The sequence below is a fragment of the Mustela nivalis genome (genome assembly GCF_964662115.1).
Source record: "Mustela nivalis genome assembly, chromosome: 17".
NCBI classification, from domain to species: Eukaryota; Metazoa; Chordata; class Mammalia; order Carnivora; family Mustelidae; genus Mustela; species Mustela nivalis.
In genome coordinates this window covers 4,303,193-4,353,985 of record NC_139036.1, presented here as the reverse complement: position 1 = coordinate 4,353,985, position 50,793 = coordinate 4,303,193, and the positions used below count along the sequence as shown (strand labels likewise).

The following is a 50,793-nucleotide window of genomic DNA, read 5'->3' as shown; positions in this document are numbered from 1 at the left end:
TATAAGCACTCTCCCCTCCAGCAGTGAGCTGGACTCTTTCTTCTTTGAGGAAATGAGAACAACCAAGAGAACCTGTCTCACCCTTCCTGCACCCCAACTGACCCACACCCTCTGACTCCCCCCATCTCCCTGTGGGTGAGGTGCCTTCCCTGCTATCTGAGGCTGATTTCTCTCCCAGGCACAGGAGTCTACCGTCCTGCCTGTGCCCTCCTCCCTGCCCTCCTTCCCTGGGCTATTCCCTTCATCCTCCAGGATGGCCCGTGTCCCTTGGTGCCACACACTATTCTGATCACCATTCATGGCAGAACTTGTTGGAGATGTCTATGGTTGCTGTCTCCCTGCCTTCACCCCCATTCTTTAGTCAGTCCCCACTAGCGGGACTACACTCAAGCTCCCCTCCCCCCATGTCATCTGTGATATCCAAGATGTTAAGCTGATGGTTCCTTTGCTCTCACTCTCGTCCTTATCTGACCTCCCAGGAGCTTAGCAAGAACAGGTGGCTCCCTCCTTTATACACTTGCTGTTCCTGGCTTCCCAATTTTCTGTCCCAGGGACGCCGGCCTGGGACAAGCTCCCACTCCTTTGGCTTTTCTGCTGCCTTCCCCATCTGTCTAGATTCCTTTGCCAGTTCCTCCTCCTCCACCACCACCACCACCTCCTCCTCCTCCTCTTCCTCTTCCTACCCCCCAACCCCCACTAGCCTCTAAGTGATGGGGGGAGGGGAGGTGTCCAAAGTTCCTTGCTCAGTCCCTCTCTTTTCTCTCCACATTCTCTCCCTGGGTGCTCTAGTCTCTTAGCATTAAACCCATCTATCTCCCAGTGACCCACCCACATTATCCTCTACCTCTCACTCCCAACTTCATATATCCTTGGCCTACCTGTAGTTTCCGCTTGGATGTCTAAGGGGATCTCAACTAAGCTAACTAGAGAGTAATGTTTGGTCTCTCTCTCCAAACTTTTCCCAAAGCTCCACTCGCCCTGCATTTGCCCATTTGCTGTCGCAGTAAAAGGCACCATCATCCAGCCTGTTACTTAACCCAAAAACCAAGAAGTAACCCATTCACTTCTGTCTCCACTGCCTCCACCTCGTACAGGCCAACATCAATGTCTTGCCTAGAAGGCTGTTCCAGCAACCCAAATGATCTCCCACACAGCAGCCAAATGGGTCATTTTAAAAGAGAAGTCCGTGAATATGACTTTGCCCATTAAAACCCTCCACTTGCTTTCCCTTGCACTTAAGAATAGAATCCAAAGTCTCTGTTGAGTTTCTAAAGCTCTGTGTGATGGAACCCCGTCTCTCCCTCTTATCTCTGCTTCACTCCAAATCCTTCCTGCCAGGGACATTGGCGCTCCTTCTGTAGTTTCCACAAGCAAAGTCCATGCCTGTCCCAGAGCCTTTGCACTTGCTGTGTCTGTCACCTGCTTCTTTCTGCGGGATCTGCTGGGCTGAAATATTTCCTCTTCCTAGAGGAAATATCTTCCTCTTCCTAGAGGCTGTCTCTGACCACCCAGAGTAAAAAAAGCAGCACTTCGCTTTCAAGCCATTTCCATGGCCCTAGCGGTGTCCAGACCCCACACCCCCAGACTAGTAACTATATTATTTTCTGCGCTCTTGGTTATTTTCTGTACTCCCCTCCCCAGGTTCAGGAGAGCCCAGACCCAGTGCACCCTCAGTGCCTACCCATACTTGGCACCCAGGAGGCACTCCATAAATATCGACTGAGTAACTGGGCGGCCGCGCTCGCAGACAGATGCCCAGATTGTTGTACAGTTTCCTGCTGGGAGCCACGGTCGCGGCTGCGAGTAGCCAAGAGAGCACCGCGCATCACTGACACAATCCAGAGACAGGAACCCCCAGGAGAAACAGACAGGTTGAAACGGACAGAGGGCAGAAAGCCGAGACCGAGGAGGCCCAGGGCGAGCTCGGGAGAGAGACCCCGAGGCCCGGGCCCGCAGGAGTCCCGGCAGCTGCGGAGCCCAGCGGAGAGAGCAGCGGCGAGCCGAGGGCGGGGGAGGCCGGGGTCGCCCCCGCCCCATCTCCTCCTCCGTCCTCCTCCCGCCCCGCTCCCAAGTAGCCGCAGCAGCTGGCGGGGGCGCCCGGCCGCCCGCCGGCCCGACGCGTGCGGGATCAAAGCGGCGGGGAAGGGGCGGGCGGGGAGGCGGCGGGGAGCCCGGAGGTGCAAGCGAGCTTCCCAGGGGCCGGCAGGAGCGTGGGAGCGCAGAGTGCCGGGAGGGGACAGAGACCCGGAGAGACGACGAGAGATCAGAGACCCGGCGCGCCGGAAACAAGCCGCGCGGGCGGAGCTGCGGAGCTAGAGACGCGCGGACGTGGGTGCAACCCCGCGAACTGCGCGGACGTGCCGGGACACCTGGCGAGAGACGCGGCCGCCGAGCGCGTAGCGGGGAGGGGTGCGGCCCAGGAAGCGGGCGGCACCGAAAGGCCGGGCCCCACGGACGTGGAAGAAGCAAGCGCGCTTCGGGGAGAACAGAAGGCAGGAGAGAGCGAGCGCGGAAGAGAAGGGCCAGGAGAGCCGGGACTTGGGGAGCGCAAGGCGGGAAGGCCCCGCCCCTCCCCGGAGGGTGGGAGGACCCCCGGGGCCGGGATCCGAGCGGCGGGTCCTTTCTCAGGGTCACGCCTGCGGAGGTGCGGGGCCGGAGGGCGGAGGGAGGGGTGTGGAAGGCAGCAGGACCCCCGGGCTGGGAGGACGGGGCTCGGAGGGAGGACCTTGGGAATCCTGATGGGGACCCAGAGCCTTCAACTCTGCCTTAGGGTAAAAAACTCGAGTATTAATATTTGCTAGAAATGTTAGACAGAGATGCTTCTCATACATTTTATCAGACTTCTCCATTATCTGGGAACAAGAGGGAGGAGAAAAAAAAAAAAAAAAAGACGAGGCTATGCATTGGCCGGGAATCGAACCCGGGCCTCCCGCGTGGCAGGCGAGAATTCTACCACTGAACCACCAATGCAATTAGCTACGAGCTTCTTGGGGACTCTACCTGAGCTTGGAAGAGGTGGAGGCGGCGGTGCCCAGGAGGAAGGTGCCGGCCAGGGGCGCGGCAGAGGAGTGGCCCCGAGTAGCTGACGGGGGTGGAGCGCCAGGCTAGCCTTCCTCCCGCCCGGATCCGGCCGCCCGGCCATAAAGTCGCCCCATATGGCCAGGGGCGGCCCCACACCCGGGTGCGAACAGCCCGGGGCCCCGAGCCTCGCGTGCAGGTGAGAAAAACTCAGCCCGAGCGCAGGTTCCCAAGGAGGGGGGCGAGGGGGGCTGCTGGGGACCACACATCTGCGCTCCCATTTGGCCCAGGTAGGGGGAGGTGGGATAGACCGGAGGCCCCGATCCCAGATGGGAGCGCCCTCCCCAAGGTTTGTGTCCGTCCGGGTTCGGGCTTTGGCGAGGCAGGCTCCGAGAAAAAAAAAAAAATACCAAAACAAAATCCCAAGGTGTGGAGAGGCCCTGGGAGGACGGGAGGGCCTCGTCCGCCTCTGACTCCGCAGCTTATCTTCCGACTGGGTCTGCAACCTTGTCTTTGCGCGTCCTTGTCCAGAGCAGTCCGGCTGACCCGCGAAAATCTCTGATTTTATCTTCTCAGACACTTTATCTGGAAGCCTCCGAGTGCTCACGCACCATTCTGCAGAGGGTCGAGTTCTTGGTTTGAGGTGGGTGTTGATGATCGCTTTTTTAAATCTTTCTTGTCTCTTTAAGAAAACTGCCTGCTCCCTGCTCCCCCATCCGCAGGAGGGGTCCCCAGGAGCAAGCAGCATGAGTAGGACTTATGTCAGGTGGCCTGGAAACCACACGCTGGAACCTCCTGTAATTAGTTTTGAATCAAATACTTCTAAGTGGGAAGGTGTCTCCACCCTTGCTCCCTCTTTCTTGCGGGTCCCGCTCTTTCCCAGTCCAGCCATCAGGCTCTGTGACCCTCTCCCCGGTGTCTACTTCACTCTGCTCTATTGTGGCACTTGATAACACACCGGCTTTTGCACTCGGTCCTGGTCCTGTAAGGAATAAGATGGGCCTCTGGTGCTTATGTCAGCTCCGCCAACCCAAGCCTAGACTAGAGTGGGCAGAGTTGGGGGGAATCAATCGAATAAGGTTCACTAAGATCGCACAGGGAGGCTCGTTCGCCTCCGGACAGGGCCCCAGTTGACTCAGATTAGCCCAGCACGCTCAGGTCGCTGCTCCCTTACCCAATTAGGAGGTGAATTTTGGGGGAAGGTGTATAAGGTCCAGTCTGCGGGCTGAGGGATGCTGAGTTTTATTTCAGAGTCGTGGGGGAACAGAGAACTCCCAAGAAAGTTGCGATGGGGGGGGGGGGCTCTGAACTTCATTCCTGAGGCGGGTCCCAAATCACTTCACCTCCCTCTCCCCCTAATAACCTCCTCCTTTCAGCTGGGTTCCGCCTCATTATACAGCCTTAAGGGTCCTTAAACCAGCGGGTGCTGCATTGGCCCCTCATTTCCCACACTCCCAGGCCAGTTCCATTCCTTCCCCTCCCCCCTCGCGCTCCTCCCCTTTCCGGGAGCCTCGTGCCCGGGGCCGCTCGGGGAGGGATCTGGGTGCCGAAGGGGGCGGGTCTGGGTCCTACCCCCCCCCCCCACCACCCAGGAGCCCGCGGGATATAAGGAGCCCGGAGGGTAGGGGCTCGGTCCACACAAGGGTCCGGAGGAGCGATGGTCACTCGGGATCGAGCGGAGAATAGGGACGGCCCCAAGGTGAGAGGCGGGAGGGAAGGGAGCAGAGGTCCCTGGTCCGGTCCGGGGACCCCGTCCTTGAGACCCTGGGTGAGGAAAGAGGCTGGAGTCGCAGGGTTGGAAGGGGGGGAGGTGCATGGGGAACCCAGGGCGCCAGGAGCTGGGAATGAAACTGCATAGTATGAAGAAGGGGACGGGGTCAGAGCAGGGGCTGTGTGGGCAGCAGAAGTAGAGGTCTTGGGTTTGGGTAATGGGACGCGGCACCTTGCGGCTTGCAGGGCGTGGGAAGCCGGGAATTTGTGTGAAATAAGCGAGGGGAGCACAGAGCTAAGGGAGGCGGGTGGAAACAAAAAGCGGAGAGGCGAGGCACTTGCTCCGCGCGTGTCGTGATCCAGAGCGGGCCCAGTGCAGCCTTAGAGAGAAGGCCCTGAAGGCACTGGTTCCAGAGGCCCGAGACTGGGTGGAAACTTTTAGAAGCAGTGGAGAAAGCTGACTGCATAGATGGGTTAGAGGGAGAAGAGGAGGCGCGGTCGCCCTGGGTATCTCCCTTTCTACACTCAGGGCCGGAACTCAGAGCCCGGCACCTTGCGGGCCACGTGTCTGGGCGCAAAGAGGGCCCGCAAAGTTCTCCACTGAGACAGAGAGACTGCACGAGACGGAGACGTAGAGATAAAAGAGGAGGAGAAGGAGAGACACAGAGGGGAGGAGGGAGGCCAAGACTGAGAGAGGAGAATGCAGAAGACCCGGGAGAGAGAGGAGGCGAGCTACAGACATTGACCCTGCGGGCGCTGGGAGGGAGGGGGAGCGGAGAGGGATCCAAAGCGCCCGGCCGGAGGCTTTCGCTGGGGTGTCCGGGAAGGAGTGGGCTTGGGACTCTCCCAGCGGCGGGATCCGCACGCCCGCGCGGCCGCGCTGAGTCTCGGTCCGGTCGGCCCGCTCTCCCTTTCCTGGTGGTCGCAGATGCTGAAGCCGCTGGTGGAGAAGCGGCGCCGGGACCGCATCAACCGCAGCCTGGAAGAGCTTAGGCTGCTGCTGCTGGAGCGGACCCGGGACCAGGTCAGTCCTTCCGCCCTCCCCGAACCGTCCCCAGCGTCCCGCCCTCGCGTCCCAGGGCTTCCTTCTGGGGTGGGGACACATGCTGCACTGGCGACCCAGGCCCCAAGGCATCCTGACCCGAGCCCCGCCCTTGGAATCCCATCCCAGAGCCCCCTCTCGCTCTCAGAACGCGATCTTCATGGCCACCCCTCGGGTCTGTAAGTTTCACACCCGGCCCTGTAAATTTCACTCCCAGGGTCCGTCAATTTTCAACCTCTGGGTCTGTAAACGCCCCCCCCCCCGCACCCCCTCAGAACAGCAGGCAGGGTGGTTACTTTCAGTCCCCGGGTTTGCTGTTTCAAACCCCCTCCTCGCACTGGGGGTTAGTTTCCTGCCCTCGGGTCGGACGGTGTAGTCTCACGGTTTCCCGGGTCCATTCTTGGTCATCGCCACTCCGCATTCGGTCGCGCGCTCCGTGGGCAGCGCGCACACGCGATCGGGGGCACCCCCAGCTCCTGCATCCCCCCCTCCCTTCTTCCCCCTGCCACTTCCCCCTCTCTCCCCACCCCTCTCTGTCTTTGCGCCCTCCCCCTCCCCTCTGTAGAACCTCCGCAACCCGAAGCTGGAGAAAGCAGAGATACTGGAGTTCGCCGTGGGCTACTTGAGGGAGCGAAGCCGGGTGGAGCCCCCGGGTACAGCGCGGGGGTGGGGCAGCGGAGGGCGGGAGGGGGGATTCACCGAGGCCCGGGCCGGGGTAGCTGGGGCGGACCCTGCGATGGACGGTGGGCTTGGGAGTGGTAGGCTCTGCTCCGAGGCGAGGTTAATAATACCCGCGCGTGTCTGTCTCTGTGTCTCCCTCATCTTCTCCCTCTGTCCGTCCACCTGGCTTCCTGTCTCTGTCTGTGCGGCTGTCGCGCCTCGGTATCTCTGCGCCCCGCCCCTTCCCTCACCCCTGCTGGGCCCCTGCCCTGCCCGCCCGCTCTCCCGCCGGCCGCACCCGCCGCCGCGGCTCCAGGGGTTCCCCGGTCCCCAGCCCAGGACGCCGAGGCGCTCGCCAGCTGCTACTTGTCCGGCTTCCGCGAGTGCCTGCTTCGCCTGGCGGCCTTCGCGCACGACGCCAGCCCGGCCGCCCGCGCCCAGCTCTTCTCCGCGCTGCACGGCTACCTGCGCCCCAAGCCGCCCCGGCCGGAACCGGTAGATCCGAGGCCCCAAGCGCCGCGCCCACCGCTGGACCCCGCCGCCCCGGCGCCCGGCCCCGCGCTGCACCAGCGCCCCGCAGTGCACCAGGGCCCCCGTAGCCCGCGCTGCGCCTGGTCCCCGTCCCCCTGCTCGCCCCGCGCCGGGGATTGCGGCGCGCCGGCGCCCCTCACCGGACTGCTGCCGCCGCCGCCGCCTCACAGACAAGACGGGGCGCCCAAGGCCCCGCCGCCCCCGCCGCCCGCTTTCTGGAGACCTTGGCCCTGAGCTTTGGGGGGTGGGGTGGGGGCGGGGGCTGGGGGTGAGGTAGAGACTCCAGCCCGAGGGCAGCAGAGGGACCCGGGCGTCGGGGCGAGCAGGTGTTGGGGAGGGCGGCGGGGCGCGCGGGCGCAGCGCGCGGGTGAGATGTGGTCTATATTAGAGTATCTATATAAATATATATTTCCCCGGTTCCTGTCCCTTTTCCCTGCCCCCTCTTGCGTCTAGGATTGTACCCTCTCTGCCCCCGGCCCAGCTCCAGTCCCTTCCCGAGTCCCTAGTGCATGGAATAAAGTGGTTATTAAATCCCCGTGTGTCCCCGAGCCAGGGGCCTGCCTTTATGTCGGCGTCCACGCCCACTTTCCTTCTGTCTCCCTTTCCTTCTGTCTCCCGCCCTTCCCAGTCCTGCTCTCCACGGCCCAAGCCCCGGGGCAGACAGGTAAGTAAAGAAGAGAGCAGAGCGGAGACTGAGGTTGGAGCTGAAACAGGTGGAAAACACTGAAATAGGAAAGGGGAGCAGGGATGGGAACCTTTAAGGAAAAACCAGATAAAGAGGGAAGGGAAAAAAAGTTGAAATAAAATCGACTCTGGTGGGATTCGAACCCACAACCTTTGAATCGCTCTTTCGTCACTAGAAGTCCAATGCGCTATCCATTGCGCCACAGAGCCACCTGGCGGGCGGCGGCGTCTGACGGCTTACGGGTACTAGCACGGGCAGGGGGCGGGGAGGGGGAGGGGTGTGAGGGAATTGGGCGGGGCATGCCGGCAGCGCGTGGTTGGGACCTCTCAGGCCTGCGGGGGAGAGGTAGCCGGCCAGAAGCGCGAGAGCCAAGTGGCAGTGCGGGCGCGCACGGGTGGAAGACACAGGGAGCGAGAGCAACAGAACAGGAACGAGCGAATACATGGCTCCAGCTGCCCGCTTGGGGGGTGCTTCCCGCCCAGGCGCACCCTGCCCCCAGATGCGGCCCACCCACGAAAATAAACTTGTTTCGCTGCAAATATCCGTGTGTCTCAATTTCCTCCTCTCTGTTTCGCCGTTCGCTGCTCCTGAGTCTGCGGTCTCCGAAGGCCCAGGGATTTAGCACGACTGCCATAGGCCTGTCTCGCCCCTCTAGTCTCTTAGGAGGATCGCGGGGAGGGCCGGTTTCCACGCGGGTAGCGTGGCCGAGCGGTCTAAGGCGCTGGATTTAGGCTCCAGTCTCTTCGGAGGCGTGGGTTCGAATCCCACCGCTGCCAAGGTGGAGTTTTTCTGGTGGCCTCCGCACCCTAGAACTCAAAACATCCCGCACCTTCCCCGAGGGATGTATGCTTCTTGTTTTTACGAGGACTGCGTGCAGGTTAGCACCATCGCCTCCCTGGTCTTCAGGACAGTGTGGGTGGTGCTAGGCAGGACCCAGTGGGAACTGTCCGGGAGACCTTCGGCTCTTCGTAAGGTGTCCTGAAATTGCGTTTTTATCTCTCAAAACTAGCGCAAGTTGCTTATCTTTAAGTGCTGACCGTGTGCTCTGCTAGTGTGCAGGAGGCTCCGATTACTCAGTCTGGGAAGCCCACAGGACAGCGCCTTCTTTTCCTTTCCTTCTCAGATCCTCTCCGGGGACAAGGGACGCTCATACACGAAGCTGATAAGTAACAGAGCCCGGATGGTACGGAATAGAGGCAAAAATTAAAGGTTCCACCGAGATTTGAACTCGGATCGCTGGATTCAGAGTCCAGAGTGCTAACCATTACACCATGGAACCCGCTGCTGGGAGAGCATGTCTGCAAGTTTATATATTACTGAAGTTCTTGCTCTGCGCATCCCCGTCCCCCTCCTGCCCCCCATTCTATCATTCCCAGAAGACAAAAGAAGACCAAAAAACCTGCCCCAACCGATGGGCACCTCCCTGGAGAACCTGAAATACGAACTTAGATGCGCGGTGACCTGTAAAACACACACTATACTTAGAAGACACAATACTTACTGAAAAGAAGATTGTTAACACTTCATTAACAATTTAAAAATACTGATTACGGGTTAACATGGTAAGATTTCATGGGGTTAAATAAAATGTTATTATAATTAATCTCACCTGGTTCATTCTCGAAGGTGCCTACTTGAACGTTTAAATTCGCAGAAACATGTTAACAGCACTTTGGTCATCCTTTTTTTTCCCCCTCCCCTTGGTTTTGTTTAAAGTAATACAGATAAGACGCCACCTCTTTAAAAGGGAGAAAAAAAAGCAGACGCCCGAACAGGGACTTGAACCCTGGACCCTCAGATTAAAAGTCTGATGCTCTACCGACTGAGCTATCCGGGCTCTTGCCGGAGGGCTCCGATCCTGCTTATAAGAGCTGTTCGCTCGCGGAAATTCCGGCTCCCTGAAACGGAGTCGGATGGTACGCAGAGCACAGCGCCCCCCGCGCGCACCAGGAACGAGCAGGTGCAGCCCAGCGGCTGCTGCCGGCGCTCCGCCTGCCTCTCTGGAGCACCGTCCCGGCCGGGGTTGGGCGGCTGAGGCCGGAGCGCCGCGGAGGCTGGGCCGCTGCGGTACCTGGACCGCTGTGGTGCGGAGATTGGCCGCGCGGGGCCGCTGCCGGCTGCGAGCCTCCCCCGCGGAGCGGTTTGTCCGCGGCTCGGGTGACCCAGATCCTGGGCATCGCGCGCCACCCCGGCCTCACCCCCCACCCCCGGGCACTCGGCCCCCGCCCTGCAGGCGGCGGGCGGGCCTCGAGCGGAACCGAGGCCGCGAGCCCACTTTGGTCCCCTGGCCGGCCCCATCCCGACGGAGGGACCGAGATCGGACGTGCCGCGGAGCGGGGACCAGGGCACCGGGCGTGGGGACGGCGGTGCGTAGTGGGGAGCAACAGGGGAGCTGTGCCTGACTCCTCTGCAGGGGCGATTCGCCTCGGTGTGGCCGCGGTCACCCGGGACTTACGCCGACTATGGCTCCCTCGCGAGGACTGATTCACACGGATGATTCACAAGTAGGGAATGCGGGTGCCCCGGGCCCAAGCCCGGCTGAGAGGCGGAAGGGGTCTCGGGGCACGTTGGGGAGTGGGCGGACCAGGGCCCCAGGGTAGCAGCAGGCCCCTGACCGAGAGCAGGGCAGTGTCCCAGTCACACAGGTGTCATCAGCTCCTCGTCTCCCTCTCAGCCCCCGGTCCCTCCCTTCCCAGCGGGGCTCGGGCTCCTGATACCCATCTGGGTGAGTCCCGTCCTGCCAGCCAGAGAGACCGGCTGTGTCAGAGGCAGGCAAACAACTATTAGGGTGGGGAGAGGGAGCCCGCAGCGAGCCCGGGCAGCGACCGCGAGCTTCGGGGGAGAGAGGCCAGCGAGCCCCGGAGCATCCAAGAGAGAGCGGGGCTTTCCCTGGGAAGCCTCCTGCCCCTGCCTAGCCCCCTCCTCAGGGACTTCGCAGCCCGACAGCTCAGCCCCGCCTGGCCCGCCGCGCCCCTGCTCCGAGGCGGACTGCCTGCTGCTGTGGCCACCGCTGCCGGGGCATCCTTCCTTCCTCCCCACCATGGCCGTGTACCGCGTGTGTGTGACCACGGGTCCCTACCTGAAGGCTGGCACGCTGGACAACATCTCTGTCACCCTGGTGGGCACTTGTGGAGAGAGCCCCAAACAGCTGCTCGATCGCCTGGGCAGGGACTTCGCCCCTGGATCTGTAAGTTCGAGAGAGGGAGGAGGGACCCCTGAGACCCCCTGGGCAGGGAACCCTGAAGGAGGAGAGGGTCATTCCCCCAGGTCATTCCTCCAACCCTGCAGAACTCAGGTGCTGACCTCCTCACCGTCCTATTCTGGTCTCTGGCTTTCCTGGGGAGCCCATCCATTCTACCCAGGCAGGGCTGTGAAGAAAGAAGGGGGCGGTGCTGGGGGTCAAGAGAACTCTACCTGCTTTCTAGCTCCTCCCATCATCCCGTGGTGGGCTGAGGGCAAGTCACTTACCCTCTGTGAGTTGGGGGGTTTTCCTCTTCTCTGGAGGGGATCTGCTTGCCTCGGCCAGGCCCCACGACGCCAAGGAGGCTGCTGAGGTCCAGGATCCACTCTGCTCAATCGCCCTGCCTCTGGGAGCTGTGGCCGCCTCTGCTTGGTTGAAGGGGTGCCTTTTCCTAATTCGTGCAAAGGCCCTGTGTGGCTTAGCGGCCCTCGGTTTATATGCCACAGCAGGCGCAGATGCACGCACGCAAGGTCTAAGGATGCCCCCTCTGTCCCTCCCCTCTCACCTGCTGGCTTCTTGGTCCCCCCAGGTGCAGAAGTACAAGGTGCGGTGCTCCTCCGACCTGGGCGAGCTCTTGCTGCTGCGTCTGCACAAGGAGCGCTATGCCTTCTTCCCCAAGGACTCCTGGTACTGCAGCTGCCTCTGTGTCACGGCCCCCGATGGCACCCGTTCCCACTTCCCCTGCTATCAGTGGATTGAGGGCTACTGCACCATAGAGCTGCGACCAGGAACAGGTGGGCGGGAGGCGGGGGCTGGCCTGGGCTTCAGGAGGCATCCGTGGGGGTCAGGGGGTGGGGGCCTCCTGGAGCCCATGCTGCAAGGAAGGCGGGTGGGGTGGGGTTAAGGTTAGGGTAACTGTAATCCAGAGCTCTGAAGTCGATGCTTTCTGAACAAAATTGAGCCTCTAGAGCCCTGGAATTTCAGCAGGGAATTTCTAGGCAGTGTATGCCCCTCTGGGGACGCAAAGACTAGACACACACGCTCTTAGCCGCTCACACGACTCACAGACACAGACACAAGTGCAAACATACAGAGTTTCGAGTTGCTTTCGGCCGACTCCCTCTGCGCTCCCCCAGAGTGAATTTCTCCTGTGCCCAGAGCAGACTTGAGCTGAGAGCAGAGTCACTGGGTGTCGACAGGTGCAGAAGCTGGAAAGGCCTCGCCAATTGGCCTTGCCGATGACTACTATTGGCTTTTCTGGTGTGGACGATGTCCCTGTGACGTGCTCTTAGGATTCGCCCTTGCATCTGGGGGGCCTTTCAAGGATGCCGAGCTCGAGCTCCTTCAGCCTCTGGATCCCCACCCACGTCTCCTGAGCTATCTGATCCCAAGAGGCATGGCCGGGGCTGGTCCAAGTGTTGACACGAGTGTTGACAAGTGTGGATGAGAGGTGAAATCTCGGCCCCCTAGAGGGTTCTTTATCCTAGCATTTCCGTCTGTCCACCGCTTCCCAAAATATATTCATGCATCAGTCATTTTTCAAGAGCAGGGCTTGTACACAGTGTCAGAGCACCACGCTAGGTGCCGGGAATACACAAAATGACTAAAATGTAATTTCTGCCCCAAAAGAGTCCTGGGAAGGAGGCAAACATACAGTTAGGATGTTCGTTATAGTTTTGGGGTGAGGTTTCCTTGAGTTCCTTCTGCTGATGAATGTGCAGAGAACATGGGGTATCCCTGTCACTGAGGGGTGGGTTCAAGGTTAGGGCATTCAGACAAGCTTTCCTGGAGGATATGTTGTTTGAAAAGACACGTGTATGATGAGTACTTTTCATTCCCCACAGCAAAAACCATTTGTCAGGACTCCCTTCCCCTCCTTCTGGACCACAGGAGACGGGAACTCCAGGGTCGACAGGAATGCTACCGGTGAGGGAGGCCTAATTTGACTTCTTTCCCCACCTTTATGCCGATCTCAGCCTCCATCAGACAGTCGCTAACTCTGACCTCAGATCCAACCTTGGGGTCCCAGCTCCAATCAGGACCTCGTGTAACCCTAACTTTCATCTGAGCTTGACCCGGAGTCCAGACCCAGAACACCAGTACCAACAATTGTCCCAATAGAATCAGTGAATCCATACTCATCCCCCTCCCCCAGCTGTCCTTGATGGCCCCCGGATGTCAGACATGACCCTGGCCTTGACTGATCTCAGTCCAGCCTCAGCCTCAGCGTCCCCCCCAAACCAGCCATGATCTTAATCTCAATGCAGACCTCTCTCTGAACCTGTCTGGATGTGTGCGTTATCCTAAAATGCTACCCCCACCTAAAGCCTAGTGTCTTCAGGGAGAAAATTCTAATTCTTCATCACCTCCCCCAGAAATTGGGTGGTTTCTAGGAGGTTATTTATTTATTTATTTATTTATTTGACAGAGAGAGACACAGCAAGAGAGAGAGAGAGAGAGAGAGAGAGAGAGAACACAAGCAGGGGGAGTAGCACGGGGGGTGTGGTGGGAGAGGGAGAAGCAGCTTCCCCCTGAGCCCAATGTGGGACTTGATTCCAGGACCCCAGGATCATGACCTGAGCCAAAGGCAAATGCGCAATGACCCAGGCACCCGGTTTATGTGAGTTTTAATTTAAAAAGCTGAAGTCTATGTTTACTTTAAGTTTGACTAGCCACCCCTGACCTCTTTCCCCCGGAAGGTGGAAAGTTTATGCCCCTGGCTTTCCCGGCATGATAGACGTCAGCAGCTTTGAGGAGATGGAGACAGACAAGAAGTTTGCCTTGACCAAGATGACACCTCGAGCAGACCAAGGGGACAGGTGAGGGGGGACCCAGGCTGGGGAAGAAGGTGGAGGGACGTGAAGTGAAGGCTGGGAACATGGGGCCCGGACAGCCGGGAACGAGAACTGTGGCGGCAGTCCAAGAGTGAGGGGCGGAATGGGCAGGGGTGGGGGGTGACCCCGAGGGTCTGGCAGGAATGTGGCTTCCAGCGGACAGGGTTGGGCAGGAGTGCGGAGCCAGGGGAGGATCCAGGGAAGGAATGAAGAGGAGTGGGCTGCAGGTCCATCTGACCGGTGTCTGTCTTTCTGTCTCCCTGCCACCCTCCACAGCAGTGGGAATCGGTACCTGCCAGGCTTCCCCATGAAGATTGACTTCCCATCCCTGATGCACATGGAGCCCAACATCCGCTACTCGGCCACCAAGACAGCCTCCCTGCTCTTCAATGCCATCCCAGCGTGAGGCCACTGCCCTCCCCACACTCCTGTCACTCTCCCTTCTGCCTCCACCCTGCCGGGCATATCCACAGCTCTGTTTCTGTCCCCCCCCACCCCCTGCCCCTGTCCCTGGCCCTTCTCTCTGTCCCCTTCCTCCCCCCTCCACTCCAGTCTTCCCCTTCTGTCCCTGGTCTCCTCCACTCTGTCCCGGTCTCCCCTTCTCTGTCCCCAATCTCCCCTTCTCTGTCCACGATCTCCCCATCTCTGTCCCCAGTCTCTTCCTTCTCTCTCCATTCTCTGACTCCCCATCACCTCCTCTTTGCTCATTTGTCACCCCCGCTCTTTCCAGTCCTCAAATCTATGAAATGAACGAGCCTCTTCTCAGTGCAGAGCTTGGCCCCGGGCCCTGTAGGTGGGACCGTGTTAAACAGGACAGGGAGGCTAGGTCCTAAAGCTTTAAAGGAAGTGAAGTCAGACCACCTTGTGTTCAGATCCCAGAACCCACACCTTCCAGCTGAGTGACTTTGATCTTCACGTGGCCTCTAAACCATGTCCTCATTTGTTAAAATGACAGTAGCACCCTTACCTGCCTCGTAGGTCTGGGGGAGAGTAAGTGAGATGACACCCAGCACAAAACATCTCTCAGTGGATGTGACTAGGTGTTAGGATGTCATCTTCCACCATGAGGAGCTCAGTGTCCCTAGGGAGATGTGTGGCACAGCTAATTAGGAACCAGAGGGGCCTTTAGCAGCTGGAGTCCACAGCTGCAGCTCTAAGTGTGACTTTGGAGGGGGTGTCATCGACCCTCGTGTCCAGAGTCAGCCTGGGGCCAGCAGGGGCCAACTGGTGGCTCTCGGAAAGGCAGGTGGGATGGAGGCGGCTTTGGGCCATGAAAAGGAGAGGTGAGCAGAGAGAAGGCGAATCCTGGGCAAAGTCAGGTTTGTCTGGAGGACTGAGAGGCTCGGCTGACCATCTGTGCAGGGACTGCCTTAGAAGGCCCAGAGGAGTCTGGGGCAAGGGGCTGGGTCCTCTTCCTCGGGGCTTCTGTACCTGATTGACTGGAAGAAGGACTAGTGGGAAGAGGGCAGATGTGGAGTGAGTGGGGAGTCAGGGAGTGTCTGGGCTGGAGCACAAGGTGGTCACAGGTGGCTCGGGCCTCAGGCCTGGGCAGGGCTGAGGGATCAGGGTCACCTGAGCTGGTCCCCAGATGGACATGTGGGTCTAGGCAAGGGAAGGCCTGGGAGATCACTAGGACAGCCTGTGTGGGGCTCAGAGGAGGGCCCATGGGCAGTGGGGGCGGGGGGGCACACATTTCGCAGCCACTGGGGATCCGTGGAGGGGAGGGGTGGTAGCTGGGTCTCAGTGTGGGACAATGGCACCAGGCCCTTGGAAAAGGAAGATACTTTCTTTCTCTTTTACTGCCTCTTTGCTTTCTGCCTTTTTTTTTTTTTTTTTTTTTTTTTGACACAGAAAGAGAGAGAGAGAGATCACAAGTAGGCAGAGACGCAGGCAGAGGAAGAGGGGGAAGCAGGCTCCCTGCTGAGCAGAGAGCGCGATTCGGACTTGATCCAATGAACCTGGGATCATGACTGGAGCTGAAGGCAGAGGCTTAACCCACTGAGCCACCCAGGCACCTTTTTTTTTTTTTTTTTTTAAGACTTTACTTATTCATTTATTTGAGGGAGAGAACAAGTGGGGGATAAGGGCAGAGGGAGAGGGAGAAGCAGGCTCCCTGCTGAGCAGGGAGCCAGAGGCGGGAGTCTATCCCAGAACCCTGAGATCATGACCTGAGCCGAAGGCAGAGGCTTCACAGATTGAGCCCCCCAGGTGCCCCTCCTTGCTCTCTGCTTTAATACTGAGCTCCCACCGGTGTTTCCCCTCTTTGGGGCCTTACAGAGCAGGTGCTCGGCAAATGCTGTAGACCGAGAGTGGCTCGGGGGAAGTTGTCTCCGGGGTTGTGAGGTCATGGCGCCCACACCCTTTGGGCACCTAAGCATGTGTACCCTTCCTCCCTCCCCCACTGCTTGCTACAAACCCACCTGGTAGGCGGTGCCTTCCCTTCCATTTGACTCAGTGCAGTCATTGAGTGATTATTATGAATCAGTATGTCGGGCCCAGGCCAGTCCTGGCCCTAAGGGGCTCACAGTATCGTGTGCAATAGAGGGTGGCTGGAGGACGTGGATTTACTGTGTCACGCAGGGAAGGAGGAGGGTTTTTGTGGAAGATACACACCAGGTGGGTGTTTACACGGCGTCTGGCTGTGCTCCGTGGCTTGTGTCTTGTTCACAAGGCACACAAGGCACACAAGACTGTGTCTTGGCTAGGTTTGATCGAAGGTGGAGAGGACGGCCCAGCTCCAAAATATTCAAACAGTACAGACACCCACAAAGAGAAAAGTGCATGGTCCCCCCTAGTCTGGTGTGCAAAGTACACCTCCGGTTATGATGTGTCACGAGAAGGCTGTGGTTGGTTGGGACTGCTGGTGGCAGGCATCCTGGCCAGACAGAGGCCAGAGAAGGTCCGTGACTAGATGGAAGCTTGGAGAAAGGCCAAGGCTCTGTTGAAGACTGGCTGTGTTCACATATGGACCCACCCCTGAGAGCCTCAGTGGGCCACTAGACTTTTCTCGAGGGCGCAATGTTAGGCACCTCTGATCAGGACATTGACCTGGTCGGGTCCCTCCAGGCCTCTAGGCTGGGGGGCACAGTGCCCCAGGCAGCCCTGGACCCCACTGTCGCTTCCCCTCCTCCGCAGGTCCTTGGGCATGAAGCTCCGTGGGCTGTTGGACCGCAAGGGCTCCTGGAAGAAGCTGGATGACATCCGGAATATCTTCTGGTGCCACAAGACAGTCATTTCGGGTGCGCAGAGGCAGGCAGATGTCTCCCAGCCCGTGCTTGGAGCCCTCCGCCCCATCCTGGGAAGGGGCCCTCTTTCAGCCCTCTCACGGACACCATGGAATCGCAGGCCGAGGGGCTCCTGGTTTCCTGGGCGACCACCTCACAGATTCCCCTTAGGAGCTCATGCCACCTCCCCTTCCTCTGGGAGGGGACAGGAATAGGGGAGTGAGGGCCGAGAAATACTCTCCCTGCTAGGGAGACGGTCAAGGGTTGGATCTTGGAAAGTGGTTTCCAGGCCAAGCAGCCCCGTCTCTTGCCCCCTAGAGTACGTTACAGAGCACTGGTGCGAGGACCCCTTCTTCGGGTACCAGTACCTGAACGGCGTCAACCCCGTCATGCTCCACTGCCTTTCCAGTTTGCCCAGCAAGCTGCCCGTCACCAATGACATGGTGGCCCCCTTGCTGGGACCCGACACCTGCCTGCAGACAGAACTAGAGGTGGGTGAGGTGCCATTATGGACAAGGGATGGGCGTGGCAGGGAGTGGTGGGATGGCTGTGTCTGCAGCCCGCATGGCAACTTTGAGTTGGAGCAGATGGGGAGGGGGGGTGGATGGGGCTGGGCATGGCTGGGAGCCTGAGGGAGGCTTGGAGGATGGTACACGTGAGCAAGATGGCATGGAAGAGAAGACCCTGCCTGTGTTCTGGGGCCTCCAAGATTCACAGTGCTGGGGCCCAAAGAAAGCGATTTTAGGACAGGTGGAAGGAAGGCAGTGCCTCTGGATACAAGAGGAACAGTCATAGAGACCAGAGCTTGGAGGGCCTGGGGGAGATGATCATCAGTCTCTCCGGGGCAGCCAAGCCCTCAGGCAGCCTCCAGGAGACTGGAGATGGGGCAGTCAGTTCTCAGGTCATTTTCCTGTTGTGGGATATACTGACAGGGTCACTGAGTTGAGAGAGCAGGAAGGACCAGGTATGGGGGGGCCTGGGAGAGGAGGCCAGCTTCCCCAGGTGGGAGGTGCCGCACCAGGGACTCAGCTGGACCTCATTCCGAACATTCTGGTGAGGGCGGGGTACCGAACTCTGGGCAGGAGCGCAGGCACCGAGCATTACTGAGGCCCCGGCTGGGGTGGGGGTGGGCGGGGGGACAGAGAGGGCAGCGCGGGTCGGAGGGCGCTGTGAGCCTCTGTGTGCCTTCCCCAGAGGGGGAACATTTTCCTAGCCGACTACTGGATCCTGGCCGAGGCCCCTGTCCACTGCCTCAACGGCCGCCTCCAGTATGTGGCCGCCCCGCTCTGCCTGCTGTGGCTCAACCCGCAGGGGGCGCTAGTGCCCCTGGCCATCCAGGTGAGCGCCCGGGCGGGAGGCCGAGGCGGGAGGCGGGGGCGGGCTCAGGAGCACGCTAGCAGTCTTGAGCCTCATCCCCTTATTATTCTGGGGCGCAGCTCAGCCAGACCCCCGGGCCCGACAGCCCCATCTTTCTGCCCACGGACTCTTACTGGGACTGGCTGCTGGCCAAGACGTGGGTGCGCAACTCCGAATTCCTGGTGCACGAGAACAACACGCACTTTCTGTGTACGCATCTGCTGTGCGAGGCCTTCGCCATGGCCACGCTGCGCCAGCTGCCGCTCTGCCATCCGATCTACAAGGTCTGTGGGCCCCCCCGGGCGGGGGCCGGAGCGGGCGGGCCGATTCGGCCTGCTCCCCTGACCTTCGGCTCCTGTGCGCTCATCCCGCCCGCAGCTCCTGCTCCCCCACACTCGCTACACGCTGCAGGTGAACACCATCGCGCGGGCCACGCTGCTCAACCCCGAGGGCCTAGTGGACAAGGTGCGGCCTCCGCCCCCCGCCCCCCGCCTCTGAAGTCCCGCCCCGAGGACCCTTTGCCCCGCCCACAAGCCTCTTCGGCTCCCAATCCCTCCTCGCCGTCCCTGCCAGCCCCAACCCACAAGCCCCGCTCATCCCGCCGGTCCCCCGACTTGCCCCGCCAACGAACCCGGGCCCCGCCCCCTCAGGCCTCCGAAGTCTCCCGGAGGTGGGCAGGGCAGCCGCGCTGGATCGCTCCCCCCGCGGCCCCTGCGCCGGCGTCGCGACTTTCTTTCAGTTACCTGATATTTAAGGGATTTCTCCCATGCACCTAGTAGGACTGCCGCTTCCGAGGCGCGCGTCAGTCCCCGTGGAGGGGTTTGATCCGTGTCTTGGACTCCTTGATTAACACCCCTAGAGCTGAGTCCCTAGTCTCGTCTCCTCCCCAAGTCCCCAAGCCGGGCTGTGTTGCGTGTTCTCAGGTCACCTCGGTTGGAAGACAAGGCCTCCTCTACCTCATAAGCACGGCTCTGGCCCACTTCACCTACACCGATTTCTGCCTTCCGGACAGTGTGCGGGCCCGTGGCGTCCTGGCCATCCCCAACTACCACTACCGGGACGACGGCCTAAGGATCTGGGCGGCCATTGAGAGGTGCGGGGTGCAGGCCCGGGACCCTATAGCCAGTCTGGCCCCACCAGGGCCTCCTGGCTGGGGCGGGGGCGGGGCAGTGTGGATCCCTGTTCTCATGCTGGAGAGTTTAGGGCTGGATGTCGTGGGTGCATCAGGTCCCCGCAGGGAGCTCCCCCAGGGCGAGAATTGGAGTTGGGGTCATTGATGAAATGACTGCTGGCTTGGGAGGGGCTGGGTTGTGTATGAACACAGCAGCAGAGAAAGGAGAGAACAGGGTGTCCAGAGGAACTGGGTGGGGAGAGGTGCAACAGTGAGGTGTGGGCCGGGGCCCCCAGGCTCTCCTCAGTGCACTCACCACTCCCAGACCCCTGGGGGGGAAGGAGGCCCAGAGCACCCATGGCTCAGGAGTCCCCAAACCTGGGCCTTCGGGTTCCCTCTGGATCTGGGGGCTCCCACTGGACTGAGGTGGGGTCTTGGTGGACACTGGCTGTCTGGCTCTCCCTCGCCTGAATGGTACTGGGCTTTGGATTTCTGACCAAGCCCAAGCCCAAGGTCTCCCCCGTGGCACTAGCATCTCTTTCCTGCAGCTTTGTCTCAGAAATCGTGGGCTACTATTACCCCAGCAATGCATCTGTGCAGCAAGACTCGGAGCTGCAGGCTTGGGTCGGCGAGATCTTTGCTCGGGCGTTCCTGGGCCGGGAAAGCTCAGGTATCCCATCCCCCACCCACCAGCTCCCAAAGACCCGGTGTTCCCTCTGGCCTCACCTGTTACCTGGTTCTTATTTAGGGACAAGCCTTTGAAGTGCATCCTATCATTAGCCCCGCTGAACAGATGAGGAGCAAGCATACGGAAGGCTTTGCAGATAGGGGCAGAGGCGGGATCCAGAGCTGGCTCTCACGGTCTCCAAAGTCCTTGCTCGCAGCCACTGCTCTGTGACCCTCTGGTTTTTCCTCGATCTTTACTTGAGCCTGTCCATTCACTGCTGCTTGTGGAGCTAGGTGGATGTGTCCCATCACGTGGTAGGAGCTGTCTCCAGCCTCAGAGTTTGAGGATTCTGGAACCATCTCTCGTACTTCCTCATGCTTGTCCCACCAGGTGGCCCCTCTAGCCACCAACCTCTTTCATTTCTTTTGGCCTCATGGAGTGACATGGTCCTGCTGCCGCCTTGTTCTTCCCTACTAACACCTAACACTGATGTCCCCCCCTTCTTCTGATACTCAAGCCGAGAGGCTTTTGAGACCCACCGACACGACACCAGTGGCCCCCTCTTCCGCCTCCTTTGCTCAACCTCAGCAGACCATACTCCCTTCCTTAACATCTCCCCTTAGCCCCAGGGAGGAAACATCCTCTGAGCCTCCCAGGCCTCTGCCACGACCCCACCCCAGCTATTGGCTTGTCCCAACTGGGTCTGTCTCCTCTCTACCCTCCCATAATGAAGTGATCCCTTCTCCCATGTCCCCTCTGCTGCTGATTCCAGACTTGGAAAGCGCCCTGCCCCTCATTCCCTGAAGAACTTTCCATTTTTGCTGCTGTCTCATTGTCACCCTTGAGACCAGCACAGAAAAACTACCAGCTACAGGTTCTGAGACTTCTTTTATCCCTTTAAACAACAAATTTTAAACATAGAGAGTGTAATGTATCAAACACCCACTCACCCACCGCCCAGATTCAACAAGCACTCATTTGATTAATCTCTTGCTTTTGTTTATTGCTGAGTTCTTGTAAATTATGCCCATTTCCTATTTTATTCCAAATCAATAGGCAGCTCCAAAAAAAGGTTTTTCTATGGAACCACAATACTGTCATCACGCTTGACAAAATTGACAATAAACTCCAATATGGACCCATAGAGGGAGAGGCAGACTCCCCATTGAGCAGGGAGTCCTACACGGGGCTCGATCCCATGACCCTGAAATCATGACCTGAGCCAGAGACAGATGCTTAACCAACTGAGCCACCCAGGCACCCCCTTTTGGGTCTTTTTTTTTTTTTTTTAAGATTTTATTTATTTACTTGACAGAGAGGGAGATCACAAGTAGGCAGAGAGGCAGGCGGTGGGGGGCGGGGGGTGGGGTGGGGTGGGTGGGAAGCAGGCTCCCTGCTGAGCAGAGAGCCTGTTGCGGGGCTCCATCCCAGGACTCCGAGATCACGACCCAGGCCCCTGAGATCATGGCCTAAGCTGAAGGCAGAGGCTTAACCAACTGAGCCACCCAGGCGTCCCCCCTTTTGGATCTTTAAAGGATGAACTGCCCTTGCTTTGCAAGGCTATTGTTAATCCTGGGTTGACCTGATCCTGATGGCTTCCTCCCCGTGCCCGGGGCTTTTATCCGCCCCCCCCACCTTGGGGCTGTTTCTTATTTAAGACCTGGGGCAGCGGGGGGTCTAATTACTGCTGGCTGACTCCCCTATCTTCCTTTATTCAACCTGTCTCTGACTCTGCGAGCTTATCGGAGTTCAAGGTGAGGCACACTCATTAATTAACTTCAGTCAGTGTGACTTTTGCTTCCATATTTCACGGGGAACAAATTAACTACAGGAGCTACAGAAAAATTCCCACAGAAGGCCTGATGTCCTTTGCCTTTTAATCTCAGCCCTTCCAGGTTAGACTATCTACCTCGAAGGGAATATCCAGAAAATTCCCCCGGACTCCCAGTCAGATGCCTGGTCTTTCCCCCACTGCTCTGCATCCCGACTGCAAACTCTGAAGCCATCTTTGGCTCCCACTTTGTCTTCCTGTTTGCCTAAATCCGGTTGGGTGACCAATTCCTCTTGCCACCCTCCTGTCCCCCTATCACCACCCTATCCCATTTCCCATAGTGTGGCAGCTGCTTCTCCATAGGACTCACCGTTCCCAGCCTCTTGCTGCCCGCCCATCTGGTCTGTGGGGCCACCGCCCTGACCGTCCTCAGAAATTGTCCCCAGAAACTGCGTGGCCTGGCCCATGCCATGGCCTCGCCTCCGATAAGGACCCTCCCTGCCCCTTTGCCTTGCTGATGCCTCATTCATTCCGGCTCTGCCTTCTTACCTTCTCAGGCATTCACTCCTGTCAACCAGTAATTACTGGGCCCTCAGTATTAAGTATTGTTCTTGCGGCTGGGGTTCGGCAGTGACCATGACAGATGGAGCTCCTGGCCTTCACTGAGCTTCCCATTCTGGCAGGGAGATTCGGAGAATCAACAAACAAATATGTCAGGGGGTGGGCTAGGAGCGCTCAGGATAAGGAAACAGCCCGTTGGGGTAGAGGGAGTTTTTTCAGCTAGGTGGTCCAGGAAGGCCTCTCAGAGGAGGTGACGTTTGAGCAGAGAGCTGAAGGAAGTGAGAGCGCTAGTTCTGCGACTAACTGGTTTTCTCAAGGGGCTGACTCGATCGGGTGTGTGATTCTAAAGGATCGTCGCTCTGGCTTTCGGGGGGAAGGGTGGAAGCAGGTGGGTTCACTCGGGGGCAACATGATGGAGATCGGGAGGTGGTGAGACGGGATTGACTTCTGGAAGTATTGCCTGATACGTGCGACATGAGATTAAAAAGAGGAATGAGCACACAGAGCCACCAGAATGGGACCACGATGGGCAGGACAGGTCTGGGGAGTGTGTGAGGGAGGGACCAAGCATCAGGGTTTGCAGGTGAGCTGTCTGAGAGGTGGCACAGACACCCATCTTGGAGCATCAGGGGGCACCCGCAATTATACCCATGGCTTCATCTAGAATTCAGGGACCAGGCGGAGCGGGAGGTGTGAATTTAGGAGTCCTCGGCCCTTGGGAAACTGTCAAAGCCATTGATTTGGACGAGAGCAGTGATGTAGGGAGGAGAGGACTCCGAGCTGAGCCTGAAAACGCCTTTTTCCTCTGTCATCTTTTTCCTATCCAGAGCTCACCCACTCTTCTCTTCTTGCAGGGATACCTCCCCTAAGTGCTTCAGCCCCAGGGTCGGTTTCTGCCCTGCCTGGGCTCTCCTCGGGTTGCCGAGCCCTGGCCTTGGAGCCCCCTTCTGTTTGATCACTGTGAACTTATGAGTAATGCACTCTGGTCACCTGCCTTTGTCGCTAAGCCCAGCTGTTGTGACATTCTGCCATTGGGTGCTTGGACAAGTCTTGGTGAACTGGGTAGAATTAGATCATTAAGTGCTGGGGCACCTGGTAGTTCAGTCTATTGGGCATCTGGCTCTTGGTTTCAGCTCAGGCCATGATCTCGGGGTTCCCGGGAACAAGCCCCATGTCAGGTTCCACGCTCCGTGGGGAGATTCTCTCTCTCCATCTCCCTCTCCTTCTGCCCGTACCCTCATTCTCATTCTCTCAAATAAATAAATAAATAAATAAATAAATCTTAAAAGATCATTAAGTGTTATCAGGGGTTGCCGATAGACGTGGGGAGAAGAGCCAGACTGGCTGTCAGCTTGAACTTGGCTTCTTCCTTGTGAGCTCTGCTGGCTGGCCATTTCCTGGTTCGATCCCAGTAGATAGCCCCTATCCTGACCCCCTTCAGAGACTGCAAACCTTGGTGATGACCAACTGTCCCTAACCTCAGCCCAGCCCTAATCTTAGTCAAAAGACTATAGTGGCCAAATGCTCAGCCCTCTCATCCTCACTCTCCCCTTGCGGTGAGCCCCAGCCCCAAGCTGCCCCTAGGAATCCCGTCCCCTCCCTCCACACCCTTTTCCCTTCCTCCCACACCCAGGCTTCCCACACCGACTGTGCACTCCAGGAGAGCTGGTGAAGTTCCTCACTGCCGTCATCTTCAACTGCTCCGCCCAGCACGCTGCTGTCAACAGTGGGCAGGTTAGGTGGCAGGGGGCAGGCTTGGGGGCACTGGGCTATGCAAGGCTGGGCTCAGCTCTGGACGTGAGGCCAGAGTTGGGGTTGAGAGCAGGGGTGGGTCAGGGTTGGGGTGGTTTTATGATTGCAGCTGAGGTTGGGTGGTGACTGGGTGGGGTGGAGGAGTGAAGGGTCAGTGTCAGATGAGGTCTGGGTGGAGTGGGGTTTAGGCTTGTAATGGTGACTCCAGCTGGTGTTTGGTTGGGAAGAAAACCTATATATAGGGCCTGTCCTGGTAAGGACACAGCCAAGGGGAGTATCAGGCCTCAATGGGTGGCATGCCAGCTCTTTGGTTCAATTCCTTCCTTGGTGATTCACTCCACCTAGTCCAGGAACACTGGGTGGGGAGTGACAAGGGGTGAGCCTCCTACCCCACTTCTGGAATTTTCTATCCTGTACACCCTCCCCCTTCCCTTTCCTCCATCCCTTCATTTGTTAACTGCGAGACGTGGGATGGTAGGAGCAGGATCGGGAATGATGAAGGAGCTGGTTCTCTCCCTCTGGCCAGCTGACTCAACTGGGGTGGGGTCTCTACAGCATGACTTTGGGGCCTGGATGCCCAATACCCCATCATCCATGAGGCAGCCTCCACCCCAGACCAAGGGCACCACCACCCTGAAGAGTTACCTAGACACCCTCCCAGAAGTGAATGTCACCTGTAACAACCTTCTCCTCTTCTGGTTGGTCAGCCAGGAGCCCAAAGACCAGGTGTGTACGGGGTATGGGATGGGATGGGGGTGGAGGTTTAGAGGGCCTGGGCAGTGGCAGTGGTGGTAACTGTTCCGGGGGGCTTGGGGACCGAGTGCCATCATTTATGCCCATTGCTGAGCTTGTCTTGGGTTCCTTGGTTTCTTTAGGAAATGATAGTTGATCCCCAAAGACATACATTGAAACAAATACCAGTTTAGTTGGCTCGGGCACAATGTCTATCAAATTCGCCAGTTTACCAATCCACTCACTTATCTGTCTGTTTATCCATCCATCTATCTATCCCACCCACCCATCCACCCATGTGTCCATCCATCCATCCATCCATCCATCCATCCATCTATCCATCCGTCCATCCATCCACCCATCCACCCACCCATCCATCTATTGATCCATCCATTCATCTATCATCCTTCCATCCATCCATCCATCTATCCACCTGTCCATCCACCTACCCATCCACCCATCCATCCATCCATTGATCTATCCATTCATCTATCCATCCACCTATCCATCTGTCCATCAATCCATCCATCCACCCATCTTTCCTTCCATCCATCCACTTATCTATCCGTTCGTCCATCCATCCACTCACCCATCCACCTATCCATCCATCCAACCATCCTTCCATCCCTGCATCCATCCATCTTTCCACCCACTTCTTCATCCACCAACCATTCATCCATTAACTTTTCATCCATTCATCTAAATATTCACCACACGTTATTTTGGGGACTCCCTACATGTCAAGATGGCACCAGGCACCAGGCATATAAAGCTGAATGAGACCTTCCTGCCTTCTGGAATCCAACAGTCTAGTTGAGGAGACACACAGGGACATGAAAAAGGGCATCACAGTGTTGTAGGACTCATTGATATACGAATGTACTTCATGAGCATTTGCAATGTGTCAGACATTGGTGGGCAGATATGAACCCTATCCTCAGGAGCTTAGTCTCATAACAGAGGTGAAAATGGGGACTTGTGGAACCTGACTGAGTCTGGGCAAACCCAGGAAGGCTTCTTGGAGGAAATGACATCAAAGCTGAAACCTGCAGATCAAGTAAGAGCTCAGCAGACAAAGGAAGGGCAGGGTTAGTTTCTAGGCAGGAGGAAGGACACAACCAAGTGAAATGAAGTGAAGGTGAGTTTGTTGGTGTGTTGGTAGGATTGCAAATGGCTTGGTGCAGGCACAGTGTTCATTCAGAGGAGGATGGGGAACCACTGAAGAGCTTTAAGCCCCCCGGGGTGACATGGCTGAATCGGTGTTTTAGCAAGAGCACCTCTGTGGCTATGTGGATGGTTGAGGGGGCAGTTCTAGGCAGAAGTAGGCAAGGACGCTGTCAGGTCAGCTTGGTCAGGAGAGCAGCTCCTTGATCACCAATTACCAATATTTCTATTCACACATGGGGTCATCTGTCCCGCCTCTGCCCTCCTGGTCTTGTTCACAAGCCCTCTGATGTCACAGGAATGTCATTTCTCGTGCTTGACTCCTTTCGGTGCAGATGTATGTTATCTTCCTAACAAGTTTTAATTACCATCTCATGGCCTGGGAATGCCAGGAACTTGTCCCTGGATCCTGCTCCTTTCTGGTCCTATTTCTCAAGGACTTGGAGAAGTTCATTTTTTTTTTTTTTCACTATAAAGGAAAACACTCTGTTTTTTTTTTTTTTAAGATTTTATTTATTTATTTGACAGACAGAGAGATCACAAGTAGGCAGAGAGGCAGGCAGAGAGAGAGAGGAGGAATCAGGCTTCCTGCTGAGCAGAGAGCCCGATGTAGGGCTTGATCCCAGGACCCTGAGATCATGATCTGAGCCGAAGGCAGAGGCTTTAATGCACTGAGCCACCCAGGCACCCCAACACTCTGGTTTTTGTTTTGTTTTGTTTTTGTCTACTTGCAGAATATTACTATTCCCAATACTTTCACTCACTCCTTCTAGCTACTGACTGTGTGTGGGACCAGCAGGTGTCAGATAATATAACTCCATTCTGACACTCTCTTTGCAGAGAGTGTCAGGTCCCATGAGTTCAGACTCAGTCCCACAAGATGCCAACCCCCTCTGATGCCACCCACAAGCCTAGGTGCTTCTGACCCACCAGCTAAAAATACAACAACCCCTCACCCTCAGCCCCAGGTTTGGTCATTTGCTGTACCAGCTCACAGAACTCAGGGAAGACCGTTTACCTACTAGATTACTGGTTTATTATAAAAGGACATAGCTCCAAACAGCCAGAGATGGGGTCGGCAAGGTGTGTGGGAGTGGGTGGAGGGCTGACTGGCCCTCCCTGGCTTCCCTGCCCTCCCCATACCTCCCCATGTGCACCAGCCGGGGAAACTCTCCAGTCCCCTGCTGCTAGGGTTTTTCTGTCTCCTTATTACCTAGGTGCCATTGATTGAATCATTTGACCACTGAGGATTAAGTCAACTTCCAGCCCCTCTCTCCTCCCTGGAGGTTGGGGGTTGGAGATGAAACTTCCAACCCTCTAATCACAAGGCTGGCTTTCCTGGCAACCGCCCCCATCCTTAGGGGCTTTCCATAAGTCACCAAATGAAATGTAAACTCAGGTGTGGTTGAAAGGGCCTTATTATGATAACAAGATACTTTTAACACTCAAACGCTTACAAAATTATAAGGGTTTTAGGAGCTCTGTGCCAGGAACGGGATGAAGCCCAAATGTATGTTCCTTTTTTTTTTTTTTTTTTTAAGATTTTTATTTAGTTATTTGGCAGAGAGAGAGCAAGAGAGGGAACACAAGCAGAGGCAGTGGGAGAGAGAGAAGCAGGCTGCCCTCAGAGCAGGGAGCCCAATGTGGGTCTCAATCCTAGAACCCTGGGATCATGACCTGAGCTGAAGGCAGACGCTAATGACTGAGCCACCCAGGTGCCCCCCTCCAATGTACATTCCTTACTGTAAACCACAACATCATGGTGGTGAGGCATGATAGGCAAGAGGTTGAGGGTGGAGGGCTCCTTCCTAGAAGGCAGTGAGGGGTCTAACCTAGAAAATTACAATAGCAAAAAACAAACAAACAAACAAACAAACAATAACAGTAGCTATTGCTTCTTGGGGGATCCAGCATGTCTCAGTCATCAAATCAGATGCCTTATGTATGCTATTTTAAAATACGAAGTAAGTAAGGAGCTTTGTTTAAAATGCTTAGTACAGTGCCTAACATATAGGTGTTCAATAGATGGTAGTTCCTTTTTTTTTTAAGATTAAAAAAAATTTTTTTAAAGATTTTATTTATTTATTTGGCAGAGATCACAAGTAGGCAGAGAGGCAGGCAGAGAGAGAAAAAGGGGGAAGCAGGCTCCCCTCTAAGCAGAGAGCACGATGTGGGGCTCAATCCCAGTACCAGGGCTCAATCCCAGGATCCTGGGATCATGACCTGAGCTGAAGGCAGAGGCTTTACCCACCCAGGTGCCCCCTTTAAAAAAAAAATTAAGTAATTGGGCACCTGGGTGGCTCAGTGGGTTAAAGCCTCTGCCTTCAGCTTAGGTCATGATCCTAGGGTCCTGGGATGGAGCCCCGCATCGGGCTCTCTGCTCAGCAGGGAGTCTGCTTCCCTCTCTCTCTCTGCCCACCTCTGCCTCTTGTGATCTCTGTCAAATAAATAAATAAAATTAAAAAAAATTAAGTAAAATTAAGCCCGACATGGGGCTCCAACTCACAACCTTAGGATGAAGAGTCACATGTTCCACCAGTGGAACTGGCCAGGCACCCCAAATGGTAGTTGCATTTTACAGGGAAGAAAACTAAGCAAGTTGGTTCAGAGACACTAAGTACATTGCGCAAGGTCACAGAGCTTTTAACCCAGCCTGTCATGTTCCTGTGTTCTCCTTTTTGGACAGCTACACTATCATTTTATTTATTTTTGTTTATTTATTTGAGAGAGAGAGAGAGATCACAAGTAGGCAGAGAGGCAGGCAGTGGTGGTGGGGGGGGAGCCTGATGCAGGGCTTGATCCCAGGACCCTGAGATCATGCCCTGAGTCAAAGGCAGAGGCTTAACCCACTGAGCCACCCAGGTGCCCCTACACTATTGTTTTAGGAGTTAGATGTCAATCCGGTAAATAAGACATAACACTGATTCTTTGAAAAGACCAATAAAATAAAGAAACCAGAGACAATCCCAATCAAGAGAGATGAGAGACGAGAGAGACCAATGTACAACATTTGGGAGGAGTGGAAAAGCAAACAGCCAATAATTGAGAAGGTTGAAGAAATTAAAAGAAAACATGATTTGCAGTTTTGGAAATTGAGGTGAAAGAGATGATTTTCTAGGAAAATGATAAAGAAAAATTGACACCAGAAGAGATGAAAACCACACATAAATGGATAAGGGTGTAAGAGGCCTGATCCCCCTCCTTGCAAAGGGGGGTTCTACTCAACCTTCAAGGACCAAGTCATTCCTAAGTCACTCAAACTTCTCTAAAGTATAGGAAAAAAGTGGACACTCCCCAAATCATGTTACCGGGACCCTTGATACTTGCAGCTGGCCAAGGTGATGCTGTTAAGAAGGGAAGTGGGTCTCCGGTAGTAAGTCCCAGTCCCAAATCCACACTTCCCCCGGTGTGACCCTGGATGTGTAATCAGGCCTCTCCAAGCCTCAGTTTCTTTATCTGTGAAGTGGGAATGATAAGAGCACCTGTCTAACAGGATTGTTGCGCTGTCATGGCAGTCCATGTCAAGGGCTTGCAGCGTGTTAGCTGTAATTAAGAAAATGAAATTATAAACGTGTTCCACTTAGCTGCAAAGATCTTAAAAATACATCATTAGCCAATGAAGGCCAATAGTACATAGTAAGACAATAATATGCCACATTGAGGTCTCGTTTATTCTAGGAATGAGAGGAATGAGAGGTCGGTTCACCCTGATGAAATCTAACGATGTAATTTATTACATCAATAAAGTAACACCATATAATCATCTCAATACGTGAAAGAAACATTTGGGAAGTACAGACAGTCATTACTGATGAACACTCAGTGTAAAGTGAAACTCCCATACCACCTTTTAAAGATTTTATTTTATTTGCTAGGGAGAGAGCACATAAGCAGGGGGAGCGGAAGAGGGAGAAGGGAGCAGGGAGCAGGGAGCCCGACGCGGGGCTCAATCCTAGGACTGGGATCATGACCTGAGCCAAAAGCAGATGCTTAAAGACTGAGCCCCTCAGTGCCCCTGGAGGGGACCCTTAAAGATGTCTGGTCCAAGGCCTGGCTTTCCAGTGCAGAAACGGTCTCTGAGCAAGACTGTTAGGCAGAGGGCTACCAGCAGAGGGAGCACTAGCCTCGGGCTGTCCATTCCTGCCCCTCGCCGGCCCTGGGTTGCAGGGTGTCGGGTCTGCTCTGGGCAGCAACCTGGAGTGGGGAATAGCAGCTTGGATGGTCTTAGTTTGCAGTGGCTGTTCTGGGTGAAGCCCTTGGAGCCATCGTGACTGTGCGGTGGCCAACGTGGTCCTTCACTCTCCTTCATCTCATCCCCAATGTCCTCCGGATCGCCTCCCGGTTTTTTTCCAGCGGCCCCTGGGCACCTACCCGGACGAGCACTTCACAGAGGAGGCCCCTCGGCGGAGCATCGCCGCCTTCCAGAACCGCTTGGCCCAGATCTCGCGGGAGATCCGGGAGCGGAACCAGGGGCTGGAGCTGCCCTACACTTACCTGGACCCTCCCCTCATCGAGAACAGCGTGTCCATCTGATCCCCACCTCTCCCAGCCCTGGAAGAAAGGCTCCATCGCCAGCACAGGAGGAGGGCCGTCTTGTCAGGGTCCTCTCGTTCCGGGTCAGCCGGACTTTCGCTGCACCTGGGGCCTTTTCCACCCAGGGTGGCACTAGCTTCCTACAGGTGGGCCCTGAGCGGTGAGGTACCTGCACAGCAGCCTCCAGGGTGAGAAGCCGCTGCCTAAGGTCGAGGGCACAGCAGGTCCTTCGAGAGAAAGGCAGCCCTTCACCCCGTGCTCTACTTGGGGCAGGCTCCTAACTTCCCTCTCCTGTGGGAACCTACCTCCTCCCATTGAGAACCCCACAGGGACTCTGAGCTCCCCCTTCCTGTACACCCCCCCCCCACCCTGTCTTCAAACTCTTCCTCTTACTTTGTCGCTTTTTCCTCTCTGGCTTTCCTCCAAACCTAGGACCCACCAGTCTAACTTTCCTCTCTGGAAGAACCTGGAAAACGGGCAAGAAAAGATGTATGGCCTGGGTCTGCTCTGGGGTCCCCGGTGACCCCATCAGCATCCTTAAGGGGAGCTTCCATGGACGTCTAGCTGCAGGCCAGGGAGTCTGGGTGTGTGCGGGGACCCTCCCCAGCCCTTGTCCTGTCCCCTCCCTGCTGTTTTCCTGTCCTTGAGCCCAGTGAATTTAATAAAGTCCAACATATTTGGCTCCCATTTCATTTTTGGTTTGGGGTGTGTGTGTGTGTGTGTGTGTGTGTGTCTGGGGTGGGAGGGGGTGGGAGGAGGAGGGAGCAGCAGTGAGTTCTTGGACCCTCTGTTCTGGAGACAGGGGCCTCCCAGCTCAACCCAGCGCCTAGCCAGGCCCCGCCTTCCTGCCTTCCTCTCCCAGAGTGTGTCACCCATCCGGAGGCGAGGGGATATCCAGACTCACAGGGCTGATAGGAAAAAAGCAGGTGCTTTGCAAACCCTGAGAACCAAGCTTCTGGATGTGGGGTCATTAGCGCTGCCGCTAGGATCTGGTTACTTTTCTGGATGCAGGGAAGACTCAGTCTCAGGGCCTCTGGTGGTTGGGTGGAGTCAGGAAGAGCTCTGGTCAACTAGTTCCGTGGGGAAGGGATCCGCGGGCTGTGGGTCCCCTCTGGCCTGGGGCACTTAGTCACTTGCATGAGACCCTCTAGAGCTCCTGTCTCTCTGCCTCTGCTGTTCTAGAGGCCTACATGGAGATGGTGTAGCCATCAACTGCTGTCTCGGAGGGACCAGGACAGAGCTCCCTTGCTGACCCGGGCTGGGCGAGGAGCTGAGAGAGAAATACACTTCCGTGGGGTCCCACCGCCAATTCCGGATGGCTTGTGGCTGCAGGGTTACCGATGCAGATAGCAATCTGGGGAGTCTGATGTCCTCCCTTGCAGCTCCGAAGCCCTTAGAAATAGAATCCTGGGGTGCCTGGGGGGCTCAGTCAGTGAAGCATCTGCCTTCGGCTCAGGTCTTGATCCTGGGATCCTAGGATTGAAACCCACGTCGGGCTCCTTGCTCAGTGGGGAGCCTGCTTCTCCCTCTCCCTCTGCCTCTCCCCCCGGCTCATGCTCTCTCTCTCTCTCTCTCTCAAATAAATAAATAAAATTTTAAAAGAAAGAAAGAGATCTGTGCGGCCCTCAGCTCAGTCATGGGTAACTCTCTCTCCATAGCCACCCAATGACCCCTTCCCTGTGTCCCGTGTCCCCTGACTTTGGATCTGGCCCCTTTACCTCCTCTGCCTCCGGAGTCATATTCTGTGTCTGACAAACCCTGGTCAGCCTCTCTCTGGCCAGAGTCGCTGTGTCTTTGGCCAGGGACCCGGGAACGGTTCCTCCATCCCTCCAGCGCTGGTGGCAGGGGAATCCATCCTATGGCTTTTCTGTTGCCATAACTGGTGACCCATCCAGAGAGTCCCCTCGGCGAGGGCTTTGCTAGGCTGTAGAGTCTCCCAGCCCCGTGCCAGACCACTGCCTGGCTCATTCTCCCATTTAGTGGGGACCCTCCAGCTGCCTTGACCTTGGACGACAGGGTTGAGGATGATGGGAGGTGCTGGCCGAGCTACGTCAGCCCCACGAGAACCCAGGGACCGAACTTCCTCTCCAAAATGGTCATCCTTGCCCCTGCTGTGCCAAAACTCCAGAGCAGCCATGGTCCTACAGATCTAGACAACAGTACTGCCCCTCCCTTTCCCTGTTCCCTTCAGGCCCAAGAATCGTCTCCCCACCACCATTCAGCCAAACCCCTTCTCTGGCTGCCTCTGGGGAGAGGGGATGAGGGCTGGGGGTGGAAAAGGACAGTCTGGGGCCATGCCGCAGGTGGGGTTCCCACCTCCTTTCCCTGTGATCCCTGGAGGGGCAGCCCCGTGCCAGGCTGTAAGAGCAGGGGTGCCGGGAATGTCTCACCTGCAGGTTCCGACCTGAGAATGTTGCCAAATCCTCAGACTCTGTGTACCTTAGAACAAGATCAAAGGGGGGTGCCTGGGTGGCTCAGTGGGGTAAGCGTCTGCCTTTGGCTCAGGGAATGATCTCGGGGTCCTGGGATTGAACCCCGTGTGGAGCTCCCTGCTCAGTGGGGAGCCTGCTTCCCCCTCTCCTCCTGCCTCTCCACTCAAATAAAGAAATAAAACCTAAAAAAAAAAAAAAAAAAAAAAAAAAAGGAACAAGTTCAAAGGACTAAGAACGAGCCAGAGGCATCCCAGTGTGGCCGGGCTGTGGCAGAGGCTGGATGGAAGCACGCCAGCCTCTTTTCCCAGCTGGTGTTGAGCAAGTCCTCAACCTCAGTGGCCCCAATGTGGCAGATGAACGGGAGGGACAAGTAGACCTGGAAAGTCCCTTCCAGTGCCGGCATTCTAGGATCTGCTTGCCTCAAACCTCCCGTGTCCTAGTGTCCTAGATGCTGTTCCCTGTTGTTGGGTCGGGAGCCAGGGAGACAGACGGCAAGCCCAGGAACAAATGAATCCTTCCAGAGCCTGCAGGTGGAGCTGGGAGATGGCAACCGGACTCCGTGTTAGCAGGACTGGGGGTGGGGTGACACTGAAGTCTGGTGGTCCTGGAGAGCCACTGGGGCAGGGGCGGGCTAGTTGAGACTGGGATCAGAGCAAACCATTAGAGACAGCCCAGTGGGGAGGTGGGGGAGGTGCGGAGGGAGGGGCGGCAGAGGTGTTACAGACCACGTGCTCAGGGAACAGAGGGCCAGAGTTGCTGGGATAAGGTGACAGAGGGGTGGATGGATGTTGGTCACCCGCAGTCCTGATGTCCACACTGTGTCCTTGGATTTGATTCTAAGGGCAACACAGTGTGATGCGCCAGCGAGTTTTAAGCAGGAGAGTGACCCCATTTGATTTTTTTCTGTCCTGGGGGGCGGGGCCCCAGGGGTTGCTCCCCGCCTTGCCGGGCTTGGGGTGGGGCAAGCAGGGGGTGCCCCAGCCATGAGGACTCAGCTTCCTGTGTGGGTGGCCCTTGCGAACCAACCCAGAGAGCTCGCGTCCTTCCCAGGGACCTACCCTGCCTCCCCAGTCCAGCCCTGGTCCAGGAGAACCAGTTTTTCAGCCCAGTGAGCACCTACCCAGAGGCACGCATCCACGTTTGGGCCATACGTGGGGAGCGCCCCATCTTCATTCTCCTGCCTAGTCTCATCCACGTGCTCAGCCACATTCGTGTCCCGTCCCCCACTGCCCTCACCTCCTTCCGTTTCCTTCAGGGACTGATCCCCACTCCAGAGCCTTGTCCTGATCAAACCCAGGGGCCACTGCGCTCTTGCTTTTGGGGGACAAACGGATCGGGGGGAGACCTATTGATCGTGGATTATGATTTGAGGAGACAGCTTTTGGGGGATGGAGGTAGATCCCCACCATTTGGGGTGACATCCAAACACTTCTACACCATCAGCTCCCTGTCCTGCTCCCCCAAATTCCCCTCTCACTTTATCTTCCAGGCACCCTGCCTCCTCCCCACACCCCACTATGTGATTTTACCACTGGATTACAAGGTTCAGGAGGGGCCTCTAACCCCCACTCCCCTGGGGACTCTGTATCCCAGAGGGGCCTGGAAATGCCACTTCCCAAACCCCTAAGCTTCAATCCCCAAGCCACCCCACGCTGCTCCAAGATTAGCAGCCCCCTGGGGGCACAGTCTCCAGGAAAGGGGAGTGGCTGCCAAGTCGAGACGGGAGAACTTGGCTTGGAATTTGCATCTTATGATGCAAATTTGCAGCATCAGGCTCCTAGCATCCCCCAAGAGTCATCTGGGTGGCTAAGCGGAGCCCAGGAGGGCAGGCCTGACCTGCCTGACAGCTCCTGGTCCTCAGCCCAGGGCAGCACTGTGCCACACAGATGAGACAGCCCTGCCGGTCACCTACAGTCATACACAGGCACGACTATCCCCAGCCTTCTCCCCCATCCTGTCTCCATCCCCTTAATCAGTTCCTCTCCCCCACCACCATCCCACCTGGTCCTTACCCCAATCTAGCTCTCCTCTCAGAGTCTCACCCTAGTCCAGCCGCATCCCTGATGTGCTTCTTAGCCCTGACCTCCTCACCCTGATCACACCAGCCCACCTACCATTAAGAATCGCGTTTCAAGACCAGGTGCTGGGTACTGGGCTAGGAGGTGGGGAGAAAACCCAACCAAACAGAGGACAGTCTAATCCAGTGGGGAGGATGGTCACCAGTCAAAGATGTTAGCTGTGGTGCTGTGGAGCCATTAATAGTGAAATCTGGCCTTCCTTGATGAAGCCCTTATCAAGCTAACATCAGAAGGAAGAGGAAACTTAACCTGGTCCAAGTGGTAGAGTGGGGCAGCATGTGCAAAGGCCCTGTGGTTGCAAGGGGATTGATCTCACTTCCTTCATGCCTTTATTCAAAAGTCCCCTTGTTGAAGGGCTCTTCCCTGACCCCTCTCTTTATAATTTCCTTCCCTGCTTCTCCTTGGTAATTGATCACCAACATAATATTTTATTTACTTCATTAGTAAGCTGTATTGTCTTCCTAGAATGGAAGCTCCAGGAGGAAGGGCGGTGATTTGCTTTGGGACGAGACCTAGGAGACAGGCCACGGGAGCTATGTGAATGGATGATGTCATTATCGGGAAGGTTAGAAGGAGCAGCCGCCAGGCCTCAACTGGGGTTGGATGGCATGGGGGTGACAGGAGCACATTTGGGTCTTAAAAAGGTCATTTCAGTCCCTACCTCTGATCACAGCCCTATCCCTTAGCTCAACCTGAATTGCAATCTCCTTTCCATTCCTCACCCAATCCGGAACCTTCTGGAATCTTCTCTCCACCTCAGAATCCCAGCCCTCTTTGACATTAACTTGGCCCTGGGCAAGTGTGACCTTCCCTCAATGGTGACAGAAGGGTGACACCTCAGAGGGAACCTGGGCTGGAGCTTCCTGGTTGGTGGGAGCTGCTCCTGGGAGGCAGAAGCAAAGAGGGCAAGTCCAAGCCAAGTGGGCGGGAATGTGACTCTCCCCTCACTGTCCCTGAGAGTAGACCTCCCACCCTCTCTCTTAATCTACCCCCAGTCCCGACACCTTCCTAAAGTCAGCTCTACCCTGGGGCCTTGGCCAGTCCTCGTGGCTCCTGGCAACGAGCCCCCAATCCCAACTCCCTTCCGGCTCCAGATTCTCTGCAGAGTGTAATGTCCAAACTGATAACAGAAAGATCGTTTTCTTCTCTCCCCGCAAAGCTCCCCCAGAGTTTACTGCTCTGCGAGGATTTCATTTGTTCTCCGCTTCTGCAGGGCCTAGAACAGTGCCTGAAACAGGTGTGCTCCCCGGACACCTCCTGAGGGGATGAAGGCCGGAAAGAATGAATGATTTGGTTCCGGACAAACCCAGTTCTATTAGAGCCCAACCTTGACCCCCATCCTCTTCCTCACTTCGTTGTTTTTTGGGGGTGGGGCGAGGGTGAGTACTTTGTGAAACTGAGGGATAGCATAGAACAAAATGCTTCAGTTCCCTTCTGTACCACCCAGATCAAGACACAGAAGGTTCCAGCTCTCCACGCAGCTCCCCCCTCGAAGGTGCTCTCAGCCGCCATCGCCGCGCTTTCTTAGGACCTGCCTGGTTTCGTCTGTTCTCGAACTTCCAATAGATGGAATGATAGAGCGGGCACTTTTTTCCTTTGGCTTCTTTCATTCGTCCATATCGTCCACATCGCTGTTTGTTTTTTGTTTTTGTTTTTTTTAATTGCTGGGTAGAATTCTGTTAGGACTATACCACAAAGTTCAAGTCCACCCCGTGGCTTATTTCTCGTGCCCCCAGCTTCATTGCACGTGTCATCCACTCTTGTATGCACCCTGTCCTGTCCCTCCTCTCTCGGGGGACCCAGGCCTTGCAGGAGGCAACAGACACCCTGTCTCCCCCCGGATGCCCTCTCCCTGGAGTCTCTCTGCGGCCCTGAGCTCAGCTGCAGCATCCACTGCTCTTCCCCTCAAGGGCTCTGGGCTCTGGGGCAGGAGGATGGGCCAGCCTTCCCACAGCGGCCACTGCCTATCCCATTGCCCAGAGAGGAATGGCCCCTGGCCCGCAGCGGGCCATCAGGACAGAGAGTTCCTGCTGTGCCCGTCCCCCTGGGCCGCCCCCACTGTGGGGGGGTGACCCGCTGCCCCTGGATGGGCTCAGCAGGGGTGCCCAGTGCTGTTGCCCATGGGGGCGGGCAGAAGGAAGGCGCTTATTAGGCCGATAATGATCTGGGAGCCCCGCCCAGCCCTGTCCCCCCACTTCCCTGGGGCCTGGGCTCAGGCTGGACTGGCTCCCCCACCCTGCAGCCTCCTTCATCCGAGGCATGTTCCATCCACCCTCTCAGAAGCCAGCCCAGCACCCTGTCTGCCTGTCCTCCCTGCCGGCTGCTGGAGGGCTGGCAGCCCAGACACCGGCTTGCCCGCCCGCCCGACTTCGCCCCGCCCCAGCCTGCCTGGCTCCCCGCCTGGCCACCAAGGGCAGCACCTCTCCAGGCTCCGGGCTGCCCCTGGGCCAGACGTCCCTGCCTCACCTCTCCCTCTTGGGAGGCTGGCCCCGTCCACGTCTCCCTGCGTCTGGCTTCCCCTGCCTGGCCTGCCTGGGCTCCCCCTGTGCGGCCCCCCTCAGAGTCTGCACTTGAGCCCTCCCTCCTGCTTCTTCAAGAGCAGCCATGGCTGCCTACAAAGTCAAGGTGGCCACGGGTACCGACCTCTTGTCGGGAACGATGGACTCCATCTCTCTGACCATTGTGGGGACCCAAGGAGAGAGCCACAAGCAGCTGCTGAACCATTTCGGGAGAGACTTTGCGACTGGGGCGGTGAGTGCGTGTGTGTGGGGTGTGCATGTGTGTGTGTGTGTACACATGAGTGTGCTCTGTGTGTATGTGGTCTGTGTGTGTATGTGTGAATGTGTGGTGTGTGTGGCATGTGAGTGATGTGTGTGCTGCATGAATGCGCGGCATGTGAGTACTTGTGGGTATGTATGTGTGTGTGGAGTATACGTGTGTGTGTGTGGTGAAGTGAATATGTGTGTGGTGTATGAGTGTGTGTGCTGTGTGTGTATGTGTGAGTGTTATGCGTGTGCTGTGTGAGTGTGTGGAATGTCAAAGTGAGGTATGTGTGTGGAGTGGTAAGTGTGTGCCATGTGAGTGTGTGGAGGATGAGTGTGGTATGTGAGTGTGTGGTGTGTGAGAATGTGTGTGTGGAGTGTGAGTGTGTGGAGTATGAATGTGGTATGTATGTGTGTGGTGTATGACTGTGTGTGTGTGTGTGGTGTGTGAGTGTGGTATGTGAGTGTAGTGAGTGTGTGGAGTGTGAGACTGTGCGTGTGTGTGTGTGCGCGCGTGTGTGTCCGGGGAGCACAAGGAGGGCTGGAGGTGTGTGCGGGAGGAAGCCAGGGGCGGGGAGCACCAGGGCGCTCTGGGGGAGCCCTGCAAGCAGGGGGCTCCAAGGGCAGCTTTGGATGGGTCCCTGCTTTCCGGCCACCCTGCCTCATCCCTGCTCTGTCACCACTCATCCCTCTGTGCTCATGTCTCATCTCTGCCTGCCCTCTCTCCCCTCCTCTCTCTTCCTCACCCACATCCCTCACCTTTCAGCCTCTCCCTCCCTTTCTTGCCCTTGGCCTCTCCCGATCCCTGGTCTCTCTCCATTTCCTCTTCCCTCTCCATGGCCTCTCCCCTTTCTTCATCCCTCCCCATTTCCTCTTCTTCCCCCTCATTCCTCCCTACAGCCTCTCCCCTTCCCTCATTCTTGCCCATGGCCTCTCCCCCTCCCCCATCTCTCCCCCAGGGCCTCTCCCCCTCCCTCATCTCTTCGCAGGTCCTTTCACCCTCCCTCATTCCTGCCCATGGCCTCTCCCTTTCCCTGATCCCTCTCCCTCCCATCCTTACTCTTCCCAAGTTCAGTTGCATCATAAATGGCTTAAAAGCACATTGGATTATCTGCGATTTAAAATGGCATCTGACCAGCCTGTCCAGTGGGGCCTGCCTTCTCTGCGATGGAAGGCACCCTTTGCTGGTCCCTCAGCCCTAATTCTGGGTCCGGTCTGGCCACCTGTTGCTGTGTGAAATCAGCAGGTCACTCGGACTGTATGGCCATGTCTACATCTCTACATCTTCACTGATAAGTAGCAGAAGACGAGGCTGGCTGGACCACCTCTGCCCAGTCTAAGATGGCAGGAGGTTTGGGGGAGCCCTGGACCCCACTTGGACCCCTTTGTCGACCAGCCCCTAGGGGGCTGCATGAGTCCCGCAGCCTCAGAAGATGGGGCAGGTGGCTGGGAATGGAGGCTGAGAGACTGGTGTGTTGCAGCCTTGGGTAGAGGGGCTCAGCAGGTGACAGCCCAGTGGGAGTTGGGGAGGGGAGCCCCATGATCAGGTCACTCCCCTGCCCAGGGAGGTGAGCATCAACCCCAGTGCAGGAGCAGAGCCTGGTGAGGGGCTGGGCAGGGGGGATCCTGTCACTCACCTAGCCCCGTGCCCGGCCCAGGTGGACGAGTACACCATCTGCTGTGAGCAGGACCTGGGGGAGCTCATCATTATCCGCCTGCACAAGGAGCGCTACTCCTTCCTCCCCAAGAACTCCTGGTATTGCAACTACGTGCAGATCAGAGCCCCAGATGGCCGCGTCTACCATTTCCCCGCCTACCAGTGGATGGACGGCTATGAGACCCTGGCCCTCAGGGAGGCAACAGGTGAGCCCTCAGCACCCCACCCCTGCCACCAGGCCCCTGGCTCCCGCCTGGCTGTCACCTGCGGGGCCCGTCCCCACCTGCCGCCCTCACATAGCACCCTCAGTCCCTGGTGCTCCAGGGCTCAGCTTGGGGCTGCCCCCTGCGGGGACACAGACTGCGGGGGCGCGGGGGTGTGTGCCTCCGGGCCGTCCTCTGGGTCTCAGGATCCCAGGTCTTAGCTGAAGGCAAGCGTGCTCTCCACTAGCTCCCCTGCGATCCTGCTTCTGACTCCCACGGGATGCAGCAGGATGCCTTGTCACTGTCCCACCTGCTGCCTGTTCCCTTATGAAGCCCTGGGAGTTCAACAGAGCCAGCGGGGTCTCCAGCGGGGCACAAGATGTTCTATTGGAACATCCCAAGGCCTCCCTCCCTGCCACGCTGACACCGATGCCTTACTTCTCCACCAGGGCTCACTGCGGCTCCCGAAGGGTCCCTTCATCCAGTAACCTGGAGGAGGGCCTGTTAATGCTAGACAGGTGGGATGTTCTCTAGTGCCCAGTCAAGGCTGCGGTTGTATTTCCCAGACACTCACTTGCTCCCCTGGAAGAGGGACAGGGAGTCCCAGCTCCTCGTGCACACCCCTATCTGGTGGGCTTGGCTCAGCTTCCTAGGACGTGGCTGCTACAGGGGAATGCAAGCTTGTCCTTTTAGGTCCCCCTGGCTCTGCCCCTTCAGCCTCTCTGGGCCTTCCTCAAGGTGCATAGGAGGGGAGGGGGCTTGGAGTTCCCGCTTGGCAGCGCAGCTGACCCTGCCCCGCCCTGCACCTCTCATTTCCCTGGTAGCAGGGAGACAGGGCCTGAGCTGGGGAAAGAGGCAGAGGCAGAGGGAGGCAGGCCTGGGGGAGGGTGAGGAGACCAAGGGGAGAGCTCCCCCAACTCCCAGCCCCTGGGGAGGGGGTGGTAATGGAGGATCTTCCAGCGGTGGCCCAGTGGCCAGGAAGCAGGGGCAGGGCAGGAGCAGGCCTGGTGCCATGCAGGAATGGCACTGGGTGGAGTGGCCGCTTGCAACAGCAGCACAGAAAGCTTGCGTCACGGCCTGGCCCTGGAAGGAGTCTGGCCCCCACCCAGGGGTTGAAGCCCAGCTGGGTCCTGGGGTTGCACAACTCCAGGGGGCACTGTTCACTGGGGACACAACGTGAGGTGCAGCAGATGGAGGAAGGAGAGGGCCTCGAGGGCAGGTGACGGGGCTGTGGCGATAGGCACACGGCAGCCGGGGCCACCAGCCAGGACACTGGACAGAGACAGGCCTGGGTGTCGATCTCAGTGCCACCACTTACTTGAAGATTGTAAGCCTCGGTGTTCTCCTCTGGAAAATGGGTCTAACCGCAGAGCCTACTTTATAGGGCTCATGCAAGAATCCAGGGACATAGCCTCTAAAATTTTAAAAGGCTTAACAACTCTTGGTGTGGTTCGTGGCTAGGGGGACGGGTGAGTGGTCCCAGGCAGGCTGCCTTGGTTCAAATCCCACCTCGCGCTTGTCTCTCTTTAACATTGGTTGTTTTCTCCTTGTAAAATGAGCACAACGGTATGGTCCCTTAGCTGAAACTTTTGGGCTCAGGGTGGTCTTGAATTTCAGATCTGAGGGACACCTGAGTAGCTCACTTGGTTGAGTGTCCGACTCGGTTTCACCTCAGGTTGTGACGTTGGGGTCCTGGGGTGGAGCCCCAGGTCAGGCTCCCTGCTGAGCGGGAAGTCTGCTTGAGATTCTCCCCCTCCTTCTGCCCCTCCCTCTATGCACACTCTCATAAATAAATCTTAAAAGAAAGAAATTCAGATCTCATTTAGAATAGGTATGTTTATATATATATCTATATCTATACTTTCCCATTTACACGGTCTATACATTAAATAATATATCCACCAGGCACCTCCTTGCCAAATATTCTAATATTTCTGCAGAAAAAACAAAACAAAACAAAAAACACTGATAGTTATGCCAAGTGAGTTCAGTAAAAGCTGTATAGCCTCTTGTAAATTCAGAGCAGGTTTTGCAGACCAAGGAATTTGTGCTCAACTTGTGAAAAAGACAGGGTTGGTGTCTATCGTCTTTTGGGTTTTGGAATTGTGGAGACAGGATTGCAGGCGTGTAACAGTCACCTGCTGGTAAGGTTGTTCCTGTGTGGATCGTTATTAATATAAGTAGAGTCAGGGTGCCTGGGTGGCTCTGACATGAAGCCTCTTCCTTCAGCGCAGGTCGTGATCTCAGGGTCCTAGGATCGAACCCCGCATCAACTCCCTGCTCAGTGGGGAGTCTGCCTCTCCCTTTCCGTCTGTGCTCTCTGTCAAATAAATAAATAAAATCTAAACATGTATATTTATATATGTAGGAGAGAGTGTTTGGAAAGAGCCTAGTGCCCAGTAAGTGCTATGTAACTGACCTTCAGTAATGTTTTAGTGGGTCCAGAAGAGGGACTCCCTCCCAGCAGCAAGCCCAGCTCCAGGGGCAGAGCTAGGGAGAGGAGGGTGGTCTCTGATCCTTTTCTCTGAGATTTTGGGAGGACATAGCCCTCCTCCCTCTCCAGCCCAGAGTAAGCCTTCCCTGTCCTTGTCTGTGGGCCGGCAGAGCCAGTCTAGAGGGCAGGAGCTGAATTCTGATCCTCGCTAAATGGTCCGGGGCAGACAAGGCCAAGGTCAGACCTTGAACCTCCTCTGTGGTCTCCTTGCAGGAAAGACAAGAGCAGAAGACACGCTCCCGATCCTTCTGGAGCATCGACAGGAGGAGATCAGAGCCAAGCAGGACTTCTACCAGTGAGCAGACGGAGGCAGGGGCTGCGGGAGACCAGAGGGCTGTGATGGCTTGGCCTTCCGTCCTGGGTTGGCTGTAGGCACCAGGCCCCAGCAACTCCCTTCTCTTTGCAGCTGGAGGGTCTTCGTTCCAGGCCTGCCCAACTACGTGCATATCCCCAGTTACCGCCCTCCTGTCCGGAGAAACCCCAACCGGCCCGAGTGAGGACCTGAGGCTGCCCTGGGGCCCCTCCCATGGTTGACCCTTGGGCTCTGCCTGCTCCCTGCGCCGCCCCTACCCCGGGTACCTGCCCCAGCCCTGCACTCCTTCCTACAGGTGGAATGGTTATATCCCCGGCTTCCCGATTCTCATCAACATTAAGGCCACCAAGTTCCTGAACTCAAACCTCCGCTTCTCCTTCGTCAAGACGGCCTCCTTCTTCTTTCGCCTGGGGCCCATGTGAGTCTGCGACGGGGCGGGGGGGGGGGGGGGGGGGGGGGAGGGGGTGGTGGTGGTGGTGGGTGAGGGGTGGGGGGAGGTGCCCCTGTCCCTGTCCCCGCTCCACGCGCCTTGGCCTTCGCCACAGCCCCACAGCTCACAATGGCCTAGGGAGCCCGGGACCCCCCAGACCCCTGGACGCAGGGAGTGCTGCCTGTGTGAGCGCCTCCCCCTGGAACCGGGTCCCCTAGGGCTCTGGGCTTCAAACTCCGTGGCCTGGTGGACTGCAAGCAATCGTGGAAGAGGTTGAAGGACATCAAGAAAATCTTCCCCGCCAACAAATCTTTCATCTCCGGTATGGGGTCGGGAAGGCGAGCCCGGGGGAGCCTGCGGTGTCGGGCGGGGGGAGCTGTGGGCGCGGGCCGGAGGCGGGATGCCCCGTCCGGGCCGAGGCCGCGGGATGGGAGGCGCAGCCAGCCCCAGGCCCGAATGGCCGGCTGGGGGGGGGGCGCCCTCTGGCGGCTTCGTGGAGAATGCCGCCCTGGGCGCCGCCAGCTGCTGGAGGGGAGGCTGGGGAGGGGGGCGGTGGGGGGGCTTCTCGGGTGTCCGTGGTCTTCCTCTGTCTCGGGTCTCAGGGACACCCGGCCGCGTCATGACGTCCTCACGGTCCCCCACCCAGAGTACGTGGCCGCGCACTGGACAGAGGACAGCTTCTTCGGGTATCAGTACCTCAACGGCATCAACCCAGGCCTGCTCCGCCGCTGCACGCAGATCCCGGACAAGTTCCCCGTCACAGATGACATGGTGGCCCCGTTCCTGGGCGAGGGAACGTGCCTGCAAGCGGAGTTGGAGGTGAGGCCCGATCCGCTGGAGATCCCTGGCCTCCCAGCCCCCCTCCGTCCCCGTCTCTCCAGTCCCACCGTTGCTGTCCCCAGAGTCCCACGAGCCGCTGTATTCCCAGCCGACCGCTGCACCTGGGGGGCCAGGGCTCTCTGCACCCAAGGCGGGGCTCGCAGGTGTCTCCTGCTGGTGCCTACCTGCCCCCCCATTGCGGCTCCCTTGCAGAAGGGGAACATTTACCTGGCAGACTACCGCATCTTGGAAGGCATCCCCACCATTGAGCTCAACGGAAGGAAGCAGCATCACTGCGCGCCCCTCTGCCTGCTGCACTTCGGCTCGGAGGGGAACATGATGCCCATCGCCATCCAGGTGCCTGGGGTGCAGGCCTGGGGCCCTGTGAGCATGTTGCCAATGCGAGTGCCTGTGTGTGTGTATGCGTGTGTGCATGCATGCACACGTGGGCAAGTGCCCATTTACATGAGTGTGCGATCCCTCTGTGTGCATCTGAGAACACACGTATGTTTATACATGTTCCTATCTGTGTGTGTGGCCCCATGTGTAAGCCTCGGGCTGAGTCCCTTCTTATCCCTACGTGCGTACAACTTCATCCTGCCCCTGTCCACCTGTCTGCCCATGAGTGAACTTGGGTCCCTGGTCCTGTCCTTGGTGCATGCAGGGGTGTGTAGAGCGTGCTTACTCTGTGCATACATGTGCAGAGATGACAAGATGGGAATGTGCTTGGTTGCTTGAGCTTGTCTCTTTGGGTCCGTTCCCTCATTTATTTGTTAAGCCAACACCTGCTGTGGGCCAGACCTCTGCTGGAAATACTGAGCTAATCAGACTTAGCCATTGCCTTGAGAGTGGCCTGGCACGAAAGGGGATTGAGGTGCTATGTTCCCAGAGGTCTCCACCAGTTCATGTCTAAATTAGAAAAAGGCATCTCTCGGGGGGGGGGCAGGATCAGCCAAGCCCCTATGCTCCTGGCTCATTAGTGGAACAGCGTAGCCAGGATTTCAGTTACTCCCTTTGCCCCAGAGGGCTGGTACCCTTGTGCAGCGCACAACTTGTACAGCTGAATAGGGCAGCTGCAGGGTTGAAATAAGGAAAACTTCTCAGAAGAGGCAACTTGCGAGCTGCTTCTTGAATGAATGGGAGCTTCCAGGTAGAGAGAGGGAGGGGGAAAGGGACTACAGGCAGAGGGGACAGCAAGAGCAAATGTGAGAAGGGAGGAAGGGCCCTGGTGTGTTCAGATTCTTCTCTGCCTCCTTCCTGCAGTGGGGGCCGTGTCTCTGTGTGTGTGTGTGTATGTGTGTGTGTGTTTGTGTGCCCTCACCTAACTCTCCCTCCTTCCCCATCCCTAGCTCAGCCAGACCCCTGGACCCGACTGTCCCATCTTCCTGCCCAGTGACTCTGAGTGGGACTGGTTGCTGGCCAAGACATGGGTGCGCTACGCGGAGTTCTACTGCCACGAGGCCATCTCCCACCTGCTGGAGACGCACCTCATTGCAGAGGCCTTCTGCCTGGCCATGATAAGGCAGCTACCCATGTGCCACCCCCTCTATAAGGTATGGGCTGGGCCCCAGGCCCCCCCCAGAAAGGCACCTGGCTCGCTCAGCGCTCAGGGGGAACCCCTGGTAGACTCGGGGAGGCAGCTGGGCACCCACAAGAGAGGGTTTGGGGTGGGAACTTCCCAAAGTGATAGGGTCTTGATGCTGTACAAGAGGGGGGATGATGCTGAGGTCCTTTGGAGCTGACTGTGGTCCCCTCTCCATGCTACCTCCTGCAGCTGCTGGTCCCCCACACCCGGTACACCATCCAGATCAACAGCATCGGGCGGGCCCTCCTCCTCAATGAGGGAGGGCTGTCTGCCAGGGTAAGACTTCTGCCTGCGCCCCAGCAAGACCTTTGCTGCCATTCTGGGCATTGCCATTAGACTTAAAGCAAGATTTCCCACTTGCCTTCGGATCACAAGGGGACTGGCGGGTGGGGACCGGGGGATGTGGGTGCTGTGCCCACGAGGGTGCAGAGGGGTGCTGGCCTGGAGCATGGGAGTTCGTGGGGCCGGCTGTGGGAGCATGCAGTGGGCTCTGTGTGAGGCAGGTGTGATCCTCAGAGTGGGGGCCCTGCCGGGACCCCACCGGCCTCAGCGGCTGCCTCCTCCCACCCAGGGCATGTCTCTGGGCCTGGAAGGCTTTGCTGAGGTCATGGTGCGAGCTCTGTCAGAAACAACCTATGACAGCCTCTACCTCCCCAATGACTTCGTGGAGCGTGGGGTCCAGGACCTGCCGGGGTATTACTACCGTGATGACTCCCTGGCCGTGTGGGACGCACTGGAGAGGTGAGGCCAGGCCGGCGGGTTGTGGCATGCAGGGTGGACGGCCTTGGGGGTGGGAGCAGGGATGGGCTGACTTTGAGGCCCGGACCCTGGCTTGGGGCTGAGGCCACCTCCGCGCCCCACAGGAGGTGCCCAATTGCAGGCCGGGGGATGTCTGGGGCGGCTGAGGCTGGGCCACCCTGAGGCGGGGGAAAGCGCTGCCGGGGAAGGGGAGGATCCAAACTGAGACCTGTCCCCTGGTCAGGTACGTGACAGAGATCATCACCTACTATTACCCGTGTGACGCGGCTGTGGCGGGTGACCCGGAATTGCAGTCTTGGGTGCAGGAGATATTTAAGGAGTGCCTCCTAGGGCGTGAGAGCTCAGGTATGGGCCTGGGCGCTGGGCACCTGCATGGACCTGGGGCTAAGGGGTGGGTCCTTCCGGCTGGTGGTGGAACATGTCTTGCTGGGGGCTGAGGGAGCCAAATCTTGGAGAGGCAAATCCTTGGGGAAGGAAACAGGGCTGCCAATTGGCCCCTGGGAGCTCAGGGGCTGTGGGGCAGGGTCATCTCTGGGGATCTGGGGGGCTCCCAGTTCCCCACACTGGAAACAAGCCTTCGTGGGGCAAGAAATGGGGTGTGAGCTCAAACTGAAAACGGTAGAGTGTGCTGGCAACCAGGGAGCTGGTGGGTTCCAGATCGGCCGCTGAGCATCCTGAGGTCATGCCGCTTGGGCAACACTCAGCGAATATTTACTGAGCATCTATGATGTGATAAACGCTGGGTACTGGTAGGCAAAGGGAATAAGACAGGAGAAGGGGTCTGCCCTCAAGTCTCAGGGCTGGTCCTCTCAGTAGACGGGCAATCATGCTGTCTTAGGACTGCTGCAGTCCGGGGGTGGGGATGGGTGGGGTAGGGGTGCACTAGGAGCCCTGGGGAGGCACCTAACCCAGCTGGAGGAGGGTGGTGGGTGGAGATCGGAGGGAGCCGCAAGCTAAGATCTAGCTGAGATCTAACATCCGGGCTAATATCTGGCTCGGAGCTGCAGGGTGGGGAGGTTAGCCAGCGGTTGTTAGAGGTGGGGTTGAACAGTTCTGATGGGAAGCCAGAGCGGGCAGAGGGAGCTGCGGTTGCTGCCTGGGAGGTTCCTGCATCTGAACTGAGGCTGGAAGTTGGCCAGACTCTATGGGGCTAAGCTAAGGCTGAAGGCGAGAGCAGGGCCCGTGGCAGGCCTGGTGAGAGAGGCCCGAATTACCCTGACCACCAGAGGGCGCCGTCGAGGAGGTCCACAAGGAAAGCAGATTTGTACCTGAGACTGTCATGTTGCTGGGGAGTCAGGAGACAGTTCCCGAAGCTGCTGTGGTGTCCAGAGTCGGGTGACAAGGTCCTGACCAGGGGGCAGTTGTGGCAAGGCAGAGAATTCCGGAGCTGCCGGGAGAGAGAAATGACAGGATTTGGTGACTGGTTGGGGTTTCGTGGTGGGTTTGGAGGGAGGAGCCAAGGACCACTCCCAGGTTTGGGGCTGTTGGAACTGGGTGGATGGTGTGTGTCAGGCTGTGAGCTGGGGGCCCGGAAGGACAAGCTTGGGGAGAAAGACAATGGGTCTGATTTCACTGTGTTAGGCTTCTGGAACATGGGGACAATGGGAAGGAGAATCGAGCAGCTTGGTTAAGTGTGGGACCAAGAAATCCACCTGGCATGAGTGCAGAGGCTCGAAAGAATGCGTGTGTGTAGTGTGCACGCGCATGTGTGTGTGTACAGTGTGGGTGTGGATGAGGGGCTGTGCTGGCTCAGGGCAAGAAAGCTGGGATTCCCCCAAAACCTTGTACGCCCACCCCCGAATCCTGGGACCAGAGAGCACCCACTAAGGGAGCGGCAGTAAAGATCCCAGGGCCCCACCTCCACCTCAGCCAGCCCTGGAGGACATGGCTAAGGCCATTTGGGTCCTCCTCCCAAGACCTGTGAGCTGGATGGGGTGGGGTAGGGGGGTGGGAGGCATGGGGATGGGGGTTGTGGTCACAAGAGGGCCAAGCAGGCAGAATGAGATCAGGAACCCGGAAAGGTAGCTAGGAGCGTTGGCGGGATACGGTGCGGGGAGTGTGTGTTTGGGGGGGGTGTCCGGCTCGTGGGCGCCCTCTGCCGGCCATCTAGAACGAGGGCGGGACTGACGCTGCCCGACCTTTCCCCGCGCCCCAGGCTTCCCTCAGTGCCTGCGCACGGTGCCGGAGCTGATCAGATACGTCACCATAGTCATCTACACCTGCTCCGCCAAGCACGCCGCTGTCAACACAGGGCAGGTACCCGTCCTCGCCAGCCCCAGCTCCAGCCCGCGAACCCAGCCTCGGCCATCAGCCCGACTCAGGCCTCCGCCCAGCTCCCAGCTTCAGTCCCCAGCTCAGTTCAGACCCCACAGTCCCGAGGGTGCTGTCTGACCCAGAACCCTTCCCCCTTTGCCATCCTCCCCGCCCCCCGTCCAGCTGGAGTACACAGCCTGGATGCCCAACTTCCCATCGTCCATGAGGAACCCACCGATGCAGGCCAAGGGGCTAACCACTCTGGAGACCTTCATGGACACGTTGCCGGATGTGAAAACCACGTGCATCACCCTGTTGGTGCTCTGGACACTCAGCCGGGAGCCCGACGACAAGGTGCCCCGGGGGCCTCGGGGTGCAGGCAGGGGAGGGGTTACTCCGAGCACCAGCAGGGAGAGGACTGGGGCGGGGGGGGGGGGGCGCCCGACCTCAGGAGAGGGGTTGTGCAGCCCAGGAGGCAGGGGGAGAGAGGCGGCGGCGGCAGGGGCGAGGCGGATGGGCCCGGGCTGGTGGGCAGCAGCTGCTTGGTTGCTTGCACGCAGCGGCCTCTGGGCCACTTCCCCGACATCCACTTCGTGGAGGAGGCCCCGCGGAGGAGCATGGAGACCCTGCGGCGCCGCCTGGCCCAGATCTCGCACAATATCCGTCAGCGCAACAAGGGGCTCCCCATCCCCTACTACTACCTGGACCCGGTGCTGATAGAGAACAGCATTTCCATCTAGGACCACTCCCCTGCCTCGCCCCTCCTGCCTGCGCCTGTTTTCAGAAAAAACAAAACAAAACAAAACGAAACAACCTTGGCACAGCGCTGAGTCTATCCCTGCGCCGGGCCATTTACCTGGGGCGAATGGAGGGGTGCGGGCTGGGACGATGGCGTTCACCACTGCCGGGTCCAGGTAGGCTCAGGGCCCCAGTGCCAGGCCCTGGTCTGCCCCGACGTCCGGTGAGATCCAAGCCAGGAGGCCAGAAGGCAGGGATACCCCTACCCCTGGCTCCGCCCTGAAGTTCTGGGAGATGGCAAGGTGCTCCTGGGGATGGCAGGAAAGAAGGCTGGGACCCTGCACCCTGCCACCCTGTGCCCTGTCTTTCAACCCCAAGTGATTCTGGTTCATCTTAAGTGCCCCTGCCTTGGGGCCCAGACCTTCCAGGACCCCAGCCCAACAGAAAATCTACCCATGGACCAGTATCACCTGAGCCCTGCCCATCTAGGCACCCAGACCACCCAAGACCAGTCCAACTTGAAACATAAACTACCCATCTACCCAGGCAAAAGATCACCCTGAGCCCAGCCTACCAGGAACCTAGACCACTCAAGCCATGCTCACTTTGAAACCCAGCCAGCCCTAAGCTACTACGAACCCATAATATCCTAATAGGAACCTGTAACACCCTACACCACAGCCCATCACCTACCAAAACCTACATCCCTCCAGGCTCGGCCCACACAGGAGCCCAGCCTGCTAAGTGCACCCTCCAAGTAACCCGTCCCCAGGATCCCTTCCTCACCCCTACCCACTCTTCTGGAACCCGAGAATCACCCTCTTTCGGCACCCACTGGGCCTTACTTATGGTTTCATCGCTGACTCCCTGGAGCTGCACAAGGGCTTCGCAGGTGAACTTGACCTCAGGGAGTGAGTCCACTGGGTCTGTCTGGCCTTTTGCAGTAGGTGGTGGTAGGGGGGGCAAGGTTGGGGGCACCTGCATGGTGGTGGAAATATTGGGCATCCCGGCACTGAATTCAAGGTGACCTCCACTGTCGGCGGCAGCATGTTGGGCTGAGCAGTCGACGATGACTGTGGGGAGACATTCAGTGAGCTCCCCAGGGCAGCAGGGACCCGTACATGGGGGTGGGGTGGAGAGAACAGAGCTGAAACCCAAGGGGGTTAGACTCTAAACCTGGGGGTCTAGAGGGCAGGAGACGGGTGTGGCCACCTCACCCGAGCTCACATAGCTTAGAAAACCTTCCTATAAGACTGCCCCGACCTGGATCCATCCACACCCCTGGTTCCCAAAGGACAGAGCTGGATACAGAGTTGGATACAAAGCTGGGGATCCAAGAGGACATGGTGACTAACAGCTGGGACCCTAAAGCGGAAGAGGCCACTGAGACCTGCTGCCCAAAGGGGACTCTGAAGCCAGAGAGAGAAAATGGCCAAACAGGCATTGCATGAACCGCTGAGCTGACCTGCAGACCTGGAGGTCTTTGTCTCCCCACAGGGGTTCAAACCTAGGGTCTAGAGCTGCAGGTGGTTCGCAGATGTGCTTTGATTGACTGCCACGGTTTCCTATTTGTTCCTTTTTTGAGTTGCATCAGTGGCTAGCACTTACATATTAGACAATGTCAGGTTTCTCTTGAAAAATCTGAAGGTCTAGGGCGCCTGGGTGTCTCAGTGGGTTAAAGCCTCTGCCTTCGGCTCGGGTCATGATCCCAGGGTCCTGGGATGGAGCCTCACATCAG

At 57.6% G+C, this 50,793-nt stretch overlaps 3 protein-coding genes across 4 annotated transcripts; all 3 read left to right on the top strand.

Moving 5' to 3' along the window:
* The first annotated feature begins 2,688 nt into the window (after window positions 1-2,688).
* Window positions 2,689-7,803, top strand: HES7 (hes family bHLH transcription factor 7). The gene is made up of 5 exons (XM_082707670.1): window positions 2,689-3,217; window positions 3,595-3,661; window positions 5,657-5,752; window positions 6,336-6,423; window positions 6,747-7,803. The coding sequence occupies exons 1-5, from the start codon at window positions 3,156-3,158 to the stop codon at window positions 7,193-7,195; spliced, it is 762 nt and encodes a 253-aa protein (XP_082563796.1). The 5' UTR covers window positions 2,689-3,155; the 3' UTR covers window positions 7,196-7,803.
* A 1,815-nt stretch (window positions 7,804-9,618) lies between these two features.
* Window positions 9,619-31,219, top strand: ALOXE3 (arachidonate epidermal lipoxygenase 3). 2 transcript variants are annotated; one of them, XM_082708168.1, is made up of 15 exons: window positions 9,619-10,833; window positions 11,417-11,621; window positions 12,672-12,753; window positions 13,527-13,646; window positions 13,938-14,063; window positions 16,797-16,900; window positions 17,204-17,376; window positions 18,080-18,223; window positions 18,322-18,525; window positions 18,620-18,706; window positions 19,165-19,334; window positions 19,901-20,022; window positions 23,985-24,085; window positions 24,659-24,829; window positions 30,353-31,219. In XM_082708168.1, the coding sequence occupies exons 1-15, from the start codon at window positions 10,687-10,689 to the stop codon at window positions 30,530-30,532; spliced, it is 2,136 nt and encodes a 711-aa protein (XP_082564294.1). In that variant the 5' UTR covers window positions 9,619-10,686; the 3' UTR covers window positions 30,533-31,219. The 2 variants fall into 2 exon arrangements, with proteins under 2 accessions (XP_082564294.1, XP_082564295.1); XM_082708169.1 differs by lacking the exons at window positions 9,619-10,833; window positions 11,417-11,621 and adding an exon at window positions 12,194-12,277 and having other exon boundaries at window positions 30,353-30,633.
* A 6,427-nt stretch (window positions 31,220-37,646) lies between these two features.
* ALOX12B (arachidonate 12-lipoxygenase, 12R type) lies at window positions 37,647-50,084 on the top strand (the record flags this gene model as incomplete). The annotated part of the gene is made up of 14 exons (XM_082707669.1): window positions 37,647-37,793; window positions 39,463-39,667; window positions 42,372-42,453; window positions 42,767-42,889; window positions 43,120-43,223; window positions 43,548-43,720; window positions 43,934-44,077; window positions 45,070-45,273; window positions 45,495-45,581; window positions 45,877-46,046; window positions 46,288-46,409; window positions 48,220-48,320; window positions 48,501-48,671; window positions 48,878-50,084. 14 exons carry the CDS (start codon window positions 37,647-37,649, stop codon window positions 49,055-49,057), a joined length of 2,013 nt encoding a protein of 670 aa, XP_082563795.1. The 3' UTR covers window positions 49,058-50,084.
* Window positions 50,085-50,793: the final 709 nt, after the last annotated feature.

Coding starts and splice junctions, on each gene's coding strand:
- HES7 (XM_082707670.1), top strand. CDS start 3,156: ATGGCCAGGGGCGGCCCCACACCCGGGTGCGAACAGCCCGGGGCCCCG. Junction 5,753..6,335: donor TGGAGCGGACCCGGGACCAG/GTCAGTCCTTCC, acceptor TCCCCTCTGTAG/AACCTCCGCAACCCGAAGCT. Junction 6,424..6,746: donor AAGCCGGGTGGAGCCCCCGG/GTACAGCGCGGG, acceptor CCGCGGCTCCAG/GGGTTCCCCGGTCCCCAGCC.
- ALOXE3 (XM_082708168.1), top strand. CDS start 10,687: ATGGCCGTGTACCGCGTGTGTGTGACCACGGGTCCCTACCTGAAGGCT. Junction 10,834..11,416: donor GGGACTTCGCCCCTGGATCT/GTAAGTTCGAGA, acceptor TGGTCCCCCCAG/GTGCAGAAGTACAAGGTGCG. Junction 18,707..19,164: donor CCGAGGGCCTAGTGGACAAG/GTGCGGCCTCCG, acceptor GCGTGTTCTCAG/GTCACCTCGGTTGGAAGACA.